Source organism: Epinephelus fuscoguttatus, linkage group LG19, assembly GCF_011397635.1.
Source record: "Epinephelus fuscoguttatus linkage group LG19, E.fuscoguttatus.final_Chr_v1".
Classification (NCBI taxonomy): domain Eukaryota; kingdom Metazoa; phylum Chordata; class Actinopteri; order Perciformes; family Serranidae; genus Epinephelus; species Epinephelus fuscoguttatus.
In genome coordinates this window covers 7,128,772-7,200,860 of record NC_064770.1, presented here as the reverse complement: position 1 = coordinate 7,200,860, position 72,089 = coordinate 7,128,772, and the positions used below count along the sequence as shown (strand labels likewise).

The following is a 72,089-nucleotide window of genomic DNA, read 5'->3' as shown; positions in this document are numbered from 1 at the left end:
CTCTGCGCTTCAGCTGTCCTCAATCAGATCCTCTACATTGACCTTCTGGCCCTGAAGACCCGAATGAAAAACAAAAACATCAATCATAGGATGAGCTGGTAGCGACAGGGCTGTAGTGGAGCAACTGATTCAAGATTTAAAAAATAAAAAAACAAACACGGAAAAGAATAAAATTGATTTGACCCAAAGTCAGGTGATAAGGTAACCTGAACAAATTCAGAGAAAGCATTAAAACTGTTATGGTCTGGCTTGTAGCTGAGTATGCATGATGGAAACCCAACTAAGAGAATGATTGGCAGACAACACCATGGTTAACAACATCACACCTCTTAAATTTTGGAAACAATAGATGCCTGACATGCATTCTGTTGCAATTTCTAAAACAAGGCTGCATGTCTTTCTATTATCTGTGAGCCAAAATCAGTGTGTGAGAAATACTTGGCTGTGTCTGTTGTCTACATGCAGGTCATAAAATGGTGAGAACAGACCACTATTGTTTGCTCCCATGTTCCACTGCTCCTAAATGTTCAAACAAACAAAAATGGGTGACATTTGTACCTTGAAAGTTTTAATTGACTCCTGTTATCAGTGAGCCAACAGACCATAAAAGGATTAACAAAGTAATATTAACTCAAGGTCCACTTAAAAGTGGATTCAAAGCCCAGTGCACTACCTGGCATAGTCATTCAGTCCTACATTACACTACCTTTTAATGACTACAAATTCTATAATACACATTTATGACATGAAAAAACTTTTTTAAGAAATAAACAAAATGCCCTTTTACCACATATGATACATCATAATTGCCTCTTTAATATCTGTTTTATAGTGCTGTGAAAACATCAACAAATTCCTCCTTCACACAGCTGGATTTATTCCAGTTCATTGCTAAAAGCTACCTTTTAAAGATTACGCTGAACACATCATGACAATGATATAATTTACCTTCACCCCATACTTATTTTTATTGAATAGAGCTTCACTTCACAGTGTAAATCAATGTCACCTCTGTGAGCATGTTCATTGTGGCCACTGGCAGCTCAGAGATAACAATAACTAGCACTCCTGCCGATTGCAACACCGGTTTTCTTTTCTTTATCTCTGCATACTCCTCTCGGTAGTGTAGTAGTAGTGGAGTGTCCTCTCAGTAGTGTAGTGGTAGTTGAGTGGGCACCAGAGAGCTTTTGTCGTTTTGACATGATAACCATACAGCATGTTTCGGGGTTCAGGTGATGTTGGATAACTTGCCCATCTCCCCCAGAGAGCAGGTAAAGTGTAATGAGCTGGGGGAGGGGACAAGGGGCGGTAGTAATAGTAGTAATAGTATTAGTAGAAAATGGTAAAAAGATAAACATTTAGATTTTTTTTCGTCCCCTATTTAAATAGCTAGGAGAAATTAAAAATGCATACCAAACAAAAGTTTGGATCTCAGGAGGATATGTGGATTCAATCAGAAGGAATAGGAAGAAGGTGGGTGATTGGGTGATGCAGGTGAGGAGGTGGGTTGAGAGGCCAGGCAGAGCTGATAAGGGCAGTGGAAACAGTGTTGCCAGATGTTAAGTAATTACTGTATTTGTATGATAATTTTTGTTAACTGTATGAAATACAATTAGTAATTCCAAAAAAAGCCTGAATGTATGATCTGTGATGGAAAATTGGAGTATTTAAACATTTTTAACCTATAACGTGTTGTATAAGATTACTTGTTTTGATGAAACTGAACTTCTAGCCTAATGATATGTGTTGCTCATTTAACCCCTACTGTGACAGCAGTGAGAGACACCAAGTGGCGAGAGGACTCACTAGGCACTCACTGACTGTTCATGCGGTTGCATGTTTGAGTGTCTCCATTCATGAATGCTAATTAAAACTCAAGAAAGACAGCTGACGTGTGAAGACTTTTTCTTTAAACTGTTCATTAAATAGTGGTTTTGCCACCACAGATCATTTTGCCATTACAATAAACCCACAAGGAAACTATTTGCATTTCGAGAGCATCCAATCACATCAGCACCCTTGATTATACCTGCAGCTCAAGCCCTCTTACCTAAAGCCCCTGAGGGAATAAAGTACCTTCGATGAAGTGTGGAGATCTGGGGCTTTTATTTTGAAGGGTAAGAATGGACGGAGTGATTGTGTAATGGGCTGAAATTGGCTCTTTGTGAAGCGACAAAAAGCTGCCGTCTTGTTCAGATGACAGTTATTACGCAAACATGTTGCACATAGTTTTGCCATTCAGTGTAGTGTCCTGGCCCCTTCCCGGGTTGTTTCAGTATGTAGGCCGACAATAGATTTTATTAAATTTCATCATTTTAAAATACGATACTGCTGAATTTTCTGGCAACACTTTGTATGGCAACCCTGAGTGGGAATAGGTGTGTAGATAGCAGAGGTAGGACCAAGTCATTGTTTTGCATGTCACAAGTCAGTCTTAAGTCTTGGCCCTCTAGTCTCGAGTCAAGTCCAAAGTCAAGGCTAACAAGTCCCAAGTTCTAAACCTTTAGTTTTGAGTCATGGTGTGCTCTTCACTAAATGTAATGCCATTTTAACAACAGAGTAAAAAACTGACAGAGTGGTAGTAGCTATTACTAGTATTATTTGTTAAAACACTTTTGTTAAAACAAGTGAGACTGAATATGATAATAAAAAAAGTAGTGCTTTCATTGCACTTCTATAGCAAATAGCGCTATTAACCACAACAGAATGAATTTTGTGTGTCTCTGTCCTGTCTCACCTTATACTGGAAAATGTCCATAACTTTCTCTTCCCAAGTTTGTAAGACATTTTCAGTAAGACTAATCTTTCTTTTAAGTATTATTGTATGTTTTTGCATGTTCATTGTTTTGTGGCTAAATGAAATAAAGATGATTATTGTTAAAATTAACAGATTTAGGTCAGTGTTTCCCCTAGGATTTTTTCCAGCAGTGGTACTGAAGTGCACAAGTTTAAGATAGTCCACTGACATGAGAGGAGCTTTTGACACATTTTTGTATACAGTTGTAATGTTGAATTATGTTTAAGAAAATGCACACCATAGCCTGTATGGTGCGACAGTTGCTTGTTTACCTTTTTAGGAGTACCCCAAAATTAGTCAGTTTGAGACATAAAATATTTGGCCAACAAAAACAAACCAGGTAATGCATCTTGTGACTAATAGACAAGTTAAGCAAAGCTCCGGGAAAACCGGCGTTACCTCCACAATCCAGCTGGCGAGCTGCAGTCAGCTGCCGGAATAGACGGCCTGGGAGCTGGGCGGTTTGCTGCTGGAGTAATGGAGTGGAGGATAAAGTCAAAAGACTTAAGTCCAAGTGAAGTCACAAGTCATTTGTGATAAAGTTCTAGTTAAGTTACAAGTCCTTCTTTATTTTGTCAAGTCAATTCTTAAGCCATCCAATTTATGACTCAGGTCTGACCCAAAGGAGGAAAAGTCTGAGGGCATCGTGTGGATGGATGGAAAATGGCCATGGTTTGGGGAACTAGAAAGATGGCTGTAGAGGAGGGACAGAGAGACAACAGCCCCTTCTCATTCCCAGGTCAACAAATACCAGTGCTTTGTCATGCTCCTCAGTGTGTGATACAGACAATGAAGGCACCCCCATGGCATCTCCATAAGATGCACTGGGCTTTAAACTAACTCCAATGTACGCACATGTGTGGCAGTACTTGATTCTGAAAGCAACACATGTAGTATAAAAAGCGAGGAGTCCACAGGGTGAGAGGGAGGGGAGTTGGATGGATCAAACAAACATAGACTTTCACCTGGGAGACCAGTGTACCTGTCCCGTGTGAAATTCTGTGTTGTTTTAACGTAGCATTACCAAAATAAGGTTCATCCGACAGGTAATTAATGTCACTCACACAATAATTTAACATCACATGCCATACTTCTTTCAAGGTTTTTATGCCTCGGTGCCAGCGAGGGCTGTGGCTGCAGGCATTATGTTTTCGGGTTGTCTGTTGTAAACCCAATATCTCAATAACGCCTTGAAGGAATATCTTTAAATTTGGTAAAAACCATTCACCTGGACTAGACGATGACCTAATTATATTTTGGTGGTCAGAGGTCAAGATCGCTGTGTGACGTTACATCTGTCTCAGTCTTGTGAACGCAATATCTCAAGAACACCTTGAGGGAATTTCTGCAAATTTGGCACAAATGTCCACTTGGACTCAAGGACAAAGGAATAAAAATTTGGTGGTCAAAGGTCACTGTGACCAAACAAAATCGTCTAACAGAATAAATTGATGAGATGATAATATAATATGTATCCAAAAGGTCAAGGGTCAGTTTCACTGTGACATCATAATGTTCTGCAAAAACACTTTTCTGGCCATTACGCAGTGTCATAACTCAGGAACAGAAGGGGAGACATTTGGTCAGATACTGAATTGGTGACACTAATCTTGTGTGTCCACCTTCAAACTGTGCTGATTGTATAGATCTTCTGAGCTGCTGGGGGGAAGATGTCTGAGAAGCATTCATGTTCTCACAGATGTGGTTTTTGTAGTTTTGTTGCCAAAATCTAACTGTGATCATTTGACAATGTTAACTATGCGTCATGTTTTTCATGTAGGAGACAATTATATGTCACATACAAACACTAAAGATAATTATCTCCAAGCAAATCTTCATGAATCATTAATTGTATTTGTTGACCCCAGTAGTTACTGGTCTTAGTTTAAAGAAAATGGCACAAGGAATGTCAATTCAGCATGCTTTCAATGCTTTGTTGAACAGAGATTGCCATCTAGTTGACTAAAGTAAATGGTTCATGAAGCTTCTTTTGGACATCACTGGCTAACAGTGTTGGGGGTAACTCGTTATGCTTTACTACCAAAAATGGCTTTTTTTTGTCCCTAAATGCAGTGATCACATTACAGTTACTAATCAAACACTTAAGTTGTTACTTGCATTACATAAATATTGGGACAATATAACGCACAACACAGCTGCTGAATGTAAATGCCTCCACATCTTGGAGTGAGAGGGTGAGTCATTTTGATCCACACTCCATTCCAGTTGGTGGCGGTAATGCACCAATTCATTGTTTGCCAGCCGCCAATCAACAGCAGAAGAGGAAGAAGAAGAAGGAGCGCTAGAATAGATGGGCGGGAGGGACGGGAAGCAGTGAGTGATTCGGGTAGGGCACAAGGAATGATAACGACTGGCGATTGGTTAGGTTCAGGCAAGAGTCACCACTCTGGCCAATTGACTCTAGTCAGTGCGAGCAGCCTTTAAAAATGGAGGCGCCAGCAGCAGTTCCCCTCTCGCCGTCAGCAACAACCACAACTTTTGATGGGTGGAGATATTCACATTATTTTGAGTTTGTTGCACGGAAGGACAAGAATGTGACAGTGAGGTGCAAACTTTGCCCAGGCCACAAGCTGCTATCTACCGCAGCAAACACGACATCCAATCTCATGAAGCATCTGCAGAGACAACATGCTAAGACAAAGCTAGTTGCAAGAGACCCACAGAGCCAAGCTGAGTTGCCCGCATCGACCCCACGTAAGAGCAAAGGCTTTTTTTTTCAACAAGTAAGATCAAAATCTTTTTTTAAACAGGTAAACTACACCTACCTTGGGATTGTTACACATATGTAAGGTTTAATGCTATATCTTTAACTGGCAAATTATATGACAATGAATTCCAGGCAATTTTACAGAGTAACTAGTAATGTAATGAGTATTGTAACTAATTACGTTCTCCAGGGAGTAATCAAGTAAAGTAAGGGATTACTCTTTTTCCTAAATAATGTGTAATGTGTAATACATTACTTTTTTGAGTAACGATCCCCAACACTGCTGGCTAAAAGGTGCATCTCATAGAGATGCCTTCCGCAAGATACTATCGCAGTCACGCACAATAAATTCCTTTGACACAATAGGTAATTATAGTGGATGTTAAGTAGGTCACTAAACTTTCATTTTCACTTAAGCATTATTTGTTCCTCATCAGTCAGCTTATTCTTTTAATTTATAAACTGACCTATTCTATGACTTATGTAGTTACAATATCATGTTTAATTTTTAAAGATTCATTAGGAGGGATCCAAACTGTGCAATTTGTGCCACTGAAAACTGAATTAATAGTTATTTAATAGTTACTAGTTATTTCTTTATCATTATCAGTGCTCACGGGCTGCTTTGCATGTTCTCTGGGTGCTCAGGTTTCCTTCCACAATCCAAAGACACGCAGGTTAACTGGTGACTCTAAATTGGCCATAGTTGTGAATGTGAGTGTGAATGGTTGTCTGTTGCTATGTGTTAGCCCTGCCATAGTCTGGAGACCTCTCCAGGATGTACCCCACCCCTTGCCTAGCATCAGCTGGGATAGACTCCAGCCCTCCCGCAACCCCCAAGAGGACAAGCAGTTATGGAAAATGAATAAATGAAAGCTGGGTGCCAGATACCAGTGGATATTAACCATTTCCCTTCTGAACTGGGACATTGTCCAGTGGAGGGATTTCCTCAAATGGATACCTTCAAATCAATCAAGCTATATTGTGAAAAATGACAAATTCATCTAACATAAATTGTTTTTTCAAAATAAATTAGTTGACTGTTTTTAGATATAATGCTCCAGTCAACAAAGAGCTAGTAAAGATAATCCAAGCTGAAGTCAGAAGACTGAACTGTCATGTGTTAAATGAACTGGAAATGTATGAGTCATAGTAACCACTTTGTCTTTTCACATTGTCATTATTAAATAATTCCTTCCATGCAAATAACTTGTCTTTTTCTTCAGGGTGTCTACTGTATTTCATAGAAATGGTTGTGAGTCTGCCATATAATAGCTGCATCTAGGTGATTCAGTGCTGTCAACCCTTTGTTGAACAGAGATTGTCATAGTAGACTCAGACAATAAAGAAAATGGTTCATGAAGCTTCATTTGGACATCACTGACTAAAAAGTGCATCTCATAGGCTGCCTTTACACTACCATGTCTTGATGCCCAATTCCGATTTGTTGCCTATATCCGATTTTTCCTGACTGCTGTTTACATGTTCTATTCACCTTATTTTTCACGGAGACACGGAGGCAAAGCAGAACACAGCCAGCTTCCGTTTTTGTGTCGCCACTTCCGGTCCAGCACTCTTGACCACTGTGTAAATGTCCCATGGTATTTGCTACAGAGACATTACTGCACGCATGGAAATGTTTACATCACTGAAAGCAATTTTAAGGACTAACTTTAAATATTTGAAGTTAATCGTTAAACATTAAATCACCTGGAAAGCTGGCACTGCCCCACATAATTTAAAAGGTAACTTAGCCTACACAGAGCGGTGGAAATGCCTGTGCAGCTGGATAATTGATAGGTACATTTTGGGTGCTATCAGAGCCGATCTGCGCATCACTATGGCTTAATAATCAACTCAGTCAATAAAAACAACCTGTCCTGTGTTAGGAGTGTATGTTGCTGACAGAAAGAAAAAAAGGAAAAAAGAAAAAAAGATAGAAAAGCAGCGTACACCTCACATATTTATTTCTCACAGTTGCGCACACGTTTGGCTGGCATGCAGAAGCACCATCTGTGTGTCTGTGTGTCGAGGGTGCGAGCCGCAGCTTCAGCTGCTCAGGTAGAGAGGCTGTGTAGCCCGGTGTGTTTTTTTGCTGATTCGGTTCTGCAGGTTCTCTGCTGGTACACTGGAGACGGGGATCAAGCAGTTTGTCTTAATCAGGATAGACTGTGCTTTTTTGGTTCATAGTTTTTGATTAACGTGCGATTTATTCAGCTTTCCTTCCTGTCCCTCGCTCATGGGCACGTCATCAAAATGCCCTGTCGTCGCATTATTCATGACGTACGACATGGATTGCCAGGAAATATCCGATCTGTCTGTTTAGATTACAGACCTATTGGCAGATATCTGATTCATATCCAATATATTCCCACATATGAAGGAGGCCTGAATCCGATCTGTGCCACTTGAGAGGAAAAAATTGGAATTGGGACACTTGAACCATGTAGTGTAAAGTAGGCTATAGAGATGCCTTCAGCATCTGTAGCACACATAGAGGGGCGTGGGGCATGAGAAGTCGTTGGTATTTGATGACTTGAGATGAGAACATGTTGCTGCCAACATGTGACAGAAACAGGAGAGGCAAGATATTATCTTAGTCATGCACAATAACTTCCTTAAACACATCAGGTAATCATGTAAAGTAAGTCACTGATCTTTCACTTTGACTTAAGCATTGTTTGTTCCTCATCAGTCAGCTTCTTCTTTTAACTTGTCCTTTTCTAAAGAGTATTTATTCTATTTCATAGAAATTGATGTGATTCTGTCATGTTATTACTATATGTAGGTATTAGCTGCAATGAAACTGCAGGAGGACGACATCAGCTGCAGTGTTAGGAATGACTGCAAAGAGCTATGTAGAAACATATAACATGACGGAAATGTTTGATTAAATGTTCGTAGACTTTAAGTAAAAATGGATTTGCATTGTCTGAAAACTGAATTCATAGACTGGACCTTTTCAGTATTTGTCAGTCATAATACTGTCATTAAGTATTAATAATATAGACGTAACACTATTGCTCATTTATGAGTGATACAGGCAAAAACCATCAACCCACAGGCAGATGTACTGAGAGTTTCAGATTTTCAAATGATCAGAGTTTTGTAGGGTGAGGTAAGGTACGTCTTTGGCTTGTTAAATATTAGCAGCTAGTCATCACACATGTTATTGCATTATTACTACAAATGTGCTTTAATGAAACAGTCATTTTGATTGGTGTGAGATGATGAGGATGGGAAGAGTAAAAACTCAAAAAAAAAGACTGGTCCAACAACTTGTGAGGTTAGTCAGGCAGCATGTTGATTTTCTCTTTTTTGTAATGGGAGTGCTGCAGCTAAAACAATAAGTGTATACAAACAAAAATGGTTGTAGGATGTTGCATTTTATAAACTGTTTGACTTTTAATCAAAATATTTTCACAGTACACTGTACTTTCTATGGGAAACTGAACTTACTGCATTCAGCTGTATCATAAAATTTAATAAAATTAAGCTAAAATGGGACTTTTTTTTTTTAATTTAAAAACCAGCATGTTTTAGGCTACCAGGTACCATAATATCATGACTAATTAAATCATTGTGTGCCACCCTGTCACACCATATTTTTGTCACTTATATTAAAGATAATGCATTGAGTCCATGTCAGCCACAATATCCCAGAATTCTCCAGCACTGTTACACCCATGTATCCATTGTAGACAATATGGCATCAAGGAAGAACAAGGAAAGCAAGGCAGAAAAGTTGGACAATCTTTATTAATGAATAGTTAGGTTACACTAATGATTCAACATCTTAATGACTAAACTGATAAATGGATTTAACCATTTAAAAAAAAAAAAGCAAACATGACTGTTTCATTTCAGTGGGGAGAGGGTTCTTGATGTGTTTAAAGGTCAAAAGTTATATAGGTAACACTTAAGATAGTCTTCTTGGTAATCTACTGAAACATATCTAAAATTACAATTTAATTTTCACACAGTTTCAACAATAAAGAATCAATAAAAAAAGTAATGCAAGCCGGATATCTCTGCTCCATGTTCATGATTCTTAGCCTCAACAGAAGTGAAAACAGATCATTATACACAACTTGAACTACCCAGCTGGCCACCAACATCATCAGACACTCATATTTGGTTGACATTTGGTCGTGACGTCAGATGACCAAAATTCAATGTCAGGACACATCTAATAACAATGTCAATTTGACGTAGAATACTGATGACAGATTATGGTGATATTTTGTTGGTTTTGTGTTGTGTCAAGTAACCAAAATTCAACCTCTTCCAAGCGTCTCATGCCAAAGTCATTTTGATATATAATAACAACATTTAGTCGGGATGGACAACACAACCCAAGGTCTTTAAAACATCCTAAGAAATTCTAATGTCGTTAGACATTTGAAATATTTTTCATCCAATTTTCATTCCAACCAACATTTAACATCTCTCCAATATAAAAGTCCAGTGTCTTTCCAGTGCAATACCAGCACTCAGTACATGTATGAATACAGAAACAATCTCACTCTACATGAGTCAACAAATTTCATTAGCTCATATTATTAGCACAAAATCACCCTCAAAACCTATGCAAAGAAGGCAGATGAATTTCTAGAAACACACTTGTTTTTCTCAGTTTTCCCTCACTTCCACCTTCATGTAGGGTGTGTGGCAGTCAGACATTGTGGCTGCAATGGTGACAGTATCACCTTTGTGGGTGAGACTGGGGCCTTTTGCCAGGCCTCTGACAAACGTTGTGTTTGTTTTTTTGGACATCTCAAAGAAAAGCTCATTATTGCACTCTGTGTTGATGTCAAAGACTCCCACTGCATATGCATTTGACTTTGCTTTAAGGTTAAATGGCACCTTGTACATTACAGCTATTTTCTCGGTGCACTGTTTGGTAGCATTGTTGAAGAGATCAAAAGTGAAGATGCCAACAGATCCACATGCTTGCTTCGGAATCTTGGCGAACTTAGCCTCCCCGGTTGCAGATGGTTGAATTGTTGGTGGGAATGGAATGAGGCAGCGTCCACTCTTTGTGTGCACACTACAAACAGAAATAGACATATTTATTGGGGTACATTTTAAAATGGGGGAGAAAGTACCTCAAAACTTTATAAATTTTATAATTAGAGTTACCTGGGGTTACGAAGACTGTAGCTGGCACAGTCATTTGTGATGTGAACTTCGCACTGGCGATGTGTTGGTAGTGCTTTAGCAATATCTTTGGCAACTGTATACCCTCCTCCCACAGCCCCATTTACCAGTTCAATATCATCCTTAAGCGGCATCTCTGCAGTGTGATCACCTGCGTAGAGACAAAGCAAAGTGCAGTCTGTTGATTGCACGAACAAAATCAGCAAGTACATTCCAGTGTTAAATCAAGCATACATCATTTCCATGAAGGAGCACAGAACTGATGCAAAAAAGACCAACATCAAGACTGACTGGTAGTAAGGCATTTTATTTTAGGAACTTAGCTTAGCACTACACATAACATGCATAATCATATTTACTTATCTATGACATTGAAAACAAAATTTAAATTGAGTTTAGAATTTAAAAAAAATAATATACTTTGTATACGTCCTGTAAAGAGTTGCAGCAAAACAGTACTAGTAATTAACATGTTAAACATCTGGAAGCATTTAAACTCCTATTGCAAAAGGAAAGGACTAAATCAAAATGCACTGCAAGCAGCAGCACAGTGTAAATACCAGGTAGTTCCTGTATCAATATTTGTGATGAGAGGCTCATTGTAAGAAGTCATATACTCAGAAAGTGGACCCACCTGGCTGTTCGTATGTGGGATGAACTCCTCTTGGGAACAGCTGACAGCTCTGACTGTCAGGGTTGAATGTTCCCTACTTATAGCTGACTGACGGCAAAACCTGTTTCTGCAGGAAGTTTCTTCCAAACAACATTGATATTCGTTTACCGGCATCAGAACTGTCATCCCTTTCATTCCTTTCCTGTTTCACATCAGCTGAGGAGTATTACGAAAAACATACTCATTGCATTGATTGGACTCCAAGTTTCATCATGGTGATACTGGTCTACATTATGATTAGGAATCAAGGGGGGCAGGAGGGCAGTCGGGAGGGGAGGTGGATGGATCCAACAAACCCTGACTTTCATCCAGGAGCCCACTGTTCATTTCCCATGTGAATTTTCAGCCAAACCATGATGTTTTACCTAACCTAATCATGCGCTTTTGCTGCACAAGTAAATAAACATATATACGATTTCCTGCAAAAATGGAAGTGTATTTTGAAATAATACAATGCATGTAGCAGACGTAAGGCGACACAGCATCCCGGAGTGTCAATAACAGACGCAGTACCTAGCTCTTCATATGTAGGTGTAAAAGTCCACTGACCAAACTGCAATATCCCACGAGTTGGGATGAGAGTGAAATGCATTTTCTGTGTTCTGGTGAATTTTTATGCACCAATTTATGATGAAAAATTCTTAATTTCTGTCAAAATAAAAGTCCCCAGCTCCTTTTGTGTTTTTATTGGGGGGAGACAAATGCACATACGCCTATGAATGAAAAATACTGTGTTCACAATTAATACTGGGAAAGGACTTTCCTGAATCCTGCCACATCCTGGCATTATCCCGGCATTTTCACAGTTGACCACGAGCGTCAAGAGCACACAGCCCGATTAGAAATTTGAGTTGGCTTATTTCTTTTACTGCTGAAAGCTGCTTTAGGAATAGTTATGGCCCACTAACACAAGCACTAACAGTTTCTGTCCCAATGTGCACATTCTCCTGTCAAGTTCTTTTTTTAATCCAGACTTCTTCATGGAAGGTGGTATATGCCTCTTCCTTGTTCTGTCCATATGCAATGGTCATAAATGAGGCCATCAGGTATGCAAATTACTGACTTAAACTAGCTCTTGTTAAAGTAAAGTGTTTGTTCATTGTTGCCAAAGAGAAATTCATAAATAAATGCAATTAATTCCAAAAGCTGAACTCTCTTTTTCTTAGCATTGTATGACAGTTTCAGTAATCTGGAAGGGTGTTTCATAAAGCATGATTCAATGCTAAACTATTTTGGCAAGTTGCAGTTGTTTCTGGTTTACTTAATTGACGTGGGTGAATGCCAGCTAAAGTTGCACCAACTAGTTTGATGTCATTTTTTGGAGCTTTGTTTCCCTGGAGGCAAATAAACCATGGTATTAAGTATAGCAATAAATGATACACAAAGCTATTTTGTTTCAAAGAAAAGAAGTAGAGACAGTTTCTGTACATGTATTGCTTGATAAGGTAACCCAAATAATATGGAGTGTGAAAGGGAGGTGAAAATGCTCGTAAGGTTTCAGAAGATTCAGGCCCGCTGTATTAGTAACACATTTTTTTGTTACAGAATGAAACTTGGTTCCAGAATGGTGCAAACCTTTAGCTTCCTTGGTTACCTGTGCAAAAAAAATTGTGATAATAGCAGCAACACTCATCATTTGGCGCTACCTCAGCCTGCATCAGCTTTGCTGCCATGCTTGAGTGTGAACAGAGCTGCAATCTTCTAAACAGTTCTGCTATAAACTTCTGAGAGGACTTCAATTTAAACACTCAGTATACAATATCATTTACACGTTTACACTGCAATTTAAATCAGAGATTTACTCTACTCTGAAATACATTGTAACATTGTGTTAATGTTGTGAAATGGTCGTGGTGAGGTGTAGGCAACAAAACTTCTTGGTTAGGCTCAAAAAACCCCACAATGATTTGTGTTTAAATAATCACATCTTTTACAAAACAAGATATAAATATGTCATACAGTTTCTAATGAACGTACATAAATTGTGTATTGTTATGTAAAGCAACACTGGTATTTGGTTTAATATGGGACACCAACAGTGGTCTCCTGGGCGAAAATCCAGTTTGTATTTGACCCATCCACCTCCCTTCCCTTCCCTCCCAGCCTACACAGACTTTCCCGTTCTTAACACTTGGTTTGCTCTGAGCATTGTGTTGTCAAGGATGGGTTTTCACTGCAATTAGTTGAAATTGTTGTGCATCTCATAAAGACATTTAAAGGGAAATTTCGGTTTATTTCAACCCGTCTCCTATCATCCTAAATTTGTTTCAAGTCACTAGTGACATAGAAATAATAGTTATCATGTTAGCCGTTAGCCTAGATATAGCCGTAGCGTCAGACCTGTTAAAACGTAATTGAACGGGCATCCTTTCAAGTGCACTGATGTCATACACTGACGAAGAGCTTCTTGAAATTGAAGAACGGAGGAGGAGAGAGAGAGAGGCACAACAGGTAGAGGACGACAGAGGAGGAATGGCTGCTGAAAGGATTTAGCTCTTGTTTAGTGGACTAACTTTACACTTGAAAGGATGCCCATTCAATTAAGTTTTAACAGGTCTGACGCTACAGCTGTATCTAGGCTAACGGCTAACATGCTAACTATTATTTCTATGTCACTAGTGACTTGAAACAAATTTAGGACGATAGGAGACGGGTTGAAATAAACCAAAATTTCCCTTTAAGGGTGTCCTTGACATCTATATCAATCACCAAGGGGTGTAACAAAGCATCTGTATTTGACATCCTGGAAATGTTTTCGACACAGTCTAAATACATACAACACTGTTCATAGGTCACAGGAAAAGCTGAAAATAACACTGAATACTGTTTGATGTAAACAACATCCACTAGAGGGGAAAAAAATGTAGCTAACATAGCTTATATTTCAGCTTGTCAAGGGTTTATTTTAGCACCCACAGTCTACCAGAGAGGAGGTTATATTGATAAAGTCAGTAATGTAGGTCTGCTTGAGTGTCCCTTATGTTACTTCTCTTGGAGAAATGTTGCCACTGAATGGCCAGGAGTGAAATTAGCTTAGTTAGCTTCAGCCTTTTTTCCAATCTTCCAGCTGATGCCTTGTGTGTGTATCCCCCTTTTGTCTTCTCAGTGGCTCAGTTTTATGGTTTAACAGCTTCTGTAAACTTAATTCTGGGGTCTTTTCCCTGATGGTAGCGCATCCCATCACACAAGCAGCTTGTAAGTCTTTTCTGTTGTTTGCTAGCAGACAGAATCAACAAGGAGGCACCTTCATGTGATACAAATTGAATGGAGAACAATGATTTGTGTTCGCAGCCATTAGGAGTGGGACTTAATTGTGTTCTGTCTCTATGATTAGTATTTTGTTTAACATGGTGTTCCCACAAAAAAAGTAAAACCCAAAAAACTCAGAAAAGGGGCAAGAAGCACATCTACTTTGCCCCCCCCACTGAGAAATTTTGGATCTGGCCTCATGCAATGCCCACCCCTGATGCTTGCACAGACCGGTGAAAGAACAGTGCACATCAAGATGACTTATATTAAGCCCCTTTCTCAACTGCAGTCTGGAAGCAAAGATTTATATTCAGGGAAACATTAACCCACCTCAAGACCAAGCAGTAACATTGCAGGGATGAGCACGTAAAGTCACGTCCATCTGATGAAAGACATGTTCAATTACAGCAAGCAAACAAATCACAAGACTTCACTGCTGATGTATTTGAATCTGCATTTTCTTTAGAGTTTAGCATTTATGCCAGAGCTATCTTGGGTGATTTAACAACACACAAGATATACAAGTTATTTTTCTTGCAAACAAGTTTTTTTAAAGAATGGCTGGAAACTGGACAGATTAAGAAATAAAGAAGCTCTTGATAGGCAGCTGCTTCTGAACAGTTAGAGATGCTCTGGCTGCTGGTTGGTTCACTAGGAGCTCTTTTAATATAAACTTAAGAGACTTGTTCTCAGGTGTTACACAGACAGGAAATGTATGACAGTGTATGACACAATTGTCCTTCTCATAAATGCTCTGGCAAAATTTCCTCCACGCAAATTATTTGTTTCTTTTCAAAGAATATCTACTCTTTTCTGTAAAGGCTGCTGTGACTCTGTCATATCAATACACATTACATGAAATGGTTTTACTGTAAATGAACTGCTGACAGAAGGAGATGACACCAGCAGTAGGAGTAATTACTGTGAGTGAGACAGAGAAATGTGTTTTTAAATTTGGTAGGAATGCACTGACTTTGCCTTAATACAGGGGAATCTTGCAGAATTTGTACCAATCAGCAGAGGTGGGACCAAGTCATTGTTTTGCAAGTCACAAGTAAGTCTCAAGTCTTTGAGCTAAGGTCCCAAGTCAAGATCCAAGTCCTTTACAAGCCATACTGTGCTCTTAACCACAAAAAAAGGTAATGTAATTGTGAATTTTTTTTTAACTTTTTTTGTTAAAACAAATTTGTTGGAAGTTGTTGCAGCTCAATTTTCAACTCACACAAATTGTATACCGCAATTAATTTTATGTTGACCACCCATAGTTTTTGTATACAAAATGGATGCTGTCAAACTTGGATTTTGGAGAATTAAGTGTCAACTTGCTGGGAATGAACAGTGTTAATGTTAGTTAATGCAGGACACAGAGGGAAATTAATTGATTATTGACTATTACGATCGCCTAAATTAGCCCAAGAGACCGAATACAATTAATGATGAATGAATTAAGCAATGAATGAAGTTTGAACCCTGGTCTGTCTGTACAACTTTTGGCAAGCCAAACAATGAAAAGAACTTTGTCAGAGCCTTCACAACAATGGGAGTTGTGATCTTACGGACAAGAAACACCAGTGGAAATCAAGTTGGCACACACATCACCGTCACTAAAAACTTAATACCAGCTTTTGTGCCGGGAAGTGGACCCAAAGACTTACAATAGTACGCAAGATCCCTCTTCAATCCCAGCCAAATAATGCGGTCATATGTCTTCTTAACACCCAAATGACCAGCGAGGGGATTACCATGAGCCAGATTCAAAATTGTTGTTCAGTATGGAACAGGAACTACAATCTGAGTGACAACACTCCAGTCATGTACAACTGAGGAAGTCAATGGCGTCCACATTGCCTATGCATTAGCAACTCATCAGCAAGAGGAGCTGAAAGAATAAACTGCAATACTTTTGCATCCCCACACAATACTTTTGCGTCCCCTCGCAATACTTTTGCATCCCCACACAATACTTTTGCATCCCCACACAATACTTTTGCGTCCCCACGCAATACTTTTACGTCCCCACGCAATACTTTTGCATGCCCTCGCAATACTTTTGCCTCTCCACGCAATACTTTTGCATCCCCACACAATACTTTTGCGGTCACCTCGCAATACTTTTGCATCCCCCCCTCTAGTTTTGCATTCTCTGGCAACAGTTTTGTATTCCCTTGCAATAACATTTTGGATTCCTATGAGCCACCATCGTCACTTCCTCTTAGATGCCCGCATTGATCGGTGACCAACGTAAACTTGTATAAATCTGGCGAGATCTCCTTTTAAACTGTAGCGTTGTTATTATTGTCTTTCATGCCGTTGTAAATAGCCTACTTAATTAGGTTCAGGAACCGGCACCGTGCTGTTTCTGTGTCAGTCAAAATGTGTTATTTGTGACTCCAGGCCCAACTCTGCCACTGATTATTTATTACTTATTTCCCGTTATTTCCTCTGTAAACCTAACGTTACAGCAGCCTACAACCATGCTGTGTCAATAAATCAGCTCAGACACTGTTAGAAATGTATGTAGTAATTAGCCTAATAACATCATGCTACAGCAGTAATAACGTCAGCTTTAGTCAAATGGCTCTAGCGCTCCCGCTAAATGTCATAAACTCTGGACACATTTTCCCTGTATGTTGACATGATAATGTTGTTTTCCATGCATATGGAAATGCTGCCCTTGAAAGATTTTGATCAGTGCAGTCCGCAACCCAGAGTTCACCATATCTGCTCTAAAATATGAACATAACAGCAATAATATTTGTATAACTGTGTGTATAACTGAACTAATAACTAACTATCTTATATAGACATGGAGGTGGACCTTGAGGACTACCTTGGGTCCAGGCATGTTGCAGAAGAAGATAAACAGAATGAAAGCAGACAGGGTAATTACAGATATATAACTTGTCTTGAGAAATAGCTTTCAAATTGAACCAGAGATTAAATGTATTTTCAATAGAGGCAACTTTTTAAATTATTGTTTTCTTTTCAATTTCTGCATCCATTTAAGATTTTACTTAATTCAAAGAAATGTAAGTAATTTGGGGTTATTGTTTCTAATTCCAGATTGACCAAGCTGTCATCTGTATTATGACAGATGAGGAAAGAGCTAAATATATCTCTTCGTATGGTACTCGCTTAGCTGTTCTTGCATTTTGCAGACAGAAGGAAGCTACAAAATGGTGACTTTCATCAAGTAAGGTCAAAGAATGGAGGAGGAACCAGGCATCTAACACTGGACAAAAATACTACAGTTGCACAGGTCATGGAAACTGCTAAGTATCTGTTTTTTATCTGAAGGCCATTCACCAAAGGGACTTTAAATTTGACATGCGAGACTTCAAGAAGCAGACTATACCAATGACTGCAACACTTGTGGAATTGTATGAAAAAACTAAAATGAAAATTTTGAGGCTTTATCTTTGCACAGATGATTTCGTTCATTCTATCTCAGATTCTACAGATGACAGTAAGAGTGATGAACAGGTGATGTATGTGGATCTGAAATAATTTACATTTACTGGTGCCAGCTTTTGGAATGTGAACATGTCCAGAATTTATTAGTTGTATGAAAATTATTATCTTTGGCCAAAACAACATTTTTAATGATCTTGGAATTGTGAGGGACATTTTGCACCTTTTCATTGATAAAACAATATTAGACACATTTTAATATCAGGGTAAACTTATTTTGAAATGAAATACTTGGCTACAGAAATGGTTCAGATCCCCTCACTTTATTGTATTTGAAGTCTACATAATAAAGTAACACTGCCACATGATGCAATGTAAACAGTAAATACTGTATGTTTAATCAGTTGTTGTTTATGAAGTTGTTGTAATGTCTTGTGTTTGGCTTTTAGCAATGACACTGTAGGGAGTTGAACCCCATTTCACTAATGTTAAAGTACCACTACCAGTATCATATTGCTTTGTCACTGGGAAAGGTATAAACACAAATGGAACATCAGTCAACTGAGTGAATAGATCTTGTGTGGAAATGTATGGGAAGGTATTTCCAAAGATGAAATTAATTAAAGTAAATAGTTAAAAAGTGTGTGTGTCTTATAGAGGACAACTCAGGCCTATGTTCTAAACTTAAAAGAGCCCTGAAGTGCAATGTATTTTCTGCAACCAACACGAAGCTATCGTTAAAGCAGGTGAAGTTAGCAGACAGTTAGGTTTGGATGACTGATGCTAAAAGCTTTAACGCAGGTTCCGATGACTGATGGTATAATGCTATGCGAGTGAGGGCAAGGCTAAGCAGGTTCTGTAACGCGTTGGCCTGTGGTCACCTGGCAATGTGGCGAATCCATGATCATGATCATTCGAGTGTGCGTGGGTGTACGTATCCATGAGTGAGAATGTTTTTCCTCCTCTGCTGGTGAGAAGAGAGAATGTCACGTCCCCTCCTGTCGCCCTCTCGCAGGGCGACAGGAGGGGACAGACACACACACAGAGACAGAGAAACCATGCGTTACGTCATGCCCTGCGAAATCCCGCGAAAGGGCGACAGGGACCCACACACACTCACAAACCGTGCTTTTATAGAGAAAGGTCTTTCAAAATATCAGTAAAAACGTCATAGTGTAGTATGTCATCAAAATACCATTAAAAATGTCTTTGGATATTATTTCATCCAAATATCATAGAATAAAGTTACGGTGTAGTACGTCATCATTCATTGTTAGTTTGAGGGGGCTTTCACACCTGAAAGTCCGGACCATGGTCTGGGTCCGGTCCATGGACCACATTTAGCTTCAAACAATATTTCAAAAAGTGTTGTGAATTTTTTAACGTCACCTTTTACCACATTTACAGCAATATCTGTTAACTTAGAAATATATTAAATAGTTAAATCTAAATATTAAATGTGGCACCTAAATGTTAAATGTTAAATCTAAATGCTAAATCTAAATCTAGATGTTAAGTCTAAATATTAAATCTAAATCTAAATGCTAAATCTAAATGTTAAATGTTAAATCTAAATGTTCTGGGTGAAACTAAATATTTAGCTAATATGCAAATTCACACTGTCGGTCACCGGAAGTACCAAATTAAAAGCTTGAGATGGTCAGACTGTGTTTATAGAATCAAATAACGAATTAAAACCAACTTATCAGGGGAAATGGACACTTGAACATACCTTAGCATGATAATAACTACCTAAAATAACAAGAAACATGTTTGGAGAAATTTTATTTGACTTGTTGTTAGTGTCCCTTTTGAGGGAATCACCTTGTCGTTTACAAATACTTCCGGGTAGAAAACCAGCGGAGTTTAGCTACATATATATATTTATGAATATCTCACATTTTTCACGTCATTATATCACCGTTTAGACTAATCTGGTGTTTGTAAAGTCTATAAACACAATGATTGAACAAACATTACTATTTCTGCGTGCACGTTTTGTAAATAACATTGTTATCTTAGATTAGCTGGGCTAAACCGTTAGCTGTTAGCCCCGTTAGCTGTGTCTGTAATAATTCATTAACTCTAAACGGTATGTGAAAAAATATATTTTTTTCCAACAGATGTCTTAGTTACAATATGATTGAGCTGGAGTAGTTTCATGTTGTATCCAACAACGGGAGGCTTTTAACAGATGACGTCCTGATGTTAGCTTTGCTTCTACTGACCCTGCTTTCTATACATCGTGATTTCCCAAAACTGAATAAATACCACACAACACAAAACTGCTAAGGTTAACTGTATGAACTATGTAAATAAATGGATCACATAATCCAAAGATCAAGAATGTATTGGACATTTGTTTGTAGCACTTGTCAGACGGGATTAAAGAATTAACGTTAGTGTTTTGGGTGTGAAACTCTATTCTGTCGAAATAATGACTGCTGAAAAATGTCTTTGTAGTGTGACAGTAGAAATGCTAAGGACAAGCAAAAACAAAAAATGTGACTACGTTGGTGTAAACATTATGCTAACGTTATGCTAACGTTACTTAGCAATTTTGTTAGTGTTTTCTGTGGGACTGGGGCTGGCCACATCTGCAGACACACTTCCATCCGAAGCTGGGGAAGACTTGATCACCCTAATGGGTGTGCTTGTTGGGCGAGTGCCCAAAATGTTGTCCAGGTCGTCATAAAAAGGACATTTGTCCTTCTCATTTGTCGACGCACTCTTCCTCATTGCATCTCGCGTCTTTGTGTACTGCTGCCGCAATTTTTTAAGCTTCAGATGACATTGCTCTCCTGACCTCTCACAACCTCTCTATCTTCTGAGAAAATGTTCCGTAAGTTTCCAAATTCTTGTGAGTTTCTTCCAGCATACTTTTTATATTGTCATCGGACCATATTTTTTATCAGATATTTGGTCTCCTTTTCTCCCCATGTGGTCCCGCAGCTCATGTTTACTACCGATATTTCTTCTTTGTGTGTTTCTTCTTCGTGTGTTTTTTTTCTTCCTGTGTGTTTCTTCTTCTTGTGTAGGCTAACCACCGAAACTTTATATAGCAGTCTTATGTAACCATAAAGGAAAAAAAGCATAGCTGAGGTGTGAAACTGAAAGCTGCAAGGTGTCCTTCAAAGTGTGAAAACAACAGCCAAGGATCAACCAAAGTCAAGTTGTATTGCACGTTCAAACACAACAAGTACTGTGTGAAACTTATGCAGAAAGTGTTGGGACACTGCACCCTTATAAAGCTGTTTTGATCCTGTGAACTTTCTCAGGGCACCAAAAACCTTTTGAAGATCTCAGGAACAAATTAACAGGAAGAGTTATAAGAGAGGCAAGGGGCCTGGATAAGGTTAATTCTGAACCCCCATTTGGCCCCCTAACAGTGGCATATATTTTTCACACGGCAAAACAAAAATTAAATCAAACCTACGGCATTGGTGATGGTATTTAACAGTTGTGCTTCATATATTTGGTATGCTATCTCTCTGACCCTTTTGGATAGTTCCATGTGCCAAAAAAGCCCCTCAGGGTGTAGTGTTGCTCTGTTGCTGATCCTGGCATTTCACCTCTCTGTTAGTGAGCATAAGAGAATAGTTTCCATGAAGCTCCATGCAGTGTCCTTTATTTTATCTTAACACAACATATAGTAACAATATTAGCATATACACCTACATTGCCATACATTCTTGTTACTAAAAAAAGCATGTCTTGTTGATGTGTTGAAAGTCCTCTATGCCCTGTTTTCTTTTCTTTTGTGTGTGTGTTGTTTTTGTTTTGTTGTTTGCTTTTCGTGTTTTGTTGTATTTTAGGTAGCCTTGTGTAACATCTTGGCCAAGGGACTACAGATTAAAAATAACCTTTTGGCTAATTCTGGTATTTTTATACTATGTGTATTTATGAATTTGCATTGTCCCTTCTTAAATAAACTGAACTATACTCGCTTACATAAGCTGCCGTTACTGTCAACATGCATGTAAAAATGCTTAATATGGAAACAATGTAAAAGATCGAAAACTGCTCTTTTAAAAAGCTTAAATTTACTGAAAAGGCATAAATCTTTATGTTAACATTTTAACAGGATACGCAGTGTGAAGTGACACCAAGAATGCTGGTAGTTCTCAACCTGCTACAGCGGGACCTCTTAAGTGTGATCTGAAACACAACACACACACACACACACACACACACACAGTAAATAGCTTATACTGGGTTTATGCTGAAGAATATTTTGTCTTTTTTACCATCATCATACAGATAAATCCTGCTCCACTTCCACTCTTACGGCCTATTTCCACCAGATGCGTGTTGGTTGGCAGCGGAGCCGATAGGATTCAATTCTAGTCAATGTGTGTTTTTCCACCAGCTGCTGCTGTGCTACGTTCCAGCTCTTTCTCAGCTCCGGCACTCCGGAGCCCTCCGCAACAGATATGCAGGACTTCTATTTTTGCCGGACTCTGGAACACAATGCAGCAATTCAGCACAGAGCAGATCGTGCAGGGCAGGAAGTCGTGCGCAGAAACAAAATAAAACATCCGGTTAATTTTCAAAATAAAATACACAAGTGTTCACGGCGGATCATATTTCCCTGGACTACACCTTGAAAACTACCTAGTGGGCAGAGGCGGGCCTGAAGTCAACAGGTCAGAGGTTTTCAGACGTCATTTCACCCCGTTGACACCATGGATGAGGAGATATCATGGCAGTGCACCGAGATGTCTTCTGGCGGAGCTGCACTGCTCCACACAGCAAACGCAGCCGGTGGGTATTGACGGGGGAACTGCCCATTGGTTCGACAGCCCATTGGTTCAACATCCCATTGTTCCGACCATATTAAACTCATTGTTCCGAAGTCCGTTCCAAAATCATCATGATGCCCTGTGGTTAAGGTCTGGTTAGGTTTAGGCACAAAAACCACTTGGTTAGGGTCAGGAAAAGATCATGGTGTGGGTTAAAATGAAAAAGAAAGTGACAAACACATAAGCCGTGAGCCTGCTTCGCCTCAAGCCGGTCGTGGCGCACCATACGCCTGCCGCGAGCCGTTCAGCACCGCGGACAGTCGGACTAATGGGCCGTCGAACCAATGACATGGATCCTATTGACGGACGGCAGAGCACGCAGCGGATAACCAGTGCTGCCGTTACGCTACGGACATGCATCCAGTGGAAATCCAGTGTTAGAAACCCTGTTAAAGCAGTAGAGGATATTTGCAGAGCTGTGGCCCACGCTGGTGCTACCCTCTGTTGGCCATATGCGGGGAGACCGGGGGCAATTGTAGCAGGGGGCAATTGACCTATGGCTAAGTCCCGCCCTCAAATGCGATGAACCAATCACAGTGTGTATAGCAACTCCCACACACTCCCACATTCTCTGCCTGGATGTCCATTGAAATGCATTATAGAAAGTCAGTTTTGTTCGGTTTTATGAGCTTTTTCGGAGATTTTAAGTTTAACATTGGTTAAACGGTGTGCATGGGGTACATGCAACCCCGACACAAGGTATCCTCAGAGGCTGGGTGTGTATTTTTTACCCTTTCCTAAACCACATCTCAACCAAGAAAAGTGTCTCCTTTGGATAAAGTTGTGTGGTAACGTCAGACCACAATATCAACTCAATGTGAATAAGATGATGTCTACATCTGTTTTACGGTAAATCAACATTGCTTTTGAGGCAACATATTGTCACTTTGCTGGAAAGAAATATAAAGTTATCCTTAACATCTCTAGCTAACGTTAGCTAAAGTTAGCCTAACGTTAGATCCTACCTACGTTGTTCATCATGTCACCTTATTTGCTGGGAGTTCATTAGCCTATTTTGTTCTAGTTTGTACTTTGCTGATCACACATCATTGTTAGTTGTTGTCCAAAGGGCTCTAGTTAAGCTAACGTTAACTTCTGGAGCTTAGCTCCATGAACTTATCTGTAATTGCAGCGATAACAAAGGTTGGCAAACGTTATGCTGAATGATTCCATGTAAATACTGTAGCACCAAACTAACGGAGAGACACTCTTGGTAAAGATGGTAAATAGGCCGTTATCCTTTTCTCATATTATGAGCCAAAAACCTTCAGTGGCACTTTAACTTGTTGTCTTTGATGGCAACGAGATGCGGTTCACAAGCATACACTGTGACCTGTAAATTTTGGCTTGTAATTTAAGCTTTTCATCAACCTTCTCAAAAATAAAGTGATTAATATATCCCTCCAATGCATAGTTTAGGCCCTTTTGGTTACTTCTTAATGACATCTGATCGTTATGTCTCCAAAAAACATCACTTGCCTCCTGTGAAATGTCGTGTACTGTGACACCTGCCATAGTTCCGGTCACTGAATGTTGATAGTTTGTCCGAGTGAGTGGAGGGGGGCGTGGCTTAGCCATAGGTCAATTGTAACACATGTGATTCCTCCAATCAGAAACAAGTTAGAGTGGTGACACTTACTGTGCACATGCTCAGTACATGCATGTGGAAAAAGAGCACCAACATTTTACCTCAGGAGAAGCTATCAACAAAACAAGGATTTTGAGGTATGAAAGTTAAGTTTTGGATGTGTCCAAATTTAAGATGACTAGAAATTTAAACTTACATGTCTTTTATCTCTAGGTTGTTGGTTAAAAATTAAGCTAATACAGTTGATTTCATGGCTGCATGATTGGGGGCAATAGTAACACTGTAGCCACTGGTAGCTAGCGTCTATGAAGCGTCTGCTTGATCCCTGTCTCCAGTGTACCAGCAGAGAACCTGCAGAACTGAATCAGCGAAAAAACACACCGGGCTACACAGCCTCTACCTGAGCAGCTGAAGCTGTGGCTCGCACCCTTGACACACAGACGGTGCTTCTGTATGCCAGCCAAACGTGTGCGCAACTGTGAGAAATAAATATGTGAGGTGTACGCTGATTTTCTATCTTTTTTTCTTTTCTTTCTTTCTTTCTTTCTTTCTGTCAGTGACATAGACTCCTAACACAGGACGGGTTGTTTTTATTGACTGAGTTGATTATTAAGCCATAGTGATGCGCGGATTGGCTCTGAATGCACCCAAATCAGCATGTACGCATCAATCATCTAGCTGTTACAACATGATTAAGCTAGCAAAGCAGTTTTGTGTTGTTGTGTGTGGTATTTATTCAGTTTTGGGAAATCACGATGTCTAGAAAGCATCAGTGGCTGCAGCTGACAGGGACAGCTAACAGCACCAGCAAAGCTAACATCAGGACGTCATCTGTTAAAAGCCTCCCATTGTCAGATACGACATGAAACTACTCCAGTTAGCTCAATCATGTTGTAACTAAGACATCCGCTGGAAAAAATATTTTTTTCACAGACTGTTTATTGAGTTACTGAGTTATTACAGACGGCTAACGGCTAGAGCAGCTAACAGTTAGCCCAGCTAATCTACGATAACCATGTTATTAATTACAAAATGTTCACACAGAAATAGTAATGTCATTGTGGTTATAGACTTTACAAACATCAGATTAGTCTAAACGGTGATGTAGTGACGTGAAAAATGTGATATACAGTACAGGCCAAAAGTTTGGACACACCTTCTCATTCAATGCGTTTTCTTTATTTTCATGACTATTTACATTGTAGATTCTCACTGAAGGCATCAAAACTATGAATGAACACATGTGGAGTTATGTACTTAACAAAAAAGGTGAAATAACTGAAAACATGTTTTATATTCTAGTTTCTTCAAAATAGCCACCCTTTGCTCTGATTACTGCTTTGCAAATTTGGACTCATCAGACCAAAGCACAGATTTCCACTGGTCTAATATCCATTCCTTGTGTTTCTTGGCCCAAACAAATCTCTTCTGCTTGTTGCCTCTCCTTAGCAGTGGTTTCCTAGCAGCTATTTGACCATGAAGGCCTGATTCGCGCAGTCTCCTCTTAACAGTTGTTCTAGAGATGGGTCTGCTGCTAGAACTCTGTGTGGCATTCATCTGGTCTCTGATCTGAGCTGCTGTTAACTTGCGATTTCTGAGGCTGGTGACTCGGATGAACTTATCCTCAGAAGCAGAGGTGACTCTTGGTTGGACCCTTTCCTGGGTCGGTCCTCATGTGTGCCAGTTTCGTTGTAGTGCTTGATGGTTTTTGCGACTCCACTTGGGGACACATTTAAAGTTTTTGCAATTTTCCGGACTGACTGACCTTCATTTCTTAAAGTAATGATGGCCACTCGTTTTTCTTTAGTTAGCTGATTGGTTCTTGCCATAATATGAATTTTAACAGTTGTCCAATAGGGCTGTCGGCTGTGTATTAACCTGACTTCTGCACAACACAACTGATGGTCCCAACCCCATTGATAAAGCAAGAAATTCCACTAATTAACCCTGATAAGGCACACCTGTGAAGTGGAAACCATTTCAGGTGACTACCTCTTGAAGCTCATGGAGAGAATGCCAAGAGTGTGCAAAGCAGTAATCAGAGCAAAGGGTGGCTATTTTGAAGAAACTAGAATATAAAACATGTTTTCAGTTATTTCACCTTTTTTTGTTAAGTACATAACTCCACATGTGTTCATTCATAGTTTTGATGCCTTCAGTGAGAATCTACAATGTAAATAGTCATGAAAATAAAGAAAACGCATTGAATGAGAAGGTGTGTCCAAACTTTTGGCCTGTACTGTACATAAAAATATATATATATATATATATATATATATACATATACATATATATAGCTAAAGGTAAACAACAAGGCAATTCCCATTTACACAGTGATCAAGAGTGCTGGACTGGAAGTGTTGCACAAAAAAACGGAAGCTGGCTGCATTCTGTTTTGTCTCCGTGTTTCTGTGAAAAATAAGGTGCATAGGTTCACTGAGGTGGATAGAACCATTATTGTTGGAGCCCTGTATTATATTATTGAATTGTACAAGCTCCCTAGTTAAGTTATAGATTTTAAATATGACATTTTGTGGCAGCCTAGCTTATGTGATGTTTGTACCTAGGGACTACTCGTTATGGTAACTCTGTCTTCCAGACACATTTTGTAGTTTAGAGTTTCAGTAGGCCTATTTTAAATTTCAATGTTATTCATTGTACAAGCTCTCTAGTTTAGCTATAGATTTTTAATAGGCTAAGGAATTTTGTGCCAACCAATGTGATGATTGTAACTAGGGACCTCTATGGTACCTCTGTATTTTAAACACGTTTGTATTTTAGTGTTTTAGTATTTATAATTTCGGTGTTGTTCATTATCTCTGTTGCATGCTGAAATAAATTACCCACATTTGGCTTATTTCATTTCATGGCTTATTTCACAGTGTTACAATTGCCCCCAACCACTGCTACAATAGCAGTGAAAATATATAAACTCTATTATTAAATACTGGGCATATATACAGTATGTGTATATGTGGTTCAAAAGATGGCTGGTGTATTTAAAGTAGTCAGTGAGTTATGAAGGAAAGTGTAAAAAATGTTACAATTACCCGCGGTCTCCCCTACTCTCTGTCCAGTATCGGGAGTGACTGTTCCGTGTCCTCTGAAACAGCGCCCCTTTACTCCGGTCTTTCATTTACTCTGGTCTCTCCTGAACCTATAAACGTGCAAAAAATGAATATTACCATGTGTGCCTCTTGGACTAAAATTTGGGGCCGTACTTCCTTTGCAACCATGTCGGCTCTCTGCTCTGTTGCCATGTCGGCGCTCACTGCCGCAATACTGCAAGAACTGGAGTTCAGTTCTTGCAGTATTGCAGCAGAGAGCGATACTGCAATAATACTGCAAGAACTGAACTCCAGTTATGTGACCTTTTACTCTTCAGGTATTGTACAGTTTCAGCCGTGGGTGGATCTGTGGTCGTGTTATTACCTTGCCACTGAGAGTGCACTTTGGATGGTCCAGTGGAAAACAACCTATTTATTCCTCTGGCTTATACTTCTCTTGCATCTCTTTAGGCAGGTGAGCCTTTGCTTGCCATTCTCCAGTGCCTACTTCCTAGGGATCCCTTTCTTCCCCACACCTTTCTGTAGCTCTGAGAGTTGACTAACCTCTTTCGTGCTGCCTCGATCTTGGCCTCCAGCCTCCTTCTCCATGGAGGAAAATGCTCTTTGTGGCTCATGGTGTTCATCTTGTCGCCAAGCATCTCTAGGATCACTGTTGCTGTGGTGTATATTAGCTGATTTGGCTCAGTTACTTGGTAGTGCTGCATTCACATCATTTAGCAGACTTTTAGAGGGTGCGGTATGACTCTTTTTTTTGTGGTTTCACTCACCTGAGGTAGGCTAGCAGCATTAAGAACCTTGCCTAAGGGTTCAGACTGTGTTACCTGCCCTGACCGGGATTTGACTATACAATATACACAATATATATTACTAAATAATAGTTAGATATATAATATGTATAACTTTAAAAGTTTTTAAAAAGTATATATGTATAGGGTGGATTAAGGGTGTTTGGGATAAGAGGTCAAATGAGACAGTATAACTATACAGGTTTTATTTTCTCACCTATCATCACCTTCATAGGTGTGACATCAAACAGGAAGTTGACCCTGCAATGCGTTAGACAAGGAAAATGACATGAGCTAGTTTTCATCATAAGGTCATGAAATTATCATAGATAATATATTGTACAAACTATGATGGAAACGTGATTATGATGTACTCCTGCTCCGATATCAGAAACAATGTGTTTATTATGTCTGTTTTTGCTAGTAAGATGTTTTTATTTTGTCCTATTAGCACAAACATGCTTTGGGTGAATGGGACAGCATGGTTTTGGGATAGCGCTAAAAGGCTTTGCTTATAAAGAAAATTATCAACCTTGCAATAGAGAACCATTTTGCATGTTTTTAGCTCTAGATTAGTTTTTCATAACCTGTTTGTGTCTGCAGAACAATAATCAACCATAAAAATATTTACAGACTAGCTGATTTTGCTCAGTGTATTTTTGCAGGCCATTTTTTGTCAGCTGGACTAGCCAACTAGCAAAAAGCACCAAGTTTACACTAATACACTATCCAAGCCAAACCAAACACTTAGCCTTGACCTCTTAACCCAACACCAACTAATCCTGATTAGCATGTTTTGACCTGTGTGGCATGTGTTCACTTTTTTGAAGTCAAACATTTTTGTATAAATGTGTTCAGTGAATGAGGAGAGAATTAAGGGAGGGTGCGAGAGTGAGGAAAGACAGCTTTATATTGCACGAGTGTGGGTGGACTTCAGTGATAAAGTTTGACAAAAATATACATGGAGTCTTAATGAAATGAACTGTGCAATAAATATGCTTACACTAGCCTAAATCAGTGAATTGTGCTCTCCCAATCACCCAAAAGGTCCTGTCCCAATCACCCAAATGATACAAAAAAAGGGGTTTGGGGTCAGTTTACTTAAAAGGGTCATGCATCCTTGAAAAATGATAAAACTTTCTTTTCTCCTCAAATGGATAGGTTAGATCTTCAGTATTACAGAAATGTATCATTTGTTGGGGTATTTTGTTAAAATTATAACAATAAATAAAACTGTATAATATTAAACACTATGTTTTTCCTTTATAATTTGATTTTAAAGACCTGGTTGGCACATTTTCATTTATCAGCAAACTAAAATAGAGAGTGCTCTAATCGGAAATAAAAAAAGACAGTGTGTAGTTTTGCAACAGACTATATTGCACAGTTGGTTAACTGCCAAGGCTATCTCACAGGGTACTCTAAGGAGAAATGTGGGGGTTTTTGATCCTGTTTTGGTTTGTTTATCTGTTGAAAATGAAATATACTAATTTTATTACATGCCTGTATAAACATGACAATTGTAAGTTTATTTGCTTATGTCAACCCAAGGTCTATATTTATTTATTTGTTAATATTGAAAAAGGAAATCAAAGCCACCTACCTTTCCTAAAACAAGTTAAATTTACTGGAAAGAAACCATTTACATTGCAGGCCTGGAAAATAAAACAAGTGATAAGAGTCCTGTGGTTGTATGGAAGCGCAATCAGATTTTTAAAAAGGAGAGGGGGTGGTGGAAGCTGCAGCCAGAGCAAGAGGCAGAGGCTCATTTGCACCGTGCAATGTAAAGAACAGAGACAAGTAACAAAGAGCTCACCATGTGCGCGCAGCTGCTGCACACACATACACACACACACACACACAAAAGTGTGCACACACAGCACAGACTGAGAAATACACTTATTATCCCATGGACATACCCTATCCTACTTATGTTTAAACAAGAAGAGGTGTTTGAGCTAGACATGATTAAACTGGCTCAAATCCATGTTTCATTAAGCATCCAGCTTGCTTATATGTCTTTGTGTAACACACTAATTCCCTACACTATGGTGCTGCTGATTCAGTAATACAGACGTGTATGCCTGTATGACTTTATTTACAAAAAAAATAAATATATATAGGCTATATATATATAAATGCAAACAGGAATCTTAGACATTTTAGTTCCCACCACCTTGGTTACTGAGTGTATTTGCTGTGTTTACATAGTTCCTGGAACTGTTTGGTTGAAAATGCTGTGGGTGACCATAAAATGTTAAAAACCATGCAGTTGTGGTGTGAAAGTGAGCAGCTAGCTACAGGTCATCTTGAAAGTGTGAGACATGACATCCATATGAGGGCTCAGTCAAAGTGTAGTTACATGTTTAACATCATATGAAATCAAAACCAAAAGATGACTAATGAAAGCACAGTGAGCAGACCACAGTTACCATACATGAATATTTACTTCCCCACTTTACAACAATTGATGCTCAATGCACATCATTAAATCCTGAGAACAGATATCTTTGTATCTGTAATAAGGATTGACTTTCCATGGAGTGTCCCCTTCCCATGTACTTAATCCAGACTAACTTACTGCACCCTAGTCTTCATGTGCATATTGGTGGTGGGTAATACAAACTGTCCCAGCCAATACTTTGGCAAGCTCCTGAGCCAAATGTTACTACCTGTACAAACAGCCCAAAAACAAAACAAAAAAATCCCTGTGAGATAACTGCTGCCACAGTCTATTGAAGGGACACAATTAATGCTCCAGCCAGATGCCATCTATGATGTGTGTTAACGTAAGGCATTTTCAGACCAGAGGAACCTTTTCATAGTTCTAATAACCTAGTTAGTAAAATTCCCGTTTTTGTCTATTCTGCAATTCAGGAACTAGGAACAGTCATAGCTCCTAGAGCACTATTTTGAGAGACTCTTTTACCTCCTATTCCAGAGAAGTTACTCTGCCAGCACATGAGGAACCATGAGTAGTGTAAGTGTACAGTGATTTGGTCCAGATGTCATGAGTGTACATTTGTTACGATGGTCCAGAAGCACATTTAGATTAGTTCAGTTAAGCTCAGTTTGAGTAATAATAAGGAATACGAAATAACCCTGCCCCCGCCCAGCTAGGTTTCTCTTTTTTCTCACTTTGATTTAGTTTATTATTTTCATGCCAAACATATTTGTAAGTATATTTGTCTGTAATGCATGTTGCGTGTCTCAATAGTGATGCCGTAGTTCTGTCGGCATTTATGTAGTTGCAGCCTTTCTTTAATCTGCGCGCGAGCTCTTTGATGTGTGTATGCCTGCGTGAGTGTCAGGACACAGAGTGAGTGAGAGAGTGGAGCCGTGTCTGTTGGTGAAAGCCGGTGTTGCCATTGGTCATTGAAGAAGACGTGAAGAGGATTTTCGGGACTGTCCCTGCCTGGTGTGCAGATCAAAGCCGGCTGAGAGTCGCTAGCTAGCTAGAGCTACCGTGGACTACAAACTCTGTAGCCGGCTCCTTCAATGGACAGTCAACCCCCTTGGGAGGTGGTGGGCTCATGTGGACCTGCAAGTAGGTAGGGTCAATCCCACTCTCTACTCTTTCTCACCCACTCTGTAAGCATGCTACCTGACAGGCCACTCTTCCTGGGTGGCATAAAAAGGAGAGAAATCTGAACACACAGCCTAGTAACGGGTTCTGCAAGGCTTCTTCCTGGGACCCCTCATTTTCTCCCATTACACTTTGGTGCTGTCCCAACCATTGTTTTTCCTGCCTCTGCTATGTTGATGATAGAGCATTATTCTTATTATTCCCCCCATCTGACCTTTCAGTTTATGGTATGCAGCACTGTTTGCCTGGTACAGTAAATATCTCGGAGTGAATACTAGGACACCACCTAAGGCCTAACCTGAACAAGAAAGTCCAGCTACTGTTCCTCCAGAGGACAAAATTCACATGCACAGCTGTATTATTTTGACACTTTAGATTCACCATGTTAGATAGTGATCTTTAGAGGTGCTGGTAAGTGGATTTCCTTGATTTTGGATGAGGGATTGGCATGGGGATTTGAGTACTTAAGTAACCAATTTGGACATCAGTATTTGTTCAACATGTAGAAAAATCACCTCACAACCTCCCCACATTTAAAAATGACTTTTCTTTTTTTTCCATTACTATGTAAAATGGGTAAAATCTTTGTTGTAGAGCTGTGTCCAGGGTGCTGCTCAGCTTAGTGCCTCCTTAGCTCCTTCTCCTCCAGATTACTGCCACGGGAGTGTGAGCTTTGTGTTGGGGACAGTTTGTCAAGAGACAGGACTAATTGTTAGCATTACATGGCTAACTTACCTACAGTTAATAACAGGTTTAATGACCACGCACAAGATGAACTGACTGGCAAGAGCGATTGCAAAGCTCTTTCAGCATGCATCTAATCCATGTAACAGCAGCAACAGAAAGCTTATTGATATTTTTGTACGTTAACTTTGGATTCATGGTTAAAAAGGCTAATTGAAGCCTTGTTATTCAACACATGAATTTCAAATTGCTCTTGTTTTCCATTGTTGGACTATTAACATTCCAGTTCTTGTGTTAGATTTTTTTTTTTTTTTCCCCCGAGTACCCGAGTACTCTGTAACACCTTAATGCGAGTATTGGAACATGGAAATTATATACCTACTCTGGACAAAGCCAGGGCATGAGAGTAACTGTCCCCCCCCACCATTTCTGCTAAGCTCAGATAGCAGAATGCAAGCTGCAGTTTCATATTTACCACACAGACAGTATTAGTCTTCTCATTTCACCCTTAACAAGTAAAATTTCCAAAAATGTTAAACTATTTCTCTAAGTTGCTTTTACTTTTTATTTTTTTGTATGTGAAACCTGTGTTATCAGACATAAATTCTTTGTTCAAGACAGTAGCAACTCTGTATGCAAGCAGAACATCCTGTCTAACCTGATCCAATTATTGTAAAGTTTACTTTTTTCAAAAATATTACACGATTAAGAATAACCACACTCACACGGATACTGACATATTGCAATTTTTAATGTTTGAGATTTAAACTGAAGTGATGTTTAAAACAGTGTATAACTCATGATCTAATGAAGCCAATAAATGTGACACAAAACATTACAGCTGAAATCACAGTATATGTTATCTATCAAATGCATTATCCTTTTCTCTTATTTTGAAGGACATCCATCTTGTGCTCTAATACAGACAGTACATATTACAGCAGCGGAGTAATGTTGTAAAGCATAATGAAAATCTTAAGTCCGTATTCCTAGTTTTGAATGCTTAGAACAAAATTCATCAAAATAACACTGTGTAATATATTAGCTGTTGGCACAGAATCATCTGTAATAAAAAAAGAAAGCAGAACATTTGAAAGCAGAATTGTTGGAAAATGCACAAATGTGCTGTTTACAGTGCCATGTACTTTTGAGCACTTCTCAATTCTCTTACTTCAGTTATCTTTAACTTCTATCTTCACGACCGGCTGATAAGAGTCTGCCATTGATGCCATGATGGCAACTCGATCCTTCCTGTGACTGACACTGAGGCCTGCTTTTTTTCTGACAAATGTGTGGTCTGTGTTGTTGTACATGTGATAATAAAGATTATGATCACACTCTTTGCTCTTTTCAAAGATTCCCAATGCGTACCAGTTGGAGTACAGGTTGTAGTTATAGGGCACAGAGAACATGACAGCTATTTTCTCAGTGGACTCCATGGTAGATTTGTTGAGGAGATCATAAGTGAAGACACCAACAGCTCCTTGAGCAGTGTTGGCAGTCTTGGTGAAGAGTGCATTCCCAGATGAAGGCGGGTCAATACTTGGTGGCAAAGGCTCGGCGCAGTAACCACTATCAATGTATACACTAGAAACAGAAAAATATTAAGAAGTTGCATGTTTTCATGTAAAACTTATTTCTGTGAAAGAATAGAAAATAATTGCAGTTACCTGGGGGTACAGAGGGTGTAGTTAGAGGATTTATTTGTTATCTCGATGGAACACTGACGGTGTGTTGAAAGCAGATCAGCAGCTTGACTGCCGACTAAAACTGCTGTATCCAGAACAGTGCTTGCTGATATTCCAGTCTTTTTGGATTTAGGCATATTGGCTGTGCAACAATATGACCTGCTCAGACAGACAGAGAACAAACAAAAATTTGTGTTCATAAAAGTTTCCTGCTTTTAGATGCAGTCAAAATATGACAAAAATGCTCATGTTCCAGAGAGACATTAAAGCAGGAGAAATATTCCTCTTAGTGAAGAGAGAATAGGAGATTATCCAATTTTTTAACTTATGAAGCTATGCTTACCTGGGATGAATGCTTCTGAAAGACGGCAGCAAGTTCTGTCTGTCAAGCTTTCAGGTAATCTCCTTATAAAGGTGAAAAAGAGAACAGCTGTGGGTTGCACCTGTTTGTGTAGGAAGCGCCTTCCAAACACCAACTCCTGTCATTAAAAGGTAATCAAAGGTTGTATATTACGAATTAAAGTCATATGTCACACACACACACATGTAAACCTTTTTCTTTTTTCATTTTGTTACAGTTCCCTAATTACCACTTCTTAAACAATCTCTTAGAAGTAAACCCTGGGAACGCCCTAATCCCCACACAGAGGAATGACAGTGAAAGTGTGACTGAACACGTTTTGATGTTGACGAGACCAAACTTGTTGTGGTAATGTTAAATCACGTTTCAGCCTTGTAACAAAAAAAAGCAAAAGCCCCTTCATTATCCCATGAGAGTAAAAATGAAAGTAAAAAAACGTGCCATTAAACATGTTTTCATGGTGATCTGAGACCACACTGTTGACACTTTATTACAGCACTGTCACGTTCCAGCTGTTACCACAAAGTAAATTGCCAAAGCAAAACTGTAACTGCTTCCACTTGAGTTTATCTGTCTGTGTGATCTACAATATAGATTATATTAATGTAATAATAGCTCCTGTGAGATGCCTACATTTTTTGGCCCATGTACACTTCATGTGACTGCCAAGTGTCTTTCTGTGATTACAGAAGAAAATGGTGGACATTTGTGTTGACCCTTTGAAACCTGGAGAGACATCACTTCTCCTGTGCTTCTTGAAGAAAGTGCACCAATTTCTCATTTCCAGGTCATTTTCCTGTTTGTTTGTTTGTTTTAAAATTTCTTTGTCTTCTTTGAAAATAACTTTCTTGTTTTTAATTTCCTCTTTTTACTAATTTCTTGCTATTTTTTGGGGTCATTTCTTCTTTTGGTGCCTTGTTTTCATGTATTTAAAGAAATTAAGATGATTTGCCCAGGTTTCAAAGGGAGAAAACAGTGGACAACTCAATATTTTATGATAGTTTCAGCATTAAAATGTGTTTTAATAACATTTCAAGCGTGAATTGTGTGTTTCATTTTCATAATCTTCATTCATTAAGTGCATATGTATGGAAGAGGATTAGGTACGGAAGAGGATTAGGTACGGAAGAGGATTAGGGCCACTGTGTTAAAAAAAGTGAGTTCTGAGTTTTTCTCAGAATTCTGACTTCTGAGTTTAATCTCATAATTCTGAGATCAAAGTCAGAACTCACTTCCGTAATCCTCTTCCGTAGTTACCCATTGCTTTGTTGTTATGAAGCCACCAGTTTTGGCATTTTGGCCGTCACCATCTTGGTTTTTTGGAGCCAGAAGTGACCATATTTGGTTAAGAGATTAGTGCTGTGTTGGAGCGAGGGTGGATCTGACTCACCCAGTGCAGCCTGTCCCTCAAGTAGCCATGCCCCTAAATAACCCTAACTATGGGCCTTAAGCAAATGTAAACAGGTGAGTTATAAAATATTCACCCCCTGTACAGTGTGAATATTGAAATTAACTATAGAGAGCAAAATTGTTTTTGCACCAGGCTGAAAACATGTTTATTTCTGATAAAGTTGGGCATTTCAACTTGGGGATCCATGGGGGCTGACTCTGTTTTAGAGTCAGCCTCCTGGTCATTTGATGAACTGCGGTTTTTGGTACTTTGGCAATGGCTTCATTTTTAGCCTCAAAGGGTGCCGCTTGGTTTTGGATGGGAGAAGGTTACATGAGTGTCAGCTACCATTGCTATGGAGAAGGCGCCAGTCCACTTTGATCTAGGATTAGGCTTAGCAAAACTGTCATTTAATTCAAACCAATTTCAGTCTTGTACAATATCTTTATTTAGCTTGACATAGATCATCTTGATGCAATGTAATAACTAGCTGTACTAGATGTTATATATAGTCAATAGATATATCTCTTTACAAGTTAAGGGGATTGTAAACACGTGTATAATCAGATATTAAATATATATAATTGTTAAATGGGTAAAAATTCATTTTAATCATGTTTAACCCATATTTGGCAGTCCTTCCTGTCACTGACTATACTCACAATAGCTGAGGTCAAGAGCTTTCTATAATAGTTGATCCCATGCCTGTAGCACCTATTGTTGGTAATTATAAGCACTCAAACATGCTAAGTGGTCCATGTTCAGAGGTCAAAGCAAGAGACCTACAGTATACAATCTTCATACTGACATATAATACTCTCCAGGTTGTGACCTTCCTCTATGGGAAAATTGTAATTTTCTCCTTTTATCTACAAAAGAAGTGATGGCCAAATAAAGCTTCATGAGCCATTTTCTTTATTTTCTGAGCGCACTAGAGGGCACTCTCTGTTCAACAAAGGGTTGAAAGCACACTGGACTGCCATTGTTTGAGCCTTTTTTTAATAAACGTAGAGCACCGTCTAGTGGCATCAACAAATACAACCAGTGGTTCATGATTCTTTATTTGGACATCATCACACACAAGCCATCTGTGGCCTTGTCTCAAGGCCCAGTATGAAAAAAAGAAGCTTTTTGTTTGTTAGGTTTTGATTGGAAATAATGACCAAAATGAGTCACCTTCAAAGATTACAATATAGCGCTTGCTCCCAAAAGATACAACAAAGAAGAAAAAAAATTGACAAAAATAAGGTAATAATAATAATAATAACAACAACAGATAAATTAACAGAGTAATATTAAGAATAAATTGAAATTTTGTAATTATTCACAGAATGTAATCGTAATACAGTTGAAATTAAAGTTGACTGTAACAAGGAAATATAGGTTGGGCTGTGGACTAATATATTAGGTATATGGAATATAAAGTTGACATGAATTAAAATTAAATGTGACATGTGCTTAAATAATTATTAATAAAAAAAAATAAATAATAAATCAACAGTGGAGGTTGAATGCAATGTTAAACCTCAGGTCCAGTTTGATGAAATACATTAAAATGACAAGTGCAGGGATTAAGTAAGGGATGTGAAGTGTAAAGTCCAGTTTGATAACTCTGTCTTCATCCCGTTTATATGACCATGGTACGAGATTTGATGCAAACACACACACACACACACACACACACACACACACGCACACACGTGTTTGGTAACTGGACAGGTTATAGTATCATCCCTACAGCCACGTTTCTTAATTTTTTACTGTTATTCACATCTGTTAATGTATATTCTTTATACATTTTTTGGCATGGATGTAAGTCTAAAATACAACTGCAAGAACAAATCATTTACTTTTAAAACCAGACACTTTTTATTCCTATAATTAATTTACAAAAAAAATCCCAAGTTTTGGAGCACTGACAAACCAAATTGAAATGTTTATAGCAACTGTAGGAGCATGACATCTATTTTGATACTTTAACACAGAAACTAAAATAAGGGAGAGTTTGAATGAACAGATTCAATTTGTTAAAAGGTTAGGGTAGGGTTCTGGATAGCGCAATGCTACCCTCTACTGGTTTTATTGGCAAGATATGCACATTGGCAGTTTGATGTGGTTATATTCTAGGCACGCAGTCTGTTTGTCTTCTAGTGGAGAGGGTGTGTACACAGATACCAGCACTGATTTCAGCTACACCAAGCTACAAATTCATTTTCAGGAAACAGTCATTGAACACCCACAGCCTCCCCAGTTGGACTTCTAAAGCAATGGCTGAGAACTTTCTAGAATATTTGCTCTCTTTCAGGTTCAGTTTCATATTTTGCTAGATGTTGATTCCATTGAAATACACTGCCTTGATTAAAAAAAGGTAGACCACAGTATATGCATTAATATTGCAGCTAACAAGTAAGGGTGAACTTTTTTTTTGAAAGGTATAGGCGAGTGAATTATCATTATTCAACCCAGGCAGAATTTTACAGTAGGTTTTAACCATTTTGTTTTTTAAATTAAAAAAAAAAAAAAATGTAAAGATGTGTAGATCCACGAAGCATGACTAGATACATTTGCTATGTGGTCTAGGTGTACTTTGAACTTTGAGTGAACTTTGAGTCATTTTAAGGTATGTCCTCACCATGTTTGTTTTCCTAAACTGTAAAATTTATTGCCTAACCCTAACCTCAATAACTCTGTGTTAATTAGGTAACTTTAGGTAATTTCGTTGTATAACGACAATAAAGTACTATTCTATTCTATTCTATTCTATTCTATTCTAACTGTACGTTAAGGACATAACGTTATTCGTGGGACGCAAGTTCGTACAGTATCATATTAACTGTTGTGCATGCATTTTTTTTGTAGGATATCATACAAACCATTCTATGAGAATGATGTTGACATTAGCAGTGTACTTGCAGACAGGGAATGACTCAACTGGAGAATGGTGGCACTCTCTGCCGTGGGAAAAAAAAATAAAACAAAATCACCAGTAAAAGCTTCTAAACACAACTGGACCTGTTCCAGCAGGAATATAATCTGAAAACCGGGGAGAAATTTCCAACACTGGCAACCATGTTTACATGTCTTCCTGTCGTTAGCATGTAGCTTCATTTAGCAGTATAGGCTACATAGCAGTTGCAGTAGTGTGCCTGGAACAGAAAACCTTATGAAGAAATCCAGCATAATGTGACCTCATACTGTAGCCAGAGTAGAAAAAACTGTTGGAGATGGAGTGTTCACAATGGTAGCAAACATGAGGTTTTTGCTAACAGGAATTATTTCTACATACCTTTACCCTGCTATTTGAAACGTTGGCCATGTTTACATGAACATCCTTCATTTTAATGCTATATATATGACATAAAATTAGGAAAAGCATAATAAGTCCCTTTTAAACTCTACAGTGGATGAAGCAGCAACCACCACCACACTGTCACTTCCCGGCCCTCTGGTTCTCATCTTTTGTGGGGTCACCCCCTGGAAACATCTCCGGGTTCTCCACCAGACTGGCTCGCACTTTCTTCTTCTCCTTAAACCTCCCAGAGTGAGACACCTTGACGTGGCGCCCCTTGGTGGATGTTGTTTTATCCATGATCCTCTCCAGTCGGGCATCCAGCTGAGAGTTGTGTACCATGTTCTCCGGGTGGGCAGCAGCTGTAGTGGCTGTGCCGGACCCATGCTGGCCAGTGGCTGCATTGGAAACAGACTCTGCGGGAATTTCATACAGAACCTTGGGCTGGGATTTTTTTCTCCTCAGGAAGGTCAGCTTCCACCAGCCTGGAGACGGCTCTGCCATGATGGATGAATGGTGGGATGGAGGGAATGCTGGAGAGAGGGTAAAAAATATATATTTTTAAAAGAAAGTACGGTTTGGTTTGGTCAGTTGTCAGTGGGCACGCCCACAGTTTGGAGAAGCAGGCTGGAGTCCAACACCAAAACTAAGCAATGTACTGCTGTGGAGGGGTCAGCAACAAAATGTATTTTAGCCACTAAGAAGAGTCCCCATTAAAAAATCTATATCAGTTTATATTGCTTTCCTCAAAGCCAGAGTCCATTGAGAAAATCACTGATTTAACATCTCTGAGCACAGCAGCTGCTGGTCTACCACTGCCTTGATCAATTATTTTTTGTTTGTGTTATTGTTTAACTTTGGCATTTAACAGGGTTCATTTCGGATTCACCAAAGTCACGCAGTAACACAAACAATCTAACTGATCAAGGCAGCGATAGATCAGCAGCTCCTGTGATCAGTGAGCCAAAATTGCTGTTTTTGTCTATTGAGTCTGGTGACTTTTGACCAGAGCATAGATGGGGAACTGAAGCCATGGATGGCTCTTCCTGTCAAAACGTCATCTGACATAAAGGTAAAGCGGCGAAAATATTCTCGATATAGCATACACTTATTAGTTGCCATTTTGCCAACCAACCACCAATGGCAATGTAAATATTTCAGTGTAATTCAAAAGTCTCCATATGGTGTGGATGCACACAACCTCATGTTACCGTGTGTCATTGTGTCATGTGTGTGTCAAAGAGAAACATAAGTCAGGCTCATGGATATGTGAGTGCACCAGCCCTGTCTTTTAGAACTTAGGTCTTCAAAGTTTATCAGGCTAAGGGGACAGGTGCCACACAGTCATTTAGCATTAGCTAGAAGTTTGCCTATCATCAATATTATGGGCTGAAAATTTAAAAAAAAAATAAAATAAATCCTTCTTTTTGCAAATAGGTTGATTTATCTTTGCTATTATTATGTTGGATTCATTTTAATGTGTTTTTTTCATAAATATTTAATTTTTTGAAGAAAAAAGAAATTGCCCCCCTGCAATAACTTCATTTAGTAGCCCAGGCTATTATGTGCTTAATTCACTGAACTTAACAGGCCTGTATTTGGGACAGGCATCTATATGAGACAGGCCTTAAATTCCTTTACATGAAACTGTTGCTCAGTTAAGATGGGTAATATGATCAATTTGTTTATTTGAACAATTATGAATATTACTTTTAAAAATTAGGCTTCAAATAACCACTATCATTACCAATCATTCATTTGATCTGACAGACAGCACATCAGAGACAGAAAGAGAGCATTATGACAACACTCGAGGATTATGGCACCTGGCATACCGACCCAACACCACTTTATCCTGTTAAAACAAATAATATTCGTAACTTTTCATGAAAAACCCTTTTGATTCTTTTAATCAGAGGACCCTTACGGACGAAAGGAATATTTTAACTTACTGGGTAATCAGAGAATGGACACGTATTCTGACTTCATGACAGATTCAGAGGAAGGGAGTCACCACTTGTTTTTCATAATGTCAGTAAAGCCAAATGAATGACAGTCTTCTCTGGTGCTCATGGTTTCGGTAAAATGAACTGAACTCTTGAATTGCAGAGAATCTAACCAAGCTAACGATGTGTAGACACAGCTCTATAACGTAAGCTCCAGCAAGTAGCCAACAACCTGCTTTTGTACATCCAGAGAACTTATATAAAAATGAACTGCTTGGCAGACTTGTTATCTAATTGAGACAGGCCTTCATTTGTCAAGATGTGGAGCCACACCAGGATAGTAAAATTCAAGTTTAACAGTATATACATAATAATATACATAAATTAATGTCTTTGGTATGTGGTGGTGACCCTGAACAGCCCCACTAAAAATGTTGCTGTGCGTGGCCAATTTCCACTGTGTCTCACTCAAGGCATTTCTAAAAACTTGGCAGCCCTGAAAAGGGGAGTTTTAAATGCAGGTTAAATGGTGAAAATGTATGGTATGTGCATAGGGGTGTCCACAGTCTTCATAGAGCATCATCATTATCATCATTATTATTTTTAAAGGGTAAAGGAGAAACAATCCACTAACACTAAGATATGACCTACTGTAGAGATCAGCTTGCACTTTGGTTAACTGTTCTATTATCTAGAACTTCTGCTAACTGTCCCAGCTGGCATGCAAACTGGCTGCAGGTCAGTTCCTGATTGCCTTCTGGCCCCAGGGCAAGTTTTATAGCAGCTGAGTAAACAGAAACTAACCCACATTGTTTTATTATGTCTTTTCTTCTTTCTCTCTCTCTCTCTCTCTCTCTCTCTCTCTCTCTCACACACACACACACACACACACACACACGCTCTCACTCTCTCTCTCTTTCTCATGAAGATGTGATACGCTAGGCTAACTGATATTGTTTGGCTCCCTTTGTCCCATTCGATGTGGATTCTATACAACTTTGAAGTGGCGTGAGTATCGACTTCCTCGCTGTTCTGTTTTTGACCGGCTTTCTGTGGGAATGGGTGTGTTGGAGCAGTCATGTTGCTTTTTGAAAATAATATTTTTTTTGATTCTTTTGTGGTGTTACATAGGTGTTGTGCACCTGCAGAGTCAGAAAAAACTGTCAGGATGTCTGAATGTTTGTAATGCAACTTTAAAACTGAAACAGTGTATCCGTGATTAGCCAACAAAATAAAACGCGTCAATTTCAGTGCAGTGTTTCAGAGAAGGAGAGGAAATGTTGCTATTAGTTTAGCCTTCTGTTGGCTGGATTTCAAAGGCTCATGGCTGCAGCTTCATGTTCTCATGTATGGACTTAACATTAGCCAGAGCCTCAAATCACAGTGTGTACTCCAACTCACTCCCCACTGACACAGACCAGCTCGCCGTTAGGAGAGCAGGTAGCAGTTCCGGAGACTGACCCCCCCACACATTCTCACTCTGACCTAGTCACACATTGACATTTGGTCAAACCCTGGTCATACCCTGGGTGCGTTGCTTATTGACATTCTGGGACACAGTGTCAACCTCAGCCTCTGTTACATGCATTGTGTCTTCATTTCCATATTCACAGGAAATGTACAGTTTCCATACAGTATCTTTCAAAATAAACGCACTGCACTGGTACAGCACTGCACATAGATGTTTATTTCCTTCAACAGTGAATACATGTGATTACTGTTATGTGTCACTCTGTGTTTTCTTATTGTTTTGCATGTGTGTGTGTGTGTCTGTTTTATGTTTCTGTGTTCTAGGTGCAGTTCACTAAGGAGTGAAGTTCGCATGAAGTTGTGGGCTGGGTCTATATAAATGGCTCCTTTCTCTGCCCCCTCTCTCTCTCTCAACTCCCTGGCACAAGATTCCAAGATATCCTTTTTGCATTTAACCCGGTGTTGTGTCCCTTATTGTGTTGCGGCTTGAGCCGGTCATAACATTACGCACGGCACCCAACAAAAACGCTAACTGCAGCTACAGGGGACCGGACAGCCCCGACTCCCCTGCTGGATCAGCAAACTTTCTGTTGCTGCTGTTACAAAGGTTAAACCTGGCACTGCCACTCGCCATCAGCCTGCTGTAACATCTAGTGCTGGCCAAATTTGAGCTACTACAGCCGCCAACTGAAAGTCTGTTTCCAGAGCTGCTGTCTGTTTTCTCCCGGCTAAGCAGTCCACAGCAGCAGCGAGCGAGCTGGAGAGACAGTTGGATGATCAGCTTGCTAACTCGTCTAATTTGTGGTCTGCAAAAGTGTACTCTTAAATGGGATCAAATACAACTTATTTACTGATCCATATCATTAATAATACAAGGTAAATATATTTACATGATAAATAAATGTATTGTCATTAAAAACACTCTTCAACTTGTAATTTTTATGTTAAGCAACACATCAACACTTGTACATCTCAGGACTTTTTCAGAAAAGAGCGGTCAGAGCCTGAATACATACTGAAATACAAAAAAAAATCAATGAAGTAGATGCAGCTTGAATCACTGTAACAATGCAACCTTTTGAATGAAATCTGGTGGATAATAACTGGAATCCAGTAGAATACATGTACTGCTACAATACAATTATGAAAAGTGTTGGTGAGAAGCTGCGGCTGCTGTGCTGTAAGAGAAATCAATGCTTTTCAATTTCAAAACATAGTCTGTGGTCACTGTTGTCTGGGTGTAGTCACTGTGTTACCAACCACGATGTTTACTGTGTGTGTGTGTGTGTGTGTGTGTGTGTGTTTGACAGAGAGATCAAACATGGGAGAGGGTGTTCAAAGGTTGTTATGCCTCAGGTAGCAGACTACTGGACCAAACGTGTTGTTTAAAACTGGTGTGTCCACTAAATTACAGTGAAAAGGTCAAAATGTGCCCACTCACATGTTACACATACAATGTGCTGTGCAACAGCCAGAACTCTAACCTGTGAGATTTTAAGAGCAGAAAAATCCCTCATGCCACTTGGAAATCTTGCCTTCCCTGCCATAACATTATTTGTACAAGCATTTATGTTACTGAAAAAATAAATCATTTTGCCTTTTGAGGTGTGGCCGTGTTAAGTATCAAGACAAAACCTCTAAAGTGTTTATGCGCCCTAGAGGATAAGGGGTTGTATGGGGTACAGTGTATTACATACAGTAGATGACTATTGGCACGCCTTCAGTTTGGAGAAGCAGACTGGAGTACCGCCATGAAAGCTAAGCAATCTATTGCTGTGGAGGGGTCATAGCAAAATATACAGCCACCTAAAAAAACATTTTAACAGTTTAAGTGCACATTTAAGTATAGCTTTCTGTTAGACAGCCCATTCTGATGGAAAGCCATTAACATCTTCAGTTCTCCATCTATGTTATCGTCAGAGCCACCAGACTCTATTGAGAAAAAAACAGTAGTTTTTGCTTGCTGACCACATGAGCTGCTGGTCTACCACTTTAAAAATGATGATAACCATTGTATTATTTTATCTTAATGTTGTGTCAATGTGTTATGGTCCTTTTCCTTACAGCAAGTAAAACAAACAAAATGACTAGCATACCAATGTCTTGGCAGCTAACTAGCTATTTCTATGTCACATTTTTGTAGCCTACAGAGCACAGCTAGTTGATTGCGTGAAAGTTGTCAATGAATCACTAGTGTCCTGAAAACGAGGGGTAGGGGTAAAAATCAAATTATTATTTGTAGTGTTTTGTTTTGGATGAAACTTATGGACAGATACAAGAGCTCATTAACAACTAACCGAGTCTCCCTGGTACAACTGGATGAAAAGCTTTAAAACCAATGACAAAATTGGCTGTTAAAAAAAAAGAAAGAAAAAAAAAGGGTAATGTAATAGGGTTGTAAATGTTAAAAATTAAAGCAGAATGGGAAAATATCAGCAGCTCAGGAAACAGTTTCTTGATAATTCTTAAAAAGGCCATCAAATTTAAAAAAGGGAGAGACATGATAATTAGTAACTTTTCATAGTCTGCATTTCATCTTTTCCTTTGTCATTATCTGTTTCCGAGATGGCTGTTGATCAGACACAAGTGGTCTGAAGTGGTGCTAGTAAACCAGTAGAAGAAGAAAGTCCCAACCATTATGGACCACTGCATTGACAAAAAAAAATAGTACCAAGAAACCCATCAGTGGGAGAATAATATCAAAGCAGACACATATCTGATCACCAAAGTGCTCATCAGTTAGAGAACTATGGTTCAGATGAACGCATGCCTCACTGCCTCTTCAAAGTCTCAAACACCACCAGTATTACCATGATTATGTAACTGTATGGCCACAATTATTGCCTCAAATTCAGACACTGGTTTTGTGTTTTTGGGGGGAAAAATAGAAAAGTAAAGAAAAAAGTTTGAAAAAATGGTTTTGAAAACAAAAGCCACAGTTTATTTTTTCTCTTCCTGGGAAATGCGTCTCAAAATATTAAAATATGACTTATTAAATACTTTTAAAATTTTGCAGGTAGTTTTCTGTCAGCTCAACAACTAACCAAACTGAACCTTGTGTGGTTCATCAAGAAGTATCCTGATCCTTTATAGATAGATAGATAGATAGATAGATAGATAGATAGATAGATAGATAGATAGATAGATAGATGTAGGAGCAGAGTACAAAGTGCCAGTTGCTATGCAAAGCTATAGACTCACCTGTTTGATACGGATGTTTGTCTTCAGCTGTGGTTGACTTCAGCAGGTTTCGGGATCAGTTTCCAGTCTCTTCAATCCAAAACTTGTTTAACTCCAGATTTCAGTTTTCTAGCCACAAAACACTTTGGGGAACTGCATTCCATTTCCACTGTCCTGTTGACCTCTGTTATAATACTACTGTGTTTATATGCATAAGTATACTTGCAGAGGTCTGTGCTTCTTTGGTGCCAGTTTATGATAAGACGTTTCCACAAAGTGGCAGGACAATTTAAGTCTCACCTGAAGGCTTTTAATCCCGGTTTCTTCTCAGAGGAGAGTCCACCATCCATTTTCTTCACCCAGATTTACACCAAAACCTTAAGTGATGTTACATATGAGGGGAGTATATTTGGAGAATCAGGCCAATAAACATGTTGCTTGATGCCGTCACCCTGTTGCAAAGTTTAAAAATCTTTCCTGAAGGTAGCGATGGCAAATCACATGAAATACTAGAAGAGAGAGCTCAGGTGAGTTAGTAGTAGTCCACAGCACAGTTCCCGTCCCTCTGGTTTGTCCTTTATTCTTGTACTCTATAGTTTACTGTCCACATTCACTCCTCTGTCTGTCATCTCCCAGGTGCTGAGTGACAGGTGCTGTGTTTGGCCCCTCCCACTGACACACATACACACAAACCTTGCTGTGCTTGTGAGAGCTTTGGCTAAACTCACGATATTGACTACAATTCCTTTCCTAACCTTAAACCAGCCTTTACCTTAACTCATGACTCTAATTCAGACGTAAATAATCTAAGCCTGGCTGTTCACAGTCTTGCTGCAGGTTGCATATGAGAGAGTAACAGTGACTACAATATGTTGTCAGACCCACCTTGGACAAATAATGACCCAAACCTATTAATCATTTTCATACAGCATGTTAACATGCACCCTGATAACGTGACTGTCCTCAGAATGAGAATTTTGATATATACGTATATTTTTTTTAACAGTAATGTCAACACATCAAGCATGTTATCTTTCTCACTAAGGTTAATAATGTTGAAGTGAAAGCAAGCATAACTCAAACAGAATCAATCATTCAAAATATTTTTGGCAGGTCTTACTATTTTCATTCTATGCCACAAAAGTTACACACTGTACCACTGTGGTATGTTTGCACTAAAAACAAGTCAAAATCTTCTGATGAAAGCTTTCATGCTGACTGAATAGAAGTTTTATAAAATACCTACCAGTTGGTCGCTAAGGTGTTCGGGGAAATTCGTAGAGGTGTCAATAGACAGTTGCTAAGGTGCCAAAGGTGATTATTAACAGGCATTCAGACCGAAACCAGCACTGCAGTAAAACAACACTACTGACTTACAGTAATGTAACATAACACTCTCTTGTGTGAAACCAAAAGTCACTATTGTTTTTATGTAATGTATCGTTACTTTGTCCCACGTGGAACAAAAAAGAAATCACTATCCTGTTTAGCGTATCATTTCGTAACTTTGTCTCGTGTCAAAACAAACAGACACCATTGTTTTGACTTAAGGTAACATAACTTTGTCTTGTGTGAAACCAAACGTCAGTGCTGTTTTAACATATCATTAACATATGTTTTACGTACAGTCACTCACATGGCGTAAAGTCATCATGTGAGTGACATCAGTGCTTGACAACCATATGTTAATTATGTAGCACTGTTATTTTAACCCAAATCATGATATATTTTGTAAACCTAGCCAAGTAGATTTGCTTCCTAAACCTAACTACAACAGTTTCACAACATTTATCATATGTTCCAATGTGTTTCAAATAAATTGCTCATTGTGTTGACTGGTCAACACGGTTTGTGTGGTTTTCACTGTATGTCATTTTGATACTTTCCAGAGAGAATCTGACCAGGAAAATTAATCAGTTAAAGAAAAAAAAAGCATTCACACTCAACACTAACTATCTCCACCTTTATTTATTTATTGTGGGTCTTCCCTCTCTCTGTTGGAGTATCAGAGACAGTTCATAGGCATTCAGGCACCTAGTTTCAAATTGATCATCTGTTGCTAAATGAATTCCACATGGGATTTTCCAGCTGTGAATAAATGATGGTGCTGTGTAATAAACTGCCCTCTGTACAGTATGTAGTCATATCTGCTGCTTCAGGAAGTAGGACAGGAGTTAATAAGTAACCAAGTTATAATGGTCAGCAACAAAAACTGCATGCACACACAACCACACACACACAAACTGTGGATTCACATCCTCAAGTCTAGGATGTGTTCACTTAACTTGAATGAAATGAACAGTCATAGAGCAACCACTCATACAGGACACTCTAAGTAAAGCAAATGTGCCCGCAATGAGGCAGGGTGTTTTAGTAGATGCTACACTGAATTTCCACTGTAGGTGAAGTGCGGCATGCAAATCAGGAGCAATAGAGCTGCTGTGATCCATCTCTTTATCCAGATCACTGTGACGGCCCATTGTTGTTCATGAGAGAGAATAGGCTGCTCTTTACTCCCCTGTCTTTGATTTCCTGTAATAAAATGAGGCTGGCAAAGGATTCACAGATGTACACAAGATACAGAGGAACACAGAGTCAAAGATAATGTATCACCACACTGATAACAGTTAGAGCATTTCATTATTACATAAGAGCACTTGATTTCAGATATGTTTGAATTTGACACACTTTCAGTAGCAAATAGCATAGCACTTTGTGGCATATTAATCACATGAGAGTACCATTGTACCAGTTACAGTTGGGTGACCTCCATCTCAGCTGCAAACTACACACCACAAAATTCATTTAACCCAACTTCCTCTGATAATGCTGACACATGTAGACTGAAAAGACTGAGTTCCCCAAAGTGTTTTGTGGCTAGAAAACTGAAATCTGGAGTTAAACAAATTTTGGAGTGAAGAGACTGGAAACTGATCCAGATCCGAAACCTGCTGAAGTCAACCACAGCTGAAGACAAACATCTGTATCAAACAGGTGAGTCTATAGCTTTGCAAAGCTAGTGGTACTTTGTACTCTGCTCCTAGATCTATCTGTCTGTCTGTCTATCTATCTATCTATCTATCTATCTATGGACTGATGATGACAGAAAGAAACCAATGACAGAAAAAGAAAGAAAGAAAGAAAGAAAGAAAAGAAGGAAATGAAAAGGGAAGGAAGGAAAAGAAAAATACAGATGGACAGGTAGAAAGAAAGACTGAAAGAGTTTACCTTTCATGTGTACAGCTGATCAAGTATTGCCATCTTGTGGTGAATTTGCTGAAGTGCATCTCCACCACCCACTGAACAGATAACAGGTGTTTCAAAAGGCATGGCACAATGGTCAGAGCACTCAGGCAATTAAAATGATTCTAACTAATGTAAGGAGGTAAATGCAGTTCATGTTTAAAGTGTCTATATTCCTATATTGCAATGGATCATATGAGGGTTGGTATGTGAAAGATGTTGCTTGTGGTGATGAAACCACAGAGAATGATCACCAACCCTGCAGTACCCCTCAGCTCTGTGGAGCTGTATGGTTTCTTTCAGATCATTGTTTTGTTTTGTTTTTTGACCCACCACTTTACGGCTTTGGTTCCCTCTCCCTGCTCTCAGCGTTGTTTCCAGCAGCAGCAGGAAGCTATGTTCAGAGAAAAAAGCTTTAGTAAGCCACTGTACTCTACCTGCTCAGCATTTAACAGACAGTTAGCAACCAGCTGGTGAACATAGTGGAGCTTTTAGCATCTAGAGGATCAGATATTTTCTCAGGACCAAAGCGGAGCTTTAAGGAGTATCAGTCTTTCATTCATCAGGTGGATACAGACATGACATCAAATTAATAATTTTGCTCTATATTTTCTGGATGTGTAAATACAGTAGACAATTGTTTGCTAATAAGTCAGCCATATTGACTTAAAAGGTAACAGTATGTCAATGTCCTGTTTACAGTTTCTACTGCCTCCAAGTGGCCAAAAAGTTATTACTTAAAATCACATCATCTAAAACTGAAGCAGAAACACTTTTCTTTGTATCTGAACCTTTAAGTCACAGTGGACATGACAGTAAACTGTGACAATGAAGTTAAAGTACTTCAGCTTTAAATGTGTTCACAGTGCAGGACTTATGGCCCTCCCTCTGTCTCTTCCTCTCGTATTACTCAACCGCCCCTCCACTCTTGCTCGTGCATCCCTCCCCTCATTATTGAAGGTGGCGAAGGGAGGGGACCAGTGATGAGGGTTATCCATCAACAAGCAGATACACACAAAGAGAAACAGGCTCACACATGAAAATACCGTATGTACACACCTCTTACTTTGACAGCATGCTGTCTGAATGTTTATACACAGAATGACTTGAAATAAACCCCATAGCCTACATTATTACTGTTCGGTCAAATTTAGAGTAATCGGTCTCTCAGGGAAATGTATATATTAACATTTGCATAACCTAAAATGAGCAATCCTCACATTTATCATGGGAGCTTACACATCTTTCAATCTTCAGTAGTTTCAAGTAAAAATTTTAAATCAGTAGAAAAAGAAAAAAAAATCTACGAACCAATAAACCCTTTTAGGCCATATCCTTCTGAGACCCTGTGTCCTCTTATGAGGACATCACATTTTGGGTTTACTTGACCTTATACTTCATTCTGCTTAACTTAGACCTCTTGTCCTCATTCATGGACACTTTTTTGTGCCATCTAGTAGTAGTAAGAGCATAATACACTTATCCATGTAAAAACAAGATGGCAGCCATCTTTGCCAAGAAAGTACTCGTTTGAAGACATTGAGAATTTAAGGTAACAATGGCACTTTATTATTTTCTCATTCAAGGATACTGGAACGTTAATGCCATCTCGTTTGAGGACATTTGAACTTTGTTATCATTGACAATGTTTAGCTTTTTATACTTATCAGGTCCTACTAATCCCAAGTAGTGAGGAGAAAAATGCATAACAAACAGAAGTTCAGGTCTCAGGAGGACAGCATAGATAGACCAGTCATACATCACCTGTCTTGTTTTAAGAAGATTTTTTACATATATATACTTGCCCCGAGCAGTTGGGGGGCGTTCAGTGCCTTGCTCAAGAGCAAGACAGTGCCCAGGAGGTGAACTGGCACCTCTCCAGTTACCAATCCACACACTATATTTGAACCAGACAGGGTCTTGAACAGGCGACCCTCCAGTTCCCAACCTAAGTCCCTATGGACTGAGCTACTGCTACTGGCGTTAGGGACAGCTGACTTGTCTCAAGGTCTTCCTCAGTGCTGTTTTTTTTTCTTGTTTAATGTTTTCTATTCAACCCAATCACCAGAAAAAAGATTGGCATGATACATTTCTGCAAACTACAGACACATTACATTTGCATGTTACTATGTAGCAAATACATTAAAACACTGTGGTTTACATGTGGTTAGGTTTAGGTACAAAAAACGCTTTTGTTATGGTTAGGAAAAGATCATATTTTGGCTTAAAATAGGCAAGGCAAGTTTATTTATATAGCACATTTTGGTAACAAGACAATGCAAAGTGCTTTACATCCAAAGTATTGAGACAAAGTGCAAAAGACACTCATAATAAAAGGATATTTAAATACAGTTGAAAACTCTATTAAAGATCTAGAGAACAGAAAATAAAAACAAGCTAAAATATACTAAGACAGGTTTAAAATACAAGAATAAAGGTTACAGTGCAGTGCAAGTGGCAGTGGCAAACTGCCTTGATTTAAAAGAACTTAGAGTAACCTAGTTCAGGAGGAAATCTCTGCCTAAAAAACAGTGATGTCTAAGTAGAAATCAACTGCTTTTTGTGCAACTATTCCCACTGGAAAAACAGGGATGGGTTGCAACAAAACACCCACATTTGATTTACCTCACTTTAGAAGCTTTGTTATTATATATTTTACATATGAAATTTTCAAATGTGGTTTGAAAAAAACATACAATGCCAACATTTTCTTCATGCAAATGGGATGGCTTTATTTGTTATTTCTGACTTTTTCCCAAACGTGCACTGCCCAAGCCTGACCTTTCATAAAATAAGGCAGAAAACAACTTCCAAAAACACTTTCTCACAACAACCAGCGGAAAATAGGGCACATGCATGGCTTGGATGACCAGTTGACGTCCCTGGAAAATTAAGACAATGAAACAAGGGTCGTGGGCTTGGGTCATAGTCAGGTTGAGGAAACGTGAAAATCAGCCTCCCCCACTAAGTGTTCTTCCAGCAAATGTCCCGTCACTGAATAATAAACTGGATAAACTCAGGAGCAGGATGGCTTTTTAATGGGACAATAAGAACTGTGACATTATGGTTTTCACAGAGACTTGGCTCAACCCTTCGATCCCGGCCATTGTTCCAGAGGAGCTCTCCATTAACCACCAGGACTGAACAATAGAACAGTAACATCAGGGGAAGAGCAGTGTCTGAAACCTTGTTTGTAATATTCCTAAACAGACATTCTGGCAATTGCACCCTTGTTATGTGATAGAGGTATGAAAACAGGCTGGATTTGAACTACTCTCAAGCTTTCTTTTTTCTTTATACCAGTATGTTTGACACTTTTTGTGTGTGTAACTAAGTGCAACATCATAAATGCCCTCAAGAAGAGACTGTACAAAAGTATGAACTGCTATCTCTACTGTAGAATTCATCATGTCAAGACTACAAAAAAGGTGTAGAGTTGTTGGAGAGATATTGGTGAGGCAATGTGATGCCAACAGCAAGAGTCAATGAAGGCAGGCTTTTTGCCCTCTCTGCCCTTCAAAGGTGGGCATTGAAAACAAATCGGAGCATTTTTTTCCATTGGACATAGTTGGACATCACATTGTACTACCTAGTGTTCAAAGCAAACTGAGGTCTTGACATCCAAATTTGAAGCTAATGAGAGACTTTGAGAGGCTGATAAATGTATGTTTTGTCTTGGGACTGAGAGGCGAATGGTGAACCTAATGGAGTGGTAGGCGGAAGAGGACACTTGGTGTATGCATGATGACTGGAGGAACTGTCTAAAAGAATGAACCCTTTTGTGATTGACAGTGCTTCGCATTTCAAGCTCAGTCCCATGTGGCTATTTGCGAGTGGAATCTTCTGACAGAGTGCCGTCCAGAGTTCCTTATTTCCATAAGCCATATAGCTCATTTTCACCGTTTGTAAACCCATCTGAAAATCTTTGAGGTGTGTTATGCTGTGGTTCTTTGGCATGAGTGTGGGTGAAAAACGACTTCAGTTAAATGTTCCTTTTATAAGTTACTGCCTCGCTACAATATGACAAATTTTATGATGCAAACTTAAAGTGAGCTTCCCCTGTTTGAAAGACCAGCAGCCGCCACTGGACCACAGCTGCCCTTGATGTTCTTTTTATTTTTTGTGATGATTCAGCATGTTGAATCAACGTTAGAGCTTGTGAAGCCCATTGGTGACTGAAATCAGTCTGTCTGGCATTTGAGCTCAGTGCACGAGTAGTAAACAACTAAAGTCAAGAGGGAGTGACAGACACATATTTTTAATATATGGTAATTGTTTGTGCTATTGTCCACTAGCGCAAAGTAAATATGCTTTGTTCTTTCATCATTGGTTTGTGTTGTTAATATGCTAAGTGGCTAACTAGCATCTGGAATGCATTCTCTTGGTCTTCTGGTTTCCCTTTTTGAATGATGAATACAGACTACCGCCACCTGCTGGTATGGAGATTTATTTCCTTTGCATGTAGACTCAGAATGTACGTGCTGGTTGGTCGTTGGTTCAGGTGTAACTTTTTGGCCTAGAAAAGGCAATGCAACAGACGGCCTTTGTCCCCACTAGTTCTTTGATGTTGGTTTGGTGTGTCTGGGCCTTTAGATATGGGCATTCGCATCAGCCTTAGCTGCAGTGTGTGTTGTAGACTAAATTATATATGCTAAATGACATCATCACTGAGCCCAAATAATTGCTGTTTTCAAACAGCCTACAGCCTCACAGAGCTGCTGGCATGGCTGTAGACTTTTACACTTGTCTCAAACATGGATAATAAAACAATGATCAACATTAACATTAATTCTAGTATCATATGACACCCCCCACACCACCACAACCAAAAAAAAAGCCTCATTACACTGCCATCTAGTGTTGAATGGTCACTTTGGACCACTCCATGATGTCACAGTTACACTTTGGAGATACTCTGGATTGATTCAAGATCACATGTCCTAGACCACTCACTTTCCCTTTATAATTCTCCTCTCATCTGATCTTGTCCCCTAATCCCTCTCTCCTCTCTCCGCTCCTTTCCTTTGCTGCATCTTTCCTCATGTGTCTTTCTCCATACCATTTCTCTCTCTGTCTACACCCCCGTCTTCCACCATCCCTCCCTCCCTCTCTCTTTGTCATATTTCTCCATTAGGCAGGATTTTTAACCACCTCTTGAATCTCCTATTAAAGAAAGTTCTGCATCGTCTACCACGACTGGCTATCAGTCACTGTCACAGAGCTGCAGCCCTCTCTCTCTCTCTCTCTCTCTCTCTCTCTCTCTCTCTCTCACACACACACACACACATACACACACACACACACACACAAAGACCATACATGTGCATACGTGCCCAGATGATATAGATACACAAACAAATGGGTACCACACATGTACCCACAATGCTTAGCTAGAAATCAACACCCTGCATGACACACACACATGCACACACAAAGCAATGTGCGAGAATCCATTTGTCACTGTGGTAACGCCTGGCTGTGTCGGAGGAGAGGAGGGATGGAGGAATGCTAATGGAGAGGTGGAGAAAGGAGAGAACCTAGGCAAGAACGAAGGGAAGCACAGCGTGATGAAGGGCCGAAAGAGAGGGACGAATGAGTAAGGAAGAAAAAGGAGACAGGTAGAGGGAGAGAGTCTGAGAAGCAGTAAAGAAAGGAGGGTCAGGGGTTAAGGATGGAGGTGTGGAAATAGGGAGGGAGAAAAGGATGGAGGGAGGCATGGGAGGAGGAGAACGAAGGTATCATTAGTCCTCTTTAGCTTCCATTATGAAGATTAAAGTGAAGACTGCCTGTTCATCTTAACCCTTTCCACCCCCTCTGTCTTGGACCAAAACATTCCAGTTCACTTCAAGCACTTTGGAAAGACAATCAAAATGCCTAAGGTCAGACAAATCAAGGTATTGTTTAAAACGGAGAGAGATTCAAGATATTCCAACAAGTTTGAAAGCTTTGTTATAAGTCAATGCAGACAAACATAACTGCACACATTTCTCATAGTTACAAACTTTACTATGACTGCAAGAGTATCAAGAGATGCAAAGAGATGTAATCCGCTCCAGTGTTTCCCACAGGACAGGAATGTATTTGTGGTGGTGTGGTCCAGGGTGGGGGGGGGTATTAAAAATACTTTTCAGTACTCATCTGTGTGAAGGAGTGAACATCCAACGTCAGAGTTAATTACTAACAAGCAGAACCTTACAGCCAGGCTCCACCAGCTGCAAACGTAAGCGTAGCGTCGCGGGGTATTCATTGGGGCTCCACTGACTGCGTACGGAAGCGACACGTAGAGAAGTCAGCGGGGTTGTTAACCGTTTGCTGAGCCGAGAGGCTGCATGTAGGCTGCATGAAATGTTAAAGCATTTTCCACCTAAGTTATTACATATATTTGAGTTATCTACAAGTTTACTGTAGTGATTGTCATCTTCTCGTTTTCAAATGTCCGCCACGGACATTTACACAATGTCACGGATAAACATGTGTAAATGCATGAAAAAAAATCATTACATATCACCTCTGATAATGGTTTATTCATTTAAAAACACATTGTGCTCGTTTAGCACACTATTTCATGTAGTTTTTATCTGCTGGAGGGTCGCGTAGGGGAGTGTAGCGCGACAAAAATAGAAGAGCGCCGCTCTCGTTGCCGGTGCAGCCACTGTAATTGATTAACGGGGGCGAGCTGCTACGGGACTCGCGCTGCAGTTAACACTACTAACAGCGTGAGTTAATGTCTCTGCACATGTTGAGCTTCCAGCTATGTTAATACAAACACAGGCTAATATAACATGATGAGTTAGAGTTGTTCGAACCACTTTTGGCATATTTGTACCGAGAGGTGTTTGGATCCGTTCTGCTACTACGTCTGCTTCTTGTTCTTCTTCTTCTGGCGGACCAGGTGCAGTCTTTACAATGCATACCGCCACCTATTGCACCGGAATTGTAATGACAAGCTACATTCACAGACACTGAGTCCCATTATAATGTGTTTATGAGCGAGGTCGAACAGGTAGCGCCAAAAGCATAAAAATCTATATGTGGCGGAGATAATTTATTCGTGGCGCAGCGCCACAGATAAATGAATGTATGGGAAACACTGCGCTCTATGTGGCAGAAACTAAGGCTAGTATGTGTCCTGGTGAAGTGGAAATGTTTTAGTACCAGTGAAAATATTAATGCTTGGTATTAACATGTGTCTTAGGCGATCCCAAGCAGACAGTGCTAAATACAAGTGTGAGCAACCACCAAGACACGCTGTGATTCAATCACTCAAACTACTTGCCAGAAACGCATGTTAATACCAGGTGTAAACAGGCTCAATAATGACTCCAGTCTCTTCTGTGATCAGTCTGAGAACACAGAACACTGGCACACATAGGTAGCACTAGTAAAATAATTTGTTAGCCTTAGGGCTTAATGCTTTAGTTAACTTGTCAAAATGAAAAAGGATACAGGCCTTATCTGAAATCCATGTGAGTTGTACTACCTTTGCCGCAGTGTCACTCACTCCACTGCGTGATTTGGCCATCCCACTCTGGTCTTCCACTTGTGCTAACACCTCCACAATGGGCTTAGCTTTGGTTTCAGTTCATTTAAGTGAACAAATAGATACAGACAGAAACCATGCCAAAATACTTAGTAGATGAAGTTGTTTTGGAGTCCTTCAGCTCACCACTTGTCAACAACACTAAGAGTCAACAGCCATGCTAGTGGCTCTGTGAGGCTGTACTCAGGCACAATGGTGCTTTTAGCCACATGCTAAAGCTTGCATGTCAACATGCTAATATGTAATTCTTGTGATGTCTACATTTGCGGTGTTTGAGCATGCTAACATGTGCTTATTAGTACTAAACATAAAGTACAGCAAAGGCTGATCAGAATTTCATTAGTTCTGCAGGTAGTTGGTCATAAATTCAAGTAACGACAAATAAGCGTATTCTCATTCCCACTTCGTCAAATTCTGACACTTAGTCCCAACCCTTGGCATGTGATACCAACACTAAAATCACCCTTCAGCATCTTTATGAGACGCACTGGGCTTTCAACCAACTCCAATGTAAACCCATCCATAGTCATACTGGTGGATAGCTGGATAGGTCAATAAAACCAGACTTTCATTCAGGTGACCGCAGTTCATGTTTCGTGTGAAGCCAAAAGCCATTGTTGTTTAAATGTAACCCTACGCCACTTATGTACATACAGCCAGTGCTAAACCAAAAGTCATCACTGGTTTAACGTAATTTAATGTATTTTACATGCGGTCATCAAGTGCTGACGTCAGTTACATTATGTATTTATGTCATGTTAGGTTACATTACCTAACAAACAGACTTTTTTTGTAAACCTAACCAAGTAGATTTGTTGCATAAACCTAGCCATGGCAGTTTCAAGCATTAATCTAATGTTTCACTGTGTTTCAGCTGTGTGTCACATTATGCTAAAGAGATCCCTGTGCATCATTGTCAGATATCAAGTGGTGTAACAAAGCATTGGTATTTGGCAACCTGGGAATATAACATGCTGGACAAATTGAAATTTTGACCTGATGACAGTGCAAGATGGAAAGTCTTAATGTCACCAATGGGATTTTACTCAAAATTACAAATGTCATGGTACCTCTGAAAGAGAAGTCAGGGCATCACCAAAGTCCATGGTTGTCTGCATCCAATTTAATGGAAATCCATCAAATAGCAGATGAGACATTGTAGTATAGACCGAGGTGATGGACTGATCACAGACCACACCACCCATTTGGCTAAAAAGTATGGATTACAATGTGATTTTAGGGGTTTCACAGACATAGAATACAGATCCATGGTTTTTGCACATAGCTTTATGTTTGTGTCTGTGAACAAACTGGGGTGGTGCAAAAATCCCAGATGCCTACAACACAGATTTCAACCTTCAGACTGCAATCTGTGCCTTACAGGGAGTTCAGTGTAGCTCTATAAAGTATTATACAAATTATTAATCATCATTTAAAGTGTAAAAGCTATCTTTGTGATGATTTGTATTTTTTGTGCATATATCCAAGTGCATTGGCAACCAAAACAAATGTTCTTCAGACTCATATTTTAGACAAACCCTATGCCCATGTCCCACAGTGTTATACAGTATTTTTTTGAAGTGCTGTTGCAGCTCTCTTTTGCAAGACATAATACATCTGTAAATGTTTGGTGTTTTCTACTACTGCTTCTACAGACTGCAGCGTCTCCTCCAGGGGGACCTTTTGAGGGGATTAAGTGTAGTTACATCAGACATATTTTGTGACTCTGGCACTTGTCACTCACTGCTCATTGACTAACCATTGTCTTACCTGAGGGTGAGATAACGTTCATCCAAGAAACCCATGGACAGGGACCCTATTGTCCCTGTGGAAAATAAAAATGATTGAGAAAAGAACAAACTCCACAAGAACATGCAAAGAGAGTGTGTCCTTACAACTCACACTGAAGTGAATGCCCACTGGTTTACTGTCCCGCTGTTTCATCTGACTGTGTAGACTGCTGTTGTGATGTATTGTTCCTGTTATCAATCTTTGAACATCTCATCCATTCTCATCAAGTCACCATCCGGGGCATCCTCTTTTATTTTTTCAGTCATAGTTGCTCTTTTGTTTTGGAGTCACTTGTTGTTAGATGAACATTATGCAAATATCAGAGAACATATTAATAAACCCTCAGAGCTTAGTTTTGGGACTTGCCATTGTATTATTAGTTTTTCAAATGTCATTTTTGATACTTTAAGCAGTAAAATCTAGAGGTTTTATGATTAAGGGATAGCGAGTAAACATATTGACTTATTTAGTAGCACACCATAGTTTGAAATATATCAACTTTGATTTTAATGAAACCTCAAAGTAGTCAATGTTAAACAAAAATAAAACTATATGATGAAATAAACAATCATTTGAATATATTCATCATTAATTTTCACAGTAACAAAGTTTTATTGCATATCAGTTAATGCCCTTCATCAAAAGTTTGTTCTTTTTTTAATATTGGCATTTATCCCAATGACACTTTTATTTTATGTCGTTTTACTTTTTATTTTACAGATAATGTTAGCTGCTGACATTACTGTCTCTTTACTTTACTTTACTTCACTTTGATGCCTGTCATACAGGCTCCCAAGGAAGTGTGCCTGGCTTTGAAGCCAATTTTTGTAGTGGTCAAACAGTAGTACTGCAATTTCCAGGGTCCTTACGTGATGCCATTGGGTCCAAAAAGATTTTTCCTATAGACTTTAATTGGGAAAGAGACATCTATAAATCTGTGCATTCGTTTTTTTGAACGTCACAACCCCTGTGAAATGACTCGCTGCACTATCAAGAGTAAGCCATTAACTGCGCTTGCTCTATGGGCCCGATCCAGCACCAATTATCTGAGTGATTTCATACCGCGAAAATAGAGTGATTTTGGCCACTTCCACCACTGGGCAACTTTCATAGGATTGACCAGAGTCCTGCTGCCAATGCTGTAGCTTTTTTAAGATAAATAAATAAAAGGAGATATTACTTTCTGTGAGTGTGAACTGTGCTTATGTATAGCAGTCAGGAAATAAATGCTTCAGAATGAATGTGGCATTATTGTCACTCTAACTAAAAATTGATAACCACCAGTGACGGACTGGCCATCTGGCATTTGGGCAAATGCCAGAACAACCGCATGGTACTGCTGCTGCCGGCCACCAGGCAAAAAAATATAAAAAGTAAAATAATAATAATAATAATAAAAATAAATAAATAAATACATCTTCTCTTGGCGGCCCAAAACATTTTTATCAGTCACAATATACATATAAGTAGTAGACTCAATATAATTTTAAATAAATATGAGTGAAATGGGGCTACCGGTAATATAAAGTGTTTTTGGTCATCAAGCATTTTCTCGCGATCATTAAGTGATGACATTTGACATCTGACAAGTGACAAATGAATGATGGGTCAACGACAACATCACAACAAGAAAAGAAAATGGATCGAGGCACAAAAAGACGGGTGTAGAAGGGTGGAGCGGAGAAAAAGAGAGAGAAAAAAAGAAAAGCTATGCTCGCGGAGTGAAAAGTATGCTAAAATATCAGATTTATTTACAAAAAAGTGTTTACCCGGCGGCAACAGACCGAGCACCTCTGCAGCAAGTGCAGCTAGCAGTACGGCCTCTGCCTCAGAGAAGAGCAAACTCCTTGGCAGCCTGCTCACTACTTAAAGGTAAGACATAATAATAATAATAACTTAATTTGTATAGCACCTTTCAAAACAAAGTTACAACGTGCTTAACAATAAAAACAATTACACAATAAAAACAATTAGTACATAAAACGATAAAACATCAAATAATTTAAAAACAGTTACAATAATTAATTACCATCAATTAAGAAAAGACCATAGGATAAATGTGAGTCTTAAGAAGAGATTTAAAAGAAGACAGTGAGAGACACATATTTATTTTTATACTCTAGCTGTGCAGTGCTCTTGTCATGTTTTGGTGAAGCTATTGTAATATGCACTGTTGCTGCTGTAACATTTATTATGGCTTATAACACATAGGGTCCTTCTTGTTTCTGTTGTAACCAGTGCTTTTGATAGAGCTATTTAAATGTGCACTGTGGCTGCGCAGTGCTCTTTTCATGTTTTGGTGAAGCTATTGTAATACACAGTCTATGGATTTATGTTTCTGTTGTTATAATTTGGTTGTGCTGTATTCTGTCCAAGAGGGGGCGCCTATGGTTAATAGTGGAAGTAGGCTAAGCCTTTAGGATGAAGTTATGTGGTGTTTGATTTCAGATTTTCGTGTTTTCGTAGACATAGAGCTAGTATTATTAACTGAGGTTATTAGTCTGGCCTTTGCACGTGCCTGAATTTATAGGGGTTCTGCTGCTGCCTTATTATCTTGAGTGCTGTGCATTGTTGTCTGCTGTACCAGTGTGATTGTAGTGAGTTGATTGCGTGGTGTGTGTTCTGAATTTCTGCATTCTCATATGGTTAGCTTTCCACATGCTCCCATGCAAGCCACAAATCAATTTTATCATTCACAATGACTGTGTCTATATATATCCTCTTCTATTGAGTGTGTGAGTTTCTGTGGTAGTTGTGTCTCTGTGGCACTCTGAAACGTTCCACCAGTGGTAGTGTTTTTTATGTTAGTATGTGTAAAATCATCAATCAAAGTACCTAGTAATATGTGGGAGGGGGATATGAGACACCACACCTGTTCTTTCACAAATAAGGAACTGATGATCTAAAATGACGTAAAAATACATATTTTTTTTGTAAAATAATATGAAAATTTTTCACCCCTGGCTGGCCGATGCGTCGCCATGGGGCCTCTGTGTCAAAAATGCCAAGGCATCTTTTTGGTCCCAGTCCGTCACTGATAACCACTAAATCACTCACCACTGATGGTGACTCGCCTTTCATTGTGAAGAATCAGGTGACATACTGTACTGTCACCCTTTCTTTTCTGTCTCCTGTGTTTCCTTTCATTTTTTGTATCCAAATTTTTCCTTTAGAAGCTGTCGGCTCCACCGACATTCCTCACTCCACTCTACCAGCAAGTACCATTTGTGCCAGGTTTAGGGGCAGGAACGATCCATTTCATGAAACTACATCCTTAATAAAATCTTCTGTTAATGATGATTGGTTAATAATTTTCTATTGAAAACTTTTTTTTTCTTAACGCTCTAATACTTTTTAGGGCCACTGTCAGTCATGGGCCCTTAGAATCATTCTGACTCTTCTCCCCCATATGGCACCACTGCCCCCAAGCCATGGAGAAGATATGCATTTGTTGGAAGCAGTTTACGACGTATTCATGATCATTTAAACATTCAGTTATCTCCCAGTGTCCCAGTGTACTTAAAATACAAAATTAAAATATTCATATTCAAAATGGCTTTGCTGATTGTATCCTCTGTATAAAGCCCTGCTGTGCAACTGGACGCCCAGGGTTAAATCCCTGTTTTTCTCAGTTCCCCATTGGAACTTGTTGTCTGACAGTAAGGTCAAGCAGCAAAAATATTAAATACAGCGTACATTTAAACTGATACAGATTTTTTTTAGGTGGGACTGTTTTTAGGTGGCTAAAATTTGTTTTGCTGCTGACCACTGCACAGTAATACATTGCTTAGCTCCTGTGTTGGACTCCTTTTATATTGATAGATTGATTTTTATTTTACACATTTCACGCAATTCATTAATATGATGATTTTATTTATTCTTTAGACATTTTGGAGCTCCACGGTTTGACATGCTGTGCAACATTATCTGTTAAAGCACATCTTGTTCTGTAACTGCCACAGTGTACGCCAACACAGTAAGATTGCATTTACCATTTACTGTAATTATAGCCTATACAGTCCTATAGAAACAAATGCATAGTGTTGAGATTAAAATGATATTCTTAAAATCTGCTTATGGGATGAGATGAAGGCCATTATTATGCCTCACTCAATAAAAGCACCATTCTGCTTTATGTAAGTGTTCACATACATCCGTTGGTCTATACACATCTCCCTCTGTGGACACACACACACACACACACACACACACACACACACACACACACACACACACACACACAAGCGATAGCCTCATCTACATACAAGGAAAAACAACAGAGGCATGCACTCACACCAACGCACACACACACACATGCACTTACACACTCACACACACACTCACTCACTCACACACGCACGCACACACACACACACACACACACTAAACATTACAGATCTGAAGGATGTGCAGCACAGATTCAGATCTCTCCCTCGCTCTCTCTCTTGGATTCTGTCCTGATTTCTACTCTCTCTGTTTCTCATGCATGTGCACACAAGCACCAGCATGCATGCATAAAAACAGGTACACATGCACACACACACACACACACACACACACACACACACACACACACACACACACACACTCTTTCATGCAAATCAAGTCTCTGTTGGCTGCCAAGTGTTTGTCTTTGTAGCCTTATGCAAATGACCAGTTAATAAATGCTGGCTAATGAATTCATTACATGCTATCTGACACACACACACACACACACACACACACACACACACACACACACACACACACTCACACTCACACTCACACACTGACCTTATGTGATTTGCATAACAATAGACCAGCTTTGCCTCAATGTTACTACTCCTCATTTGAAGACATGGATAATATGATATAATATAATATAAGATAATATAATAATCTTTGTCCAAAAGGCAGGCAATGCGTTATTTGTAATCTGTGACTGTGTTTACCATTAAAATGTAACGTCCACAAAGTTTATTACATTTAACGTCATACCATGTTGTCGAGTTAATTTGCTGTCTCTCTCAATTATCTGTCCGTTAGTAACTCACTCTATAGCAGGAAATGGCACTGTAAAATAAAATCTCTGTGCCAGAAATTTCTGTACTCAAGAATACAGTGTGTTTTTTTACAAACTTAATGCGTTTGCCAGTCACTTTTGGACTGCAACCCACCAGTTTTGAACCACTGCTCTGGGGCCTTTTATCTTCCATATTGTTGGACTGCCCTAATCAATATTCATTAAAATACAGGGAACCATCTCTTTAGAATGACCTACTTCCATCACTACAATCAGTTTCCAAAAACATCCGAAGAGGGCTCTAATATGCAAAGACTCATAACACTAATTGATTCATTCGTAATGCATTTCAGCCCGTAAATACAAACTTTCTTTAGTATTTTGTGCAGTTCCTTTAATTTTTTATCACTGCTTAGTTTTAAAACTCTGATCTATTATGTATTTTTTATTTTTAACTGTTTAACTGTCTTTTTCATTTATTATTTATTTATTAACCTTTATTTAACCAGGAAGATCTCATTGAGATTAACAACCCCTTTTTCAAGGGAGACCTGGCCAAGATAGGCAGCAGCAAGTATGAAGCACAGTTACAAATTACACAGATAAAACACAAACAAATGGTATTGAATTTACAAGCAGATTATGATGATTGATATTTAACAGGGGGGTATCTTTATAACTATTTTCAACTTCTAACCTCCTCTGCACAATGTTTAAACTTCAAACTTTAAACTTAAACATATAAATATGTGCAAGTAAATAAGCTACTAAAAACTAAACTATCTAAGTGTATCTTTTTTTCTCGTTTTTGACATCTAAGGGCTTTTTTTTATTGAATTTACGGAAGCTTTAGTAAATGGCAGCAAATAGAGCTTTACATTATCTCGGAGCTACAAGGGCAGGCTGTAGATTGTAAAAATACACTAATGGTTGTCGCTAATGTGACGCCACCCATTGGTTTGTGGATTTCCATTTTGAAGCCTTGAGTGTGGCATTATGGCCGTCCCCATCGTGGTGTTTTTGGGGCCAAAGGTGACCATATTTAGATCAGAGGCAGGAACTGTGGAGGATCTGACTGAGAAGACACTATTAGCATAAAGCCACTCACTCAGAGCACTTAATTATGCATAACTTTAAGCCTTAATAAAATGTAAACAGGTGAGTTGTATAAAAATTCATCCCCCCCGTATTTCTGCTGTCAAGTGGTGCTGACTGGCCTCTGGAGCCAGCCTCAAGTGGCCGTTCAAATTACCAAGGCTACGTAAGTGAAAGTCTGCTAGATGATGTGAATGCAGTACTACGTACTATCCCCAACTAGGACCAGAAATGTGACAGATCAGCTGAATTACACCACAGCAACAGTGATCCTAAAGATGCTTCGCAATGAGATGAACACCATGAGCCACAAAGAGCATTACCCTCCATGGAGAAGGAGGCTGGAGGCCAAGATCAAAGCAACACGGAGAGAGGTTAGTCAACTCTCAGATCTACAGAAAGGTGTATGGAAGAAAGCGGCAAGGTAACAACATAAAAATAGATCCACCCAGGGCTGAAACTGAACAATACTGAAAGAGCATATAGGAGAAGGAGGCCTCACATAACATCGATGCTAAGTGGCTAGTGGATCTAAGAGCAGACCACATCAGTCTCCCAGAACCAGAGCCAGTTACCATTACAATGGTAGACATCCAAGAAAGAGTATCAGGTATGATGAGCTGGACAGCACCGGGCCCAGACTTGATCCACACCTACTGGCTAAAGAAAGAAACTGATCTCAGTGAACTTGTGGCTGCATAAATGAACCAGTTGCTAATGGATGGGACCCATCCAGAATGGTTGACCCAAGGATGGACAGTCCTGATCATAAAGGATCCCCAGAATGGCACAGTCCCATCCAACTACTGGCCAATAACCTGCCTCTGTACAACATGGAAGCTCCTGTCAAGTATCAATACAGCTAAGATGAACAGGAACATGGCCCAATACATGACCAAGACCCAGAAAAGAACTGGTAGTAATACCAGGGGAGCAAAGCACCAGCTACTGGTTGATAGAGCAAGCCACCAAAGACTGCAAGACCAAGCAGACCAACCTGTGCACTGCCTTGATTGACTACAAGAAAGCCTACAACTCAATGCCACACACATGGATACTGGAATGCCTGGAAATGTGCAACATCAACAGGACACTAGGAGCCTTCATCAAGAACTTAGTGGGACTGTGGAAAAATGACTCTGGAGGCCAACTCAAAGCTAATTGCACAAGTTACCATCAAGTGTGGCATATACCAAGGTGATACACTGTCCCCACTACTGTTCTGCATAGGTCTGAACCGCCTCAGCCAACTAATCACAAAGAGTGGCTACTGGTTCCCAAGTGGAGCAACCATCAGTCACCTCCTCTACATGGATGACATCAAGCTGTATGCCAGGAATGAGACATCAACTCATTGATCCACCTCACCAGGATCTACAGCAATGACACTGGAATGTCATTCGGACAAGATAAGTGTGGTCGGATGGTGTCCGAGAGGGAGGACGATCAGAACCGAGGGGGTTGAACTACCAGAGGGCAACACTGCAGATGTTCAGGACAGCTACAAATACCTTGAGGTCCCGCAGACAAATGGGAGCCATGAGGAGGATGCAAGAAAGTCAGCCACAGCCAAATACCTACACACAGTAAGGCAGGTTCTGAGAAGTTGACTGAACAGAAAGAACAAGGTCTTAGCCATTAACATGTTCACCCTGCCAGTCATCAGATACCCCACTGGTATAATAAGATGGCCAAAGAGGGAGATAGAGGCCACGGATATCTAGACCAGGATGCTTCTCACAATGCACGGAGGGTTTCATCCCAAGTCCAGCACCCTGAGACTGTACACTGAGTAGAGCAAGGGGGGCCAAGGATCAGTGCGCATCAGCCACTGTCCAGGATGAAACAACCAAGATTCAGGAATACATCCAGAAGATGGCCCCCAAAGATAAGCTGCTAAGTGAATACCTCAGGCAGCAGAAACCCGAGAATGCAGAGGAGGAGAATGAACCATCATGGAAAGACAAGCGCCTGCACAACACGAACCACCGAAGATTAAAGAAGTGGCCGACACCAAGAGATCCCACCAGTGGCTGGAAGAGACTGGACTGAAATACAGTACAGATCCACTAATCATGGCAGCACAAGAACAAGCACTTAGTACAAGATCAATAGAAGCAGGGGTCTACCACACCAGACAGGACCTCAGGTGCAAAGACGCTCCTGAGACATATTCAGCACATAATGGCAGGGTGTGAGATGCAGGCAGGAAGAGCATACTTAGGACGCCATAACCAAGTGGCTGACATAGTGCAGAGGAACATCTGCACTGAGTATGGGCTGGGGGTCCCAAGGTCAGAATAGAAGACGCCTCCTAAGATGGTTGAGAATGATGAAGATAAGATCCTGTGGGACTTCCATATCCAGACTGACACACTGGTGATAACCAACTGGACATTGTGTTGATCGACCAACAAAAGAAGAAGGCAGTGGTGATAGATGTAGCAATCCCAAACGACAGCAACATCAGGAAGAAGGAGCATGAGAAGCTCAAAAAATACAGAGAGCTGAAAGATGAGCAAAAAAAAAGATGTGGGGAGTAAAGGCAACAGTGGTGCCAGTAGTAATCGGAGCACTCAGGGCTGTGACCCCCACACTGGGGGAGTGGCTTCAGCAAATTCCAGGTACAACATCTGAGGTCTCTGGTGGTTAGCACTCTCGCCTCACAGCAAGAGGGTTGCCGGTTCGATCCCGGGCGTGGGAGCCCTTCTGTGCGGAGTTTGCATGTTCTCCCCGTGTCAGCGTGGGTTCTCCCCGGGCACTCCGGCTTCCTCCCACAGTCCAAAGACATGCAGATTGGGGACTAGGTTAATTGGTAACTCTAAATTGTCCACAGGTGTGAATCTGAGCGCGAATGATTGTCTGTCTCTATGTGTCAGCCCTGCGATGGTCTGGTGACCTGTCCAGGGTGTACCCTGCCTCTCGCCCGATGTCAACTGGGATAGGCTCCAGCCCCCCCGCGACCCTCAAGAGGATGAAGCGGTTAGAAGATGAATGAATGAATGAATGAATTAGCATCCCTAATGGTTAGGTTAGGCCTAGGACAACAATCATGGTTGGGTGTCACCAAGTTGTGTCCTTTGCGTAAAGTTACATACATAACATAACATGACAATGTACGTGAAATTTTGCCAACAAAAACGCTGCTCATGCAATCTTCATACATTCCAAATGGTCCAGACGATCAAAATACAGCGGAATTTTTATTCCAAACACATCATTACATCAATAGATATCTACGAACATCATGGATATCTTTTGTTTCAAAAGTTCATATTTCTCCACATATTATCCATTATTTTTGTAGTTTGCATGTAAATATGCCAACTCTGCACTGTCAAAATGATGACTGAACTCTGAATTTTTGATTGACACCTCACTTGAGTCAATAGGAGCTTCCATGCTAACAGTCAGACGACAATATAATAATAGGCCTGTGATGACAGAAGTCGTCCCCTACTTTCTGTGGACTTACAGCCAATCAACAGTCAGCAACTGGCCTGATGGCTTATGGGTCTTGTAGTCATTAAGATTCCTCACCTCCAGAACAGTTTTTAACACCATATTGTCATCATAGACTGTTACAAATATATGTGAATGATAAACAAATGGCTCCTCTGTTGTATAAAAAAGTCTTTCTTATTAATTTAGATTTCTGATAAGTGTTTTTAGAAATAGTAAGCTCCTAAATAGATATTTCTGTCTGTGCTGATTACCCTTTCACTCATAGTCACACATTCAGTACATTATTTTGCCTTTAAAAAAAAAAATACAGTGTCTGGAAAAAATGTTGGATGAATGTGGAAATGTTTATTTTCCATGATATTATTATCTTCTTTGAATTAGGGCTATGTGAGGCTTCATGATATGGTCCCATTGTGTTTTCCAGCTAATGACACCCAGTTCTATAGAACTCATCTAGTCATCTGCTGCACCTCTGTTCAAGAAAATATTCAGGTGAAGATTTAAAAAAAACAAACAAACAAAAAAACTGTCAGGGAAAAACCTCAGAGTGTTCAGAGCTTTCAAATGAGACCATGCATGTACATGCTCTAAAAATGGAACAAGAACAACTTTCAGTTTACTTTGAGTGTGACTTGGAAAGGTGTTTTAGGTGGATTTGGGTGAATTTTACACCTGTGTCAGTGTCAAAACCCACAAGGATACATGCTGGATTTCCTAAAAGCAGGTAAATCACAACTGTATCACTGGTTGACAGAACTGTTGGGTGTGTGGGGGTGAGTGAGAAAACACAAAAAAAATACACTTTAATATTTCTTGTTATTATTCTTAACACAATTTGGACGATCGCCACAGTATGGATGTTAAAGGTCAAAGGTTACACTGCCTGACACAAAGACTGATCATAGAGGACAGGAGAGACACCAGGATAAATGCAGAGGAGTGTTTGTGTGTCTGTGGTCTCTCTTGCAGAAGCAGAACACTGACAGTGGAGCTGTATGGACGAACACAGAAAATTACTCCCATGCATTATTATGGTAATGGGGATGGCTTCAGGCTGTATCATACAAGAATAAATTTATGTAGTTTGTCCAGCCAACAATATGGTTCAGGTCAGTGTGTGTGGGTGTGTGCTTGTTCCTGATGAATGTGATTCTTCATGCTTTCACTTTGTGTCACAAGTCAGTGTGTGTTGTCTGTTTTTTTAAAAAAATAATTAACCCCTTTGTGCCCAGGGTTTTATGCATTTCATTTTCAGTGATTCTCATTCTAATTTGAAAGACAAAAAATACTTTTTTCTTTTTCCTGAAAACCTTTACTCAGCTGGTATAGATGATGTAAATGTCTTTGTCACATGCTGACACTCTAACATCTTATCATATTGTAGGTATTATGATAGATCAGCTTAATGTCTAATCAACCTAACCATGAGTTTGAGTTTTGTGGTTTCAAATTACTGACACATCTTTCAGAATTCATCAACTGTTTTCTCACTCAAACTCAACCACCAAATCTCTGTGTACACTACATTTACACTGCATTTTACACATTTAATTGCTATTGTCAAAACTGTTAATTATATTCAAAACATATAATAATGCAGTTACTGTAAATTACACTGTAATTTGCTACATTTCGCTACGTCTATATCTACAAAGAAATAAAAATGCATGAACTCTAACTGGGAGCTACAATACTGAGTGCCTCTTTTCATTCCTTAATGACCTCTTTGACAGACTTGAGCAAGGTGAGGAAAGGGGGCATTTTGTAATTGTTTGAGACAATCTGGAATTTCACTATCCCTCCAAGCCACGGGTGGTTTACAATCCATGCTGGGGTGGTGTCAATTTTCCTTCCACACTGAGCAGGATTTATACTTCTGCGCTGAATTGACACCTGATGTGCATTTCATCGCATGCAGCGACACAGATATGTTTATTTTTGTAAGCTGAAAAAAACAAACAAACAAACAAACATTCATTTACCCTGCTCTTATTTTTGGTGAATGGTGAATCGAATGCATCAGTTTGCAGCTTAAGTACTTGAACATGAGCATCAGTTACTCTTGCGACAGTTAACAACACTCATTTTACAGCACCCACAGGTTTGCAGCAACCGGCATGCAGACAAGGCCAGCATGGCTAGTGCTAATGGCACTTCAGACAACTCAGCTGGTCCTGCTGAAGCCACTTCATATGGATATTTGCAGGACCTGAACAAATCAACAGGCCTACAGATTCCAACAGGAAAAAAAGTCCAAACATCAGCCTCACCGACAATGAATTTGAAAGAACACATAGAGATTTGAAGCATCCGACCGCTCTTGGGAAGTATTTGTCAGTGAATGATTTAATTTTTGATAAAGAAAGAGAGAAAGAAATCTAAAGACTAAAAAACAAGTGTTTTATTTTTTGGACTGTGAACTTAGTTCATATTGAAATTGTGAACTATAATGTAATCTAGTTCATTTTTATCTGTGTGAACTGAGCTTTGGGCTCTTGTGAAGTGTGAACATGCACACAACTGACAAAATGTGAGTTAGCGGTTGTGAAAGACCAATGTGCACAAGGCATCTTCTTACACTGATGTTCTCAAGTGGCAGCAAGGTGTATCTGTTTAATGTCCACATTTCAGTTTAAATGCTGTTTTCATATGTTGTGTTTAATTTCATCTTCTTGTGATTTTTAGTCTCACCATTTAACTCCAGTGCATGCTGGTAGCCCACAGGGACTGGCCAATCAGGAAGCAGGAGGGCCGCGGGCACTTCCTGTCAGCAATCAGCGCCACTCAGGTGTGATGGATGGATATGACACATGCACATGTGTGCGCGCGCACACACACACACACACACACACACACACACACACACACACACACACACAAGGCTTCACCAGTTTTCCATAAATCTTAAGGCACACATAAACACACACCTGCACAGCAATTTTGAACACACACACATGAAGTTAAACAGGGCATGGTGTGTGACACCACCATCCATTTCACTAAGACAGGACTGTGCGTGCCAAAACCTGACACTGCACAGACCCACTCTGTGTGTGTGTGTGTGTGTGTGTGTGTGTGTGTGTGTGTGTGTGTGTGCATGTATGTGCATGCACATGCATCAAATGTGCATTACATTTTTTGTCAATTGACTTTACTTGCTCTCCACCTCACTCTTACCCGTTTATTCCACCTCTCTCTGTCTGATCCTTGGTTTTCCTCTGTCACACTCTTCCATCTCTTTCTTCAAATCTACTTTCACTGTTGATTCTCTAATTTTTTTCCCTGTTTGCACTGAGAATGTAAAACAAATTCTACTCTAAGTCCTGAGGGATTATTTGTCATTTATTTTAAAAAGTTATTTAACTCTAATAATAAATTAGAATGACCTCCGAAATGTAATAAATAGATTTATTCCTCTGAAATGGACATATAAAATGAGTTTACAGCAGCACAGTGACAAACCTCCACAAGTGAGAAAGTGTATTAAAAAATAAATGGACTGGCTTGTGGTTTCACACTTGACACAAACAGTGATGTCTCGGGTGAAAGTGGAAATTTGTTTAACCTATCCACCTCCCCTCTTCACCTTTCCTCCCGCCCACCCTATGCCAACATTCTCACTCTTTATACTCTGGAGGTTGTTAGGAGCATTAAAAAATGCCAGACCCTGTTGCATATCATACCGCTGCTAAAGAATGCCCTGGTGCGTTGGTATCTGATGCTGAGGGCCACTGACCAAGCATTGGTGTTTGAGGAGTTGGGAGTGAGACCGGGCTGGTTAAAACATTTCATTTTTGCAGATACTCATTAACAATAGCGATTCAAATTCTAATATTATACATGTTTATACTTGAGATTGAGTAGCAGTCTAAAATGCATCTGACTGCCTCACTGAAATGACAAATAAAACAATAAAAGTATTTAGTCATCAGCTATAGGAGCCCTTTACACGAAAGTAAGTTATTTTGAAATTACTTTAAAGTGAGTTTATTAAACATGATTGAAGTATGGTTTCAGTATGAAATATAGATCACTTAAAAAGGTGACACCCAACAAATATAGCTACTTTTTCATCCTGCCTGCCGGGCACTGTATTTG

At 39.5% G+C, this 72,089-nt stretch overlaps 2 protein-coding genes across 4 annotated transcripts in view; one reads left to right on the top strand and one right to left on the bottom strand.

Annotated features, from left to right (window-relative positions):
• LOC125879399 (all-trans-retinol 13,14-reductase-like) overlaps positions 1 to 1,429 on the top strand; it is a 15,669-nt gene extending 14,240 nt beyond the window's left edge. The window contains exon 12 of the mRNA XM_049561257.1: positions 1 to 1,429. This exon is cut by the window's left edge and continues 50 nt beyond it. Coding sequence (XP_049417214.1) covers positions 1 to 102 — 102 coding nt within the window. The 3' untranslated portion in view covers positions 103 to 1,429.
• Positions 1,430 to 33,277: 31,848 nt separating this feature from the next.
• On the bottom strand, positions 33,278 to 47,118 carry prr15la (proline rich 15 like a). Of its 3 annotated transcripts, none has more exons than XM_049561268.1 (4): positions 47,102 to 47,118; positions 34,563 to 34,698; positions 34,202 to 34,378; positions 33,278 to 34,118 (listed from the first exon to the last, which is right to left on the bottom strand). In XM_049561268.1, exons 3-4 carry the CDS (start codon positions 34,354 to 34,356, stop codon positions 33,704 to 33,706), a joined length of 570 nt encoding a protein of 189 aa, XP_049417225.1. In that variant the 5' UTR covers positions 34,357 to 34,378; positions 34,563 to 34,698; positions 47,102 to 47,118; the 3' UTR covers positions 33,278 to 33,703. The 3 variants fall into 3 exon arrangements, with proteins under 3 accessions (XP_049417225.1, XP_049417224.1, XP_049417226.1); XM_049561267.1 differs by lacking the exon at positions 47,102 to 47,118 and adding an exon at positions 38,844 to 39,392; XM_049561269.1 differs by lacking the exons at positions 33,278 to 34,118; positions 47,102 to 47,118 and adding an exon at positions 45,877 to 46,992 and having other exon boundaries at positions 34,367 to 34,378; positions 34,563 to 39,792.
• Positions 47,119 to 72,089: the final 24,971 nt, after the last annotated feature.

Coding starts and splice junctions, on each gene's coding strand:
- prr15la (XM_049561268.1), bottom strand. CDS start 34,356: ATGCCTAAATCCAAAAAGACTGGAATATCAGCAAGCACTGTTCTGGAT. Junction 34,119..34,201: donor TACACCCTCTGTACCCCCAG/GTAACTGCAATT, acceptor TTCTGTTTCTAG/TGTATACATTGATAGTGGTT.